Source organism: Siniperca chuatsi, linkage group LG10 (genome assembly GCF_020085105.1).
Source record: "Siniperca chuatsi isolate FFG_IHB_CAS linkage group LG10, ASM2008510v1, whole genome shotgun sequence".
Taxonomy (NCBI): Eukaryota; Metazoa; Chordata; class Actinopteri; order Centrarchiformes; family Sinipercidae; genus Siniperca; species Siniperca chuatsi.
Window position 1 is genome coordinate 21853245 of NC_058051.1, and position 71424 is coordinate 21924668.

Sequence of the window (71424 nt, forward strand, 5' to 3'; positions counted from 1 at the left end):
CAGAGGGTGTCTTATGCTGTACAGATTGTAAAGCCCCCTGAGACAAATTTGTGATTTGTGATAATGGGCTACAGTATATAATTAAAATTGACTTGACTTCTCACTTTCCTTATCCATTCCTTTCACATGCTGAGCTGTGGAGAGAGGGAGGGAGCAGATTTCATAATCATAAGCCAGACCACAAAAAACTAAAATAACAAAATTATAAATGTGATCCCACAACAGTTCTCTCAAGTACAAATTGCGTCCTATATAACATCAGTGAAGCTAACTTACATCAGTCATGTAGGGTCCACTAACAGAAAATATGTGACACAGCAGCCTCTCCATAACAACATCAGCCCCAGAGGAGGAGGCTGACATAGGCCATTCTTTAAAAGAACAAGAGACCACAACAGTGGCTGGTTTCCACTGAAGCTTTTACCTCTTATGTATAATTGTACAGCAGTTCAGGCCATGTATTCTCCAGTGTTCCTATTCATGAACCTTCCCTTCCAATTGTCTAAACAGAAACCACTTTGCTTTACTTTATCTGTCACAGCTCATGCATCCAGTCTAATATAGGAACCATCTCTTCTTCCAGTTGTTTAATACTAATTTTAAACGGAATGCATTACAAAACTCATATAATTACTTTGCTGACTGGGACCTCTTTGTTTTATTTCTCTCCTTTAACCCATAAACCCATAAATACACATCTGAGTCTTTGTGCTTGTGTAGGCTAGAATTCAAGAGCAGTAGCAATACCCAGTAAACATCCAATACCTGCTGCACACAGAGACAACAGTGACATGGGGTCAGAGGGCAGTTGTGCCTGTTGTTTTTTAGCCTCTACCAAAACATACCATCCATTTGGTATGACAGCCAATGCACAATCACAACCGCTTGCTTCTGTTTTGCTTATCTACCAGAATGCTGCAGTGATTTAAATGTGTGCTACTCTCATATTTCTCCAATGAACACAATTTGCTGCCTGAGCTGAATTACAGGCAGCAATTGAATAAGGGACCCACCAATGTCATCATTTGGACTCTACAGAGCTTTATTTACTAAAAGGCTTAATTAAAATTGTAATTTAAGTTATCTAAAATTATGTGAGACACATGCCCTCTGCTGGTTCATTTAGGAATTATGTTCACTCTCATTACCAAGCTACAGATGTTGCCCTAACAAATCATTTATCAAAATACATTAAAATCCATAAAGCAAAACTTAGAAGCAGCATTGAAAACATGTATGCTCACTGTATATCTTTTATTCACCTGTTTTGTCTGTCTACACCAGTGGGTTTTTTTGTTCAGGCTGAGAAAATGACCAAATAGTGTAAATGACGTAGTGTTTTCCCAGTCAGTCTGCAGTCCACACAGACTTTTTCTCAAAATCATCCTTGGTATCTTTACACAAATATCCTTCTAGAGACTGGACTTTTAATGATTTATTTATTAACAGGCTGACCCTAGACAGGTATTTGTTAATCCTAACATTTAAAAGTGTACTGTCTACTATTAACATGGCATTGACATTAATATGTCACCTTTGTAAAGCTGCATTAAGGTTTCAAGAAATCTAAAAAAATATTTCAGTGTATTGAGCAATATGCTTCAAGTCATTAATAAAATAACACATTGAATAATTTGATTTTGTTTATATATTTATTAAGCAATTTAAATACATTCTATATCTTCCAGTATAAATATATATCATAGAAATATCAGTAGAGTAAGAGGAAATAGTTTTTACTACCACCTAGTGGGTTTGCCTTCCCCACAGCCTTCTCCTTGGAGGTAGCCATCATACAGCTCTCTGAGGTGGAGGATGAGCTCCTCTGTGTTCTGTCCTGTGAGAGCCGACACGGGGATGACACGCTGGGTGACGAGGCTCTTGAGAGTCTCTAGCTTCTCCGAGGCCTCAGTTAGGTCCATTTTGTTGGCTATGATGGCCTGAGGCCGCTGGGACAGACCAGGCTCATATTGGTCCAGTTCATAACGCAAATGCTGGAGCTGGGTCCAGGGCTCTGGAGTTGACAGGTCCAGAACAAAGAGGAGGAAACGACAGCGCTCTATGTGCCGCAGAAAAGAGATGCCCAGGCCTCGATTTAGATGGGCCCCTCGAATGATGCCTGGGATGTCAGCAACTACACAGAGCAAGGGTAAAAGTGGAGCATATATACGTTATACTGAAAAATAAATAATAATAATTCTAGAATATATTAATGGTTTGCTTAAAATCAACTACCTGCGACTTGCTCATGATCCCTGTAATTGACAATTCCTACATGTGGGTTGAGTGTTGTAAAAGGGTAAGCAGCCACCGCAGGCCTGGCATTAGAGATGGCTCTTAACAATGAAGATTTCCCAGCATTAGGAAACCCCACCTGATGGGATAAAGATAAAGAAAAAAGCAGTTCATTACATTTGTGATGTTGAGAAGCAATATGCCGATGTTATTTTCAAACATAAGCAGCTTTTTCTCACCAGTCCAGCATGGGCCATGGTACGGAGCTCCAGCTGAAGGATCCTCTCCTGGCCCTCCATTCCTGGGGTTGCTGTCATTGGGGCACGGTTCTCATTGGACAGAAAGAATCGATTCCCCTTCCCACCAGCCCCTCCAAATACAGCCAGATACTCCTGGCCATGTTCAGAAAGGTCCACTACTGTCTTTCCCTGTTCCTTCACCACAGTGCCTAATGGTACCTTTAAAATGGAAAAACATTAAAGGCAAGGTTAAGCAATAGCTTTATTGTAGAAACATGACAAGACTATTCATAGATTACATACAATTTATGATCAAATGCATGGACTCACACAAATATAGGTTGGGCCACCATTCCTGCCGTAACAGTTCTTGTTGCCCCCTGATTGCCCATCCTCTCCTTTGTAAACCGGAACTACTTGCGCCAAGGATTTGACAAACCGGTCAGCTGAAAATAGGCAAATAAGGAATATAGATTGAAGCAGACTGTGTTGACATGGCACCTTTTCAAAACCAATTCTTGGTAAAGGAAAAGTGTAACTGTTTATGATTCTCGACAAAATCTAATTACGTTCCAGCCAGTAGGGTGGGTAGTCCTGAATTTTAAATATAATTAATGTATGGTGTCTAAAGACAGGATGGGGAAATTGTAGAATATACACGGCAAACAGACTAGTGTCAGTACACATTCCTTGAACCAGATGAGACACCCAACTTACCCTTGATAATGATGCTTCCTCCATCACCTCCATTCCCTCCATCCGGTCCGCCCCACTCTTTCCGGGGCTCACTGTGAAAGCTGCAGGCACCTTTACCACCTGACCCAGCCACCAGCTTCACACGGCGATGGTCTACAAAGTGACGCGTCTATGGGCCAAATCAAGAAATAATTAGACAGTTGGCTAATCCGAGCTTCAATCAACACTGATAGTTTGCAAGTCATCAACAACACAACACTAGGATGGATTACACAAAAAGAACTTGCTGTTTTTAATGCTTTCACAAGGGATGTACTACAAAAATTCTACCACCGGTAGATCAGCTGTAGATTAATTTAACACTAGAACTGAGAAATTAATATTAAGGAACATTGCTCAAATAAGTGTTTCAGATATATCATACTTGATGTAACTCTTCCCTTAGGGAGATGTTTTTGGGTATCCCTTCATGGAGAATTGACCTAATTTAAGATATAGTTAAGTGATGATAAATATCTAAGTAATACTGGTTTCTTTTAGAATTTTACACAGAATATATCTAGTAAAACATGACTGGATACCATATAACTATTTTCCATATGTTATTTCATTCACACAAAAATATTATGGATGACAGACTGAGCAAATGAGCCAACTACAAGAAGACATTGTTCTTTGTTTTGAAGGCAATTTGAGGGATAGAGATTTTATTTTCTTTGTACAATTGCTTTTACTAATGGGGAGACTCCACGCACATTATAAAGTAGTGGACTGACTCCATCCTCAACTTGTACACTGCAGAATCCCTGGTATAGTTCAGTAAAAAAAAAAAAAAAACACTAGGTTGGGAAATATTGATAACGTACACGTAGATCAAACACATACCAACTTCTTTTCAGACAGCTCTCTCTTCTTCGGGTTTCCTCGGACTTTGGCGCACAGGGAACAAGATGTGCTCACATCTCTGATACCACCGGTGACTTTCCGTCTCCACGCTGCTACTGGAGAACAACTGTGACTGAACAAGCTCAACCCGTTTTTTCTAACCTCTTGTCCTAGCATGTATTCTAAAAGTATGTCCGGAGAAAGCCACCGACGGTTTTTAACTCTCGATAACGTCGCCAACATTGTGACGATCAACAGACAGATATTCGTTATGATTCTAAAATAACGTTAGCTAACGACCGCTTGCCTCAATACACATCGCTAGTAGTGAGCAAAAAGGGATTCTGTCGGGAAAATAACTGATAGATAGCTGCTTAAGCGTTATGTGAATTCACGATGGGCATAAATTCCTTGTATAATCGTTTAGGCATGTCCAGTGACACATTAACTACCGGACAGTTAACTTACTGTATGTTGCAGGAGCAATACACACGGCCCTGACAACTACGGCAGCCGTGAAGGGACATGTATATGCGATTAATTATGGTGTGTCTTGCTGTTTATGGCTGTTGCGTTTTGGTCCTCTACCACCACCTTCTGTGCTAGAATGTGTGTTAAGAAGATACCAACTTCATATACTCAGTACTTCATATAATAGAAGTTTGAACACTTCTAAGGGGCAGACAAGGTTAATAAAAAAGTATAGAATATTAATTTGTGGTTTTTTTTGTTGGGCAATCTGACTGACGTGCCAAATTCTGAATTGATCAAATCGCATTAGCTACAACCTATCTGAATTTACAGGAATTTGAAAACCTCTAACCAATGCACAAATGACCTGAAAACAAACAATACTAAAACCAGTCTGCACATTGTCCATACTATCTATATCTACTAAATATACTAAGTATGATAATGATGATGTGTGACTTCTGACATTTCCTTAACAAATACACAAAATACAGACATACAAAAGGTGAATGTCAGTTTATTTTTATATAACAAACAGTAACAAAAGACAGCAGAAAAGATCAGGCAATGCAGTCTTACAATAGATAAGTAGATAACATTCATATTTGGATTATGCACACCAAACTTGACTCTCTCACTCACTGTCTGTCTCTCTCTCTCACATACATGTAAACACCACACATACACACACACACACAAACAAGGCATACCACCCACATCAGTGTGGACACACTACATTGAATTGGAAAAGACTTACATACATGTTCAGTTCACATCAAAACAAAACACTGGTACGAATTCAATGAAGTATAGAGAAGCTTGTGATTGTCACTGTTGAGTGGTACTTAGTTATTTAGCTGTTTGACAGCCAGGTATCTCCCATTCTTGATTAACCCTGCAAAATGACTGCAGCTATTGTGTTATTCTACCCCTCTGAGATAAGTTAAGTTACTATGGAATATACTGCAAAGCTGCACCCTCACAGTCACACTAATAATCCTTATTACTGTTCAAACTGTAAAAAACAGCGATCAGAGTAATGACCAGAGGTGTCGTCTGACTTCTTTTAAATAAATAAATAACATAATATATGCCCGTTCTTATAGATTGATAGATATGTAAAATAAGGCAAGTGTGCTTTTACGACAAGTACAATTATCTAAAAATTTACCTTCTATACCCTTTTAACACTTGTCTTATTTTTAACATTATTTTCTTCATCTAATACAAAAGATGATGATAAAAGTTTTCACTGAAAAAAGAACACTGAAGTAGTAAGATTTATGTTTGTGATGAAAGACTTCACATTATCTGTCCATAAGTTACATAAATACAGAAAATCATTTTCTTAAAGATGACATGTCAGTTGAAACCTGCAACATAACATTTAATAACATTAAACAAACCAGCCCTAGTCATCCTTTGCCATTCTTGTATGTCAAGAAACTACAAATGATATACAGTGCGAATTCACCATATGAACCAACCTCAACATGACCGACTGAGTATATTGCACTTATTGAAGTAGAGGTGCAGGAGACGTTACTGTTCTGTTCCTGTGTTACTTTGGCTTTTTGAGGATCAATTGTTAAAAACAGCCTGAATTGCACTACAATACAAAATATCAGACAATACATACACTGTCACTGCAAAATAAAGTGCAGACAAAGTGGCGATGTGTTTTTTATGTAAAATCATTACTGAATGGCATCAGAGTAGTGTAACCCCTCTTACTGTAACTCTGCACAATAACGATATGTCTGTGCAGAGCAATGCCACTGAAAATAAAGTGTCAAAAATACTACCACGATGTATGATTATCATGGACAATGATACACACTTTTAAGTCTGGATCAGTCAGCTATCTATTGTGTCTGTAAGCTATATGAAGAGAGTGAAAACACATAATGTTAGACAACACAGCAACACATCACAGTTTGACTAACACAGACAAACCCCTTGATCAAGTCAGGTTTAAGGACCAACGTTTTCACCTTCATAAAATGAATTTCCCTTATCGTGAGATGTCTCTACTAGGAATTAAAGCAAGAGCAGGACCTAGTCTATTAGATACATATCAAGAAACATTTCCTTCAAGGCTAATTTACTTTTTATAGCCAAACCACGGACCTGCTCTGTGCACCAAAAAATAATAATAATAAAAGAGGCTTGTAAATTATAATAAACATTAAAAGCAGGGGACTGGATAAAGACAAGTGAAAAACAAAGACAGGGAAGGATACAGCCAATTTGCTTAGGCTCATCTGATGACTTTACTGCTCCTTTTTAGTATCCTATTTAATCCAAATGGAAGGTTTACATTAACTGTCTTGATTCTAAAAGCACCCTGACTTTTCGTAGGGTGGCCAGTAGCACTTCACCCCCTGTAGCAAGCAAAACAGATGAGGAAAGCATCACATTTGACTAGATTATCTATTTTTAGATACAATGATGATTAATGAGAGGATAATGAATCTGATGAAGCCAGATCTTCTAATCCACAGCTGAGCCAATGCGTCACTGTTAAACCGTTCCTTTTTTCATTTTCTTCCAGGACAGGAAAACAATGTGGTATCTTATTGCTGATAATTCCCATACTGACCCTGCAATGTAAAATGATTTACACAGAGAGATTAGATTGCATTTCATACATTGTGTTGTTCACTTTTTCTTTTCTTTTCTGTTACTACTGAGACAGACACAGTACAAAAGTATATTTTAAAGTTAACCTATTATTCCTACATGCATCAGCTTTCCTGATGTTTAATACTTAATCATGAAAGAGTTGGATTTGAGCAGTTGAAAAGCAGAAACCAAGAAAATATGGGGCCTGGGGAGTCTAAAAAGGTCCCTGCGTATTTATGCCTCAAGCTACTTGAAAAAATGCGTGTGTGTGTGCTCTAATATCCACTGTGCTACGTCAGCATACATTTGAATTAGGTAAATCAGAGATTAGCAGTTGTAGAATGGATTTGTTGGGTCTCTGTAATTAATATTATAAAGAGTACGGTCTAGACCTGCTCTATAGGAAAAGTGCAATGAGATAAATTCTGTTATGAATTGGCGCTATATAAATAAAATTTAATTGAATTGAACTGAATAGAAAGAAAAAGATTAAAGCCATTATTTCTTCACAACAATAAAACATTAACCAAAATAAACCTGTATTAGGGATTATATACATACTGTATTTTCCTATATGTTAAATGAGTAGTAGTCAGTGTTGCAAGGCTAGTTTCAGAGAATCAGAGATGATCTAATTTGATGTACCTGTTCATAGGCATAGGGCCTCTGTGTCGGTGCTCCAGGGCCTCCCTGGGAGGAGCGGTAGGAGCCATACTGTTGGCTTTGACCCTGCTGATACTGAGAGTACTGGGAGGATCCACCCTGGCCAGGACCTGTAACAGAGAGGTTACATTCAATTCATTTGTTTTGTGTGTGTGTTTATGTTTGTGTGAATGCACACAATAGGTTGTATGGGTTGTTCTAACCGTATCCCTGTGGCTGTCCACTGTAGCCTTGTTGAGAGGAGTACTGCTGCTGGCTGAAGGGCTGCTGCTGGCCAGAGCCCTGCTGATACTGGGCCTGCTGTTGACTGTACTGAGAGTTACCTGAGTATATATACACAGGTACACATGTCAGTTATTAATTATATGAGGTAGTACTTTACCATAGTTTTAGTTGGACACATTTAGACAAACTGATGTTGTGAAAGTGCAGGAAATATATATATACAACACATGGTTTAAAATTACAAAATGAATAACTGTTACCTCCTTCATAGTAATGCTGTGAAGATTCATCAAAGGACCTGTCGTAGCCTTGCTCACTATATGAAGACTGTTGATATGAGTACTCCCCATGACCTGTAGAGAACATGATTCAGCACGTGCAAAAACTCCTCTGCAAAGGCAAAACCCACTTACATACAGAAGATGAGATTATTATTCGCAGTTTGAAACCAAAACATTCATAATACATGTGCAACCATAAAATTACAAGCACAACAACAACATTTTCAAGGCTTCTCACTTCAATATTATGCACAAAGCACAAAGAAACACCCTGGAGGAAGTTTGCGCTCTCTCCTCAACACACTGCTATAGCACTCTCTGAAATCTGAAATTTCGGCACACCAAAGGGGACAGTATGGACACAGACACACTGGGAGGAAACAGAATTGAGACCAATGTCAGTCTTCTGCTATTTTTTAAAAATGCTTTTCATCTCCCACAATAAGGGGAAAAGACGATGGCTGGGAGGAAGAAGCTTCAGTCCTACAGTAAATCTGGCTCAGGCCTGTGGGATAGTGCTAAAAGGGAATGGCATGACCTATAATGGGGGTTTGTGCGTTTGAGAGCTGTGTGTATGAAGTTTATGGATGTGCATGATTACCATCAGGGTAATATTGCTGGTTTATGGGCTCGCTGGAGCTCTGAGTGTGTCCATACTGCTCTCCGTAGAACTCGTCTTGTCCCATGTACTGCTGTGCAGATCCTGCAAGACAGGCGACACCACGATTGGTTAAACAGTTGATTGGACCAATTGGCCGTTGAATTGGAGACTGAAGGGGCTGTGCCAGCACACTTGGGTAATTTAGGCAGCCTGAAGGAGTGTGTGTGCATATGTGTGTATTAAGAAAATAAAAGATTCTAACAGACGTTTTATGGACATCTTTCTTGGAAGTCGTCATTTAGTTATGAGGCTATTATGAATAGAATAAATGAATATGACAATTATAATTTTGTTTATAACTTATATTTAAATAATGTACTGTAGAATTTCACAGGTGATGATTTTTGAGGGGTTGAAATAATAATATGAAGGATGCTATTCCAGACCAACCCAAATTTTGGAAACACTAATTAAAGTGGAGCAATTACAATAAATAATTCCATGACAAATTACATGAGATGTAATTTTTGAGGAGAAAATGAGGATTACAGAAAGCCGGTTATGAGGGAGAATCTGATCTCTGCCTGGTGGTGGTGTGCAGAAACTCCAGATTCCACTCCTTCCCTTTCCCTTTCAATTTTTTCTATCAAACTCAGAAAACCAACAAAACAAAAACTCTCTGGAAGATGCATCGAAGAGCCACGCACACTCTAATCTCCTTTGCAAACCACAACTGACCAAAACATTTCCAAATAAAGAGATGAGCTGAAGAATAAAAACCATTTCCATCTTAAAAAGAAAATTGGGCGCATTTTAAGTGGATGTGCAGTCAGTCATGATGGTATATGTAGTTAATTAAAGCAGTAAATTCCTCAGTGTATTCTACATTGACCGAGAAAGATAACTTTGCAAAGTAGTTCTTCCTGCATCCAGTGACGTAATTGGAGGTACGTACGATTTCAGCTTGGATTTCTAGCTTCCGCGTCTGGGTAGCCAGGGGGTGTGCTCTAGATGCTGCAAAAAAACATAACTTCCTTGTTGTCTTCGCTTGTATTGCAAACTAGCTACATTTCCAACAGCGAAAATGGCATCCCAAAATAAGTTTGTGTCCAAAGGATGTTATGGACGAGGATACATTACAGTTTTTTTGTGGACTCAGATATTCAGCCGCTACATTATCCATGCAAGAGGATATGGCTGGCGGGGATCATCCAGAACCTGAGCCGCTGAGGGCAAACACCGACTGGTAGTGCCTTTGCTCAAATTGCCCTCCGATGCCAACAGAAACAGAATCATTCTGCTGCAATAAAGTTCAGCATGGGCAGCTTTTGTTGGATGACGTCGCTGTCGGCAACCTCCTGTGTGTGCGTTACTATGCATGAAAGTTTTACTCATCACTTGGACAGAGGTTTGCTGAAGACCTTCTTCATGATCCCAAAGATAAATTGGAAAAGACCAGCAGGGCTGAGAGGGCAGATGAGTGAGTATTTCTGTCACATAGCACTATGTTATGGCCAACAAAGTAATCAGCTAACGTTCGGGTGATGTTAGACTAATGTTGTAATGTTGCGGGACAGTCAAGAGAAACTGTGTGAATGTTAAGCCTCAATTAATGCCAATGAAACAACTAGAGTAGTATGTTGGAACTGTTTTTTCATGTTTTGTGGAACTTTATTAACGTTAAGACGGTGTAGTCCCTCATTTGTCCAGGAGTGTTCCATTGTAGAAAAGGTTTCAGTTGTAGTCATCTGGACACTGTTTTCAGAATCAAGACGTTTCGGCTCCCATCCGGAAGTCATTCTCAATTGATTAACGTTACTGCAGCAGCTAGCCAGAGCATCTTTGTGCTAGCATTTACCTTGTTGTTATACTGAAGCCCATTCTGCTGGTATGTGTGTATGTGTTGCTGCTTTATGTAAATGTACTTGATAGACATGCCCTGAAGGTAACGATATAGCTATGTGTGAAAAAGAAAAGGTCAAACTGCAGGAATTAATTTGCTTGGCGATGTTGAGTAACTTAGATTAGCACGCAGCAGCTAGCTTGCTCAGACCATAAAGCTGTAAAGCTGGGGAGTGAGGCAAGGCTAATACAGATCAGATTCCTGCTCAAACATGTAGGGTGGTCAAGTTTTTGGTTTAGAAGCGGTTATTGTGGTGATATTAACGGTAGAAGTGCAGCAAGACTCGGTTAGCTTGTTATACAAAAAAACGCTGGATGAGCGTGGGTTTGAGAAGCTCACGGGCAATGCATCCTGGTACATGAAGGCAGTGCAGGCAGGCTCTGCTGGCAGTGCCGCTGAGGAGAACTCGGCTTTCTCTGTCAATATAGCATGCACTGAGGAATTTATTGCTTCAATGGATTACATTTACCATCAACACTGACTGGACATCCACATAAAAAGTTTCCCTTTACCTTCTGCAACAATAGCAAAACATTTTCATAGCAACATATCTGATAATTCCCGATATGACCAAGGAGCCACAGTTGATCAACGAGCCTTAGCAACAGCCCCATGACCAATGACTGGTGAGTGAGTCACCCAGCTGAACTATGGTCACAACAATTCCATAACACAGTTCTATCTGGAAATACTTCACCCAGTCATGCAAGGATAATAGTGTACCAAGGGGAATGAGGACTTACAACCATGGCCTGTTGCCCTGGAAACAGTATCCCATCCTTTTTATATATCTGAGTTACGTGCCTAGTCTACACCCTTCAAAAGACATAACAGGACAGGGTAGAGCTATTATTAGGCACATGCTGACACAGCACAAGTTAAGTGATTTACAGACAGGAACCTAATGTGACATGAGTGATGCATCGCCAGTCTGCTTCTTAAAGTTGCAGGAAGGCAACTGGGATAGATTAATTGGCAGACTTTCAATATCACTCTCACTTTATGATCTTTGAAGGCAAAAACTAATACCATGCATGCACTAATACTTCAGCAGCAAACTTTGCATTTCCATCGAACTGGAAACTGTGAGACTGGCATCCAGAGCCACATTTAATGGAAACCTTTTGACCATTTCAGTCCAAGTTGATAATTTCAGTCCATACAGTTCCAAACTCTACTCACACATCCATCTATGCACTTTAGCTCTCAAACACAACACAAACAAACTCACTGAGCCCATTGCCACACCAAATTAGCATAAATAAGTCTTACCACCTACCTTGCTGTGAGGAGCGGTAGGATCCCATGGGCCTCTGAGACATCATACTGTTTCCTTGACTGCCCTGACCCATCATGCCCATGGCCTGCTGTCCCTGATAATGTTGGCCCCCAGCCTGGGCTGAGGAGTAGTGTGGAGTGGCAGACTGTTGGTGCATCATGGTGACTGGAAAGGAGGTTTATTGGGGGGGGGGGAGATATCTCATACATTAATATACACAGATACACTCTATGCACATACTAGAGTGTGGAATTGAATTAGCATTCAACAGCATACACAGCATTCTCAGAAATGATACTTGCAGAAATGTGCATAATTAAACTGACAAATAAACAAATGTTGAAAGAGGTCAATGGCAATAAGGGCACAGGGTAAAGCCAAAAGGGGTCCATACATGGGTCTCTTAAAGAAAAAATTTCTTTGAAGATATGTTTTAAAGATGCTGCTCTGAAGTATATATGCAAACAAAGCCAATGAAGTCAGTGCATAAACAGAGGTACAGTAAATACACATGGACATCCAGGGAGAGGAGGGCTGCATCTCAGGGTCAGGAGTCGGAGATGTAAGAGAGGTAAAGCCTGGAGCAGGAGGAAGGGAGGAGGCACCCCTCTGATGAACTGAATGTGTTTGCTTATTTTGATGGTTACCCTGGACTAGGAGGGAACTTACAGACTGATGAATGCAGATATGCATGTGAGCAAATGTTTTAAGCAAGATCAACAAGGCGTCTGTCATGAACACATTCAGAGGTATTTCAGAAATCATCCAACTCTTTTACCATATGGTTTCTACCTGACCCTGAACACTTGAAATGCATTACTTTCATCACTCCCTTCCTCTAAATGCCAAATCCTTGCAACATACCGAAATAACAAAATTAAAATAAATGAGGAATATTGCATCTTAAGAGTATAAGGTTTATGATAATCAAGTCCTAAGTGTTTTGGTGTGTCCAATTCATATGCCTGAAATTATTCCTTTCCATGAAAATGGACCAATTTCTGATGATTAGGCTCCTCTAGACCTGGCTCACCTTGGTTAGACTGCATGTTGAGGTTGCTGCGGGAGGAGGAGGAGGAAGAGGAGGAAGTGGAGGAAGAAGAGGAGGAAGAGCCATAGCCAGGCCCAGGGCCCTGGATCATGCTGCCCTGGGAGGAGGGTGCAGCGTGGCTGTAGCCGGAGGCTGAGGCTGAGCTACCGTAGCTGCTGGCTGGCAGGCTGAGGGATGCGGAGGGAATAGCCGACTGCACCTGACCAGACTGCTGCTGCATGGGGGCATGGCTGGGGCCTGACGACACACACGCACAGTCAGTGCAGCCAGCCCACGTTCCCATGTGGTGCCATAGCATGCTAATCATGGGCCCACATTCAGTTCATCTTAACAGGAAGCGTGCATGGTTGTATAAGGATTGAGTAATGATTGTTAATGATGTGTGTAAAAATGAATTAGAAACAAAAAGAAAGAAAAAGTCGCTATAGCCACAAACAAATCTGATAATCAGACCATTAGCTGAACATAAGACCACAGATATTTACAGAAGACAATAAAGAAGCGAGACATTGTGACAGACTTGGTATTATATCTGCAGACAAACATGCCGCAAAGTCAGGATCAGATGAGCACCCAAGACAAGGGACGGACAAGATGGAGCTTTACTGTATGTTAGCACACAAAGTCTAGGTTTGTGTGGAAAACAAAGTTCATGTGGGCCAGAGTTTATCTGTAAAATGCACATTTGTGTTCAAATCTCACCATTGCTCATTTGGCTCTGCATCATTGATGTGGGGGGCAGTCCTGGTGCTATGTTGTCATTGAGGTTGCTTGGAGCGTGTCCCCCACTCTGGCCCATCCCTCCGGGACCCATGGACATGTTGGGATTAGGAGGCTATAAAGTAAAAAATATAGTAAATCAATCAAGACTAGGTGTCCTAATTGCTGTCCTCAATGTCCTCATGCTCCTATTTTATATTGAAATTAATGTTTGCTTCTGTGCCATATAAAATGAGTTTAGTCTACCAAAAGACTATGTTCTCAAAATGAATTTATTATGAACATTTAAAAAAGGAGAGAAGGTGAGGGAAGTGATGGGAAGGAGGGACAAGAATGAATCTGATGAAGATGGGAAATCTGCTGTGTTACTTGTTCCTGAAACCTCATGAAGGACTCACTGCAGGTAGTAGTGACTGCATGTTCTGATTCGAGTCTGCTATTGTGGCCAAGTAAACAAGATTTCTGTGCAGGATCTGCTGATACCTGTCATAAAGGGGAAATGAAATGTAGCTTTATTTACTCACTTTTGCCTTAATATGACATTTACAAGGCATCAGTCAGGAATACAAAAAATAACACTTACTGTGTGCATTCAGCTGTCTTGCCTTTGCTTTGGTAATCCATTATACATTGTATTAAATGATGATTTTCATCCAGCATCTTTGAGAGACAAAACAACTTAAGTTCACAGTATCTCAAGTTACAGTGGATGGTAAATGACACACAAAGATATGTCCTATTAAGACATTGTAGTGATGTTGTCCTGGATTCTCAGAACATTTTTTCTGGGTCAGTTTTTTTCATAATGGAGCCAAATGAAACAGCAGCTTCTCACAGTCTTTATTTAGGACATCGTTTGAAAGTCCCTGTCTCAAGGATGGGTGGTTTTTACCAGAAACATCCGCACAAACGGTTCAGTCAAGGATTTAAGCAGCAGCAGTCTGAGAAGAATAGGGCTCAGGGTTGTCCTGTGTTGCTCAGTTTCCCTCCATCCTAACCGACCATGCCTTTCTCAGTGGATGCTCATTAACGTTTGTGCAACAAAGTGGTTGTTCATAATTACCATTCAAACGTAATAGGACGCTGTCTGACAAGGAACTGGCACCTATAACTAATAAAAACCAGTAAAGCCGTTTGCTTTAAAATTCTTGCAAACAAGTCACAAAATTTAAAGCTGATATCTAATTTCACATGCAAAACATTATTCATCATTCGTCAGGAAAAAGTAGCGAGAATAACAGCATCACAAGGAAACCGCTCCAGCCAGTGTTGAGCCTATAAAAACGGTCGCCTACGTCGCCGTCGTGGCTTTGTTTGGTTCGCACCTTCAACTGACTGGAACGTTACAATACCAGTTGCCATTTCTTCTCATATTCACCACAGGCTACTTTCACTGCACTAGCGGCGGACCGCACACTCCCATCCAGACAAAAATATTTAGTCACAAACGCCGCGACTCAAGATTTTTACCTTTTGAATCGTTTGCTGTGTCACCTCCCCTTTACTCCTGGGGCGCGCCGATGAAAATGCCACCGACATTTTGTCATATGGGAAATAAAAGCGCTTCTTTTATTCTAATATTTATTATCTTGAGCGCAGCCCTCTATTTGGTTACATAGTTTGTCCATTACCAAGAAACGGGGGTATTGACAATGCCATCTCTGTCATGAAGGAAGGAAAATTAGAAAACACTGGATTTCTCTTAATGTAATTAAACACATGTTTCTGTTGAAAGTATTATTTATGGTCTGCATGCAAATAACGACACGGTTAATAAACTGTTACAGGATTGGGGAAAAACCCTCCCCCTCAGTTTTTGGTATAACCCAGACAGTGAGTAGCCTACCACTGTCCCTCACTGTAGAGGGGGTATCCGTTGATTCATGAAAGGAAGTCAGTCCACATTGTACACGCTGCTGGGAAAGAACTGAAAATTCTCATGTCGACATTTGTTACAATATCGCATGCACAGACATCTGCCGAGCGTTTTCCTCTCAAGGTTACAGGGAGGTCTGCACACTTTTCATATCAAGCGACCCACCTAAGATGTTGTGTTGCTTGTGACCGCGTTTACAGCATGTTGAGCAAAATCATCTACACATTAGGACCCAAACTTTACATGTTTAAAGCTCCTCTGTCACTGACTAATATGACCACAATGTAATGTGAAGTACCCTCAGAGACCAGAGACAAGTGCATCAGCAATTTCCAGTTTATTTACATCAGTCTCACTTGTTGCTTCAATGTGGCAGAATAAAGCAATACACACAAATTTAGCCTTTAAATACATTTAAGTATAGTTCATTTCATGATAATATTTATATAGTTTACAACGTTTGTTCATGAAATAAATGTACAAATTATGATGAGTACTCCTCCCAGGAGGCAAAGCCAAGTACTTTTAAACATGAAACAAATACATTTTAGGAAAGAAATGCTTCCAAAATAGCAGAAAATAACAGAAACTTAAACAGTCACTTCCCATTTAATTGGAAAAAAAGAAAAGAAAAATTAACTCTTCTGGCAAACATTCTGAGGGGGTAAAAAATAAAATAAATGTATATTGTCACATACAGTGGACCATGGATCTATATTCAAAATGGGGCCAAATAAATAATAATGGGGCAGGATAACTGCCTCAGGGAGAAAAACGTGAAAATATGCTTCTTCATACAGTGCCAAGAGTGCTGCTTTTGCTGATCATCTTCATAATGGGTAACACACAATCCCATTTGTTATACATAAGCAAAACAATCATTGGAGGATGGGGTTGCTTTAGTGCCTTGGTATCAAACTCTGACCTTTACAGCCTCCCACTCCTGGTTCTGTAAGAAGAAAGAGTCTGAGCAATGCCCCGTCCTCTTCGTCCAGTATATCCACCTCTGAAGCCTTGGCCCCTCAGGAACCGTCCAGGGACCCCGAAAGTCTCCAGATTGCGCTTCCGCTCCTCTGCCCATGTTAGTCTGAAACCGTTGGTTGACACAAAAAAAAAAAAAAAAAAGAGGCACAAGCCTGTAGCTCTACATACAGGAGAAACTAGTGTTTGAATATCGATAAAGGCCACTAGTTTACCTGAACTTCTTATCAGATGAGATGTTGTCAAAGAAAGACTTTGCTTTGTCGTAGTAGCATTTTGGTCCAAAAAGAGCATTCTCTACAGTGGAGTGCAGTTCCTCTTTTTCTCTCTCTTCTTCCTCATGATTTCCATCTGCAGATAGAAACATGTACTGTAGCCTTGAAGGATACGCTATGAAAGACCAAGCTAGAGGACTGTGTCTAAAAACAGGGAGATTCAATGATTTTCAATTAGTGCTCATGTATTTCCCCCTATCCCAAATCCTAACCTCGATAATTTAAAAAACACATACTGAGCAATAGCAAATCTGTTTCTCACTCGACTTTTCCTGATTTCGAGTTTGTTTCTGTGTAAAATGCAAGAATCTGTGCCAAAATGGAAAAATGGAAACAAATCTTTGCACATGTGTATGGAAAAGACAGATCATATGATAAGTCATGACAAAGTGCTGTCATCGCTGCCACTATGGTGACCACATACTGGTGCCAGAATCAGTCAGTCAGTCTTGCTACTGCTGAGCAAAGACCTACAATTTAGAGGATTTTGAGTTTTCCTGAAAAACAGAGTATTAATAACTTCATGTCATAGTATGACACAATAAGGTTTAAACTGACAGTGTGGGCCTTAAATGTCACTTAATTTACTGTCAAAAAACACAAGATTAAAATGGTGCTTTTGTGGTCACTTGAGCTGATCAACCAACCTTTCATATTCATCCTGTCCTGCACCTCCCTCTCCAGCTCCTCCTTAATAAACTGAGCATTTGAGGAATCAAAATCAAAGTCTGTGTCAAACTTAAGGATGGCAGATGGAACATTAGCCACCATCAGCTGGCCTCTACTACGGTTCCTGCGCCTCCGAGCGCCTAAGATGGATTAAAAAAAAAAAAAAAAATGCATTGAATGTTAATAGGAATTTTTATTTGTATCCAGAAAAAGTCAGATTCTCACTCTTTTACAAACCTGTACGTTTCACAATTACCTTGTCTTCTTCTGGGTGGTGGCCCGTTTTCATAATTCTGCCGCCAAGTTTCCTGCCGAGCACTGGGCACACCTGGGCCTGACTTCACTTAAAATTAAAAAAAAACAAAAAAAAAAACATTTACATTAACCTATACGATTGCTTGCAGTTGCACAAATAGAATTCCCTGAACAGTTTGTGAATTGTTTTAAGACTGTTAATAAATCCAAGCTGTTCACTTTCAGGTAAATTAGAGGATATAGTATTTTATTTTGCCTTTCATCACAGCAATTCTGTATGCTTACTGGTGGCTCCAGCGCCTCTTCTGGTCTGGGAACTCTCTCCTCTGGTCCTCTGGGGCCTCCTCTCCCACCACTGCTCCCGCTCCTGGGATGCAGTCAAACCTCTCCTCTGACCAGATCTTTCCACATTGAGGGTTTGAACAGCCTTTTCCACCATGGGCCCCCTTCGAACATGTAAGCCTGGAAGTATAGACCCTTAATGAAGAACACAACCACATACTGCAGTATGTAAACGATCTCCTTACAAGTATTCAGCTACACTAAGGGTATGGGTTTATGGTCAGTTTACAAGGAATACATTTGTGTTCAATGACTTACCAAGGCCAAGAGCTGCAGCATACTGTTGGTTAAGTAGAGAGCTGGCAGCAAGTTGGTTGTAGGCAGGCACCCTTAGTGGGCTAAATGGTCCACAAGCTGAGTAGAGGCCTGAAGAGCCTGCACTGGATGACTGAACAAGAGATGTTAAAAACAATTCCACACACACACACACACACACACACACACACACACACACACACACACACTCTCATCCACTTTTAGGTTCTGTGGGGTGTGAGCCATGCTATTCTTGTATACCTGTATTATTGCAGGATCTGGGGGTAGGCCATGGTGAGATCTTGGAGGTTCACACAGTGTGATATCCTTAATATCACTTCCCCGGAAAGTGATGTACTCATAGATATCATCTTTGGGTGGTGTTGGTCTGTCAGTGGGTCGTCCCTCCGTTCCAAAACACTTGACTAGTTGAAAGAAAATGTTGGATAAAGCTAACAAAGTAGCATTTATGTTTCAACTATGCTGCTACAGTCTACAAAAAAAAAAGAAGAAGCAAAAAGCATCTTATTTTTGGACATGCATAGGCCTATACCACTCACCTTTTGCCAGCACTACTGTGGAATTCACTTTATCAATTGTATACAAAATTCCCTCATAACGATTTTGGGCTTTTGAAATTAACCCTATTTTACAGCCAATGTAGGGTTTTGCGGAACTCATGGCTAGAAAATAATCAGGACAATTGCATATAAATTTCTACAAAAACTCTCAAGAGGTGCCAGCATTGAAACCATGGAGCGACCAGAAACAATTTATAAGCGTCCTCAGGTGACTTGAAACCACGCCCACTGATTGAGGCTTGAACGCACCTGGCAATGAGTCAATCTCTAATTCACTGTCAGTCCCTGTGCTGAACTTTTCATTTATGACTCATGATGTCTGATATTTAGCATAATTGAAAGTTGAGACTATTTGTAACATTTATTTGGACAGTGTGTGATATTTAGTTCTGGCAATTATTTTGATAACATTTCTCTGAATTTTATAAGAAGTTGCCAAAGATAATGCGCCCATCCACGTCACGAAGCCTGAGTAGCAAAAACAACTATGTAATCTGGTAATTGTTTATCTGCGCTCTCAGGTTTGACATCCAGACAGCATAACATCACTGGTGTCTGTGAGTGCTGAGGCAGCTGCTGCGGGTCTCTCGGAAAAAAATAGCACCAACGCAGCCATTTTGAGTCGTCTATGATAAAGTCAAATGGATACAAAATGCTTGGATACTGTGCATACATCTGCAAAAACATTTTATACCACACAGACACTCTCTCAGAGAGTCTCCTCAATGTGATAAAGTCCCACCAGGAGCAGCTCTGTGAGTGGTGTCGTTGTTTTCCCGTAGAACTGACAGACAGCGCTGACACTCTACAATGCAGCTCACAACCATTTGTTCCTACATTTATTTTCTACAAGGAACCAATCACAGCGCCTGGTACGTTCGCGTCACTGAGGGTTCAGCCAATCGGCGCATGCGTCTCACGAGCGAGCGTAGCTGGGCAAAGATGGCGGCGGGCTCCGATTTGCTGGACGATGTTTTCTTCAACACAGAGGTGGACGAAAAAGTAGTTAGTGATCTAGTCGGATCTTTGGAGTCTGAGCTTACAAGAGCAGGCCGCGTTAACACAACGGCCAGGGTCCAGTCTGCAGCAAATCATGTTTGCAACTCAGCTGTAGGTAGTAATTCCAATGTTCAGGGCAGCAAAATTGGACTTTCACAACAAGAGCTTGCTAAAGCAGGTAAGATAGCTGCCCACTCCGGTTAGCTAACATTAGCTAATTTTGGTCACGTTCAACTGATTGTAGCTAACTTGGCTTCACTTGTGTGTTTCCCGAAACTAATGCGAATCGGAGAGTTGTTCGACACCCCCTTGTTTTCATGTGTTTCCGCTGCTTCAGGGACAGGAGTGCAAGGAGGTGTCATTAACAGTACGGGGTCCCCCGGTTCAAGCATGGATGGAGCAGCCGGGACCACATCGGCGGCGGGACCGAGCATGACAGCCGCTCAGAGTCAGTCCAAGCCGGGGACAGCTACCGGAGTCGTTACTATAGTATCAGATGCAACATCTGGTGTTGGGAAACCTGGAACGACCGGTGTTCAAACTTTGAATGGAAGTGCTGTAGTGATGAACTGTCATATCTCCGGAGGCGCATCTGCTGACAGCAGCGGCAACAACAACTCACAGCCCGCAGTCACGGTTGTCAACAACGGACCTGTTTCTGTGAGCAAAGGAAGCGCAGCAGTTTTGTCTGCAACACCGAGTACTATTATTCGAACTTCTTCGACGAGTGCGCAGAATGCTGTGATTTCGTCTCAGCCCTCTGTGAAAAGTGTACCCACAGTCACGCTTGTGAGGCCACCTATGCAAACTCCCAGTAACACCTCACAAAGCGGAGGCAACCTAACCACAGTTTTAACATCACCGTCCGTCAGTGTTACCAGCACCGCTGGCTCTCTTGTCAACAAATTTGACACAAAAACTATAATTCAGACTGGCGGACACGTCGTGGCTACAACTGTTGCGACAGGGACAACGGTTTTGCAAAACTTGAGGACTTCAGTACCGTCAACAATCACTGCCACTCCTCCCGGTGGAATACGTACTATTGCTCCACAGGTGTTGGCCCCTCGACTCACTCAGCCTCAACAAAACGCCCCAAATATCCAAAACATTCAACTCCCTCCAGGTAACTTAGTGTAAACAGTTTGAAAGTTTTCTGCAACAAGTTAGATGTGAAAACAGTGTTGCCTCTTTAAGCTGTGTCAAGCTGCAATAGCTTTGTCAGAAACTTGTTGCTATTAATGTTAAACACAAACACACTTTATGTGTACACGTTTCTTAGTGTGCGAATAGGCAAGAAATGGTTTGACACATATTGCAGTAAGCAGAGAGGACACAATTAATTGACTTTTGAGGCCACAAATAACAGATTAGAGGTGGCCAAGGTTTTAACTGCAGACCAGATTAAAAGCCTTGAGGACAGTCAGCCAAGTTATTCCACCTATAGTATATCATGTTGCAATGTATTGATTCGTATTACTTTGTCTTGTCAGAGACAATAGCAAACTGTTCTCATATCAACAGCTATTTACTGTGTATCTCTAAGTATCTATCCCGTGTGTGTTTTTAACAGTTTGCAAAGGCCAATTGTTAGACTGTCTCTGACCTCAGATATTACTCCAAGGCTTTGCAGTGACATATATTTTGATTTAACCCTCAGTGGCTATTAATGGGATAATTTCAGATTTTCTTTGGCACAAGACAGTATGAATTGTTAAAATATAGTAATATCAGTGCATGGAAATTAACTCTGGTTTGGAGTTCTGTGTTTAGAGCTATCCCAGCCAGAGAGAGACTGGTCAGACCAAAATAAGCTACAACCAAAAAGAGTAATTAAACAATCGCATTTTAGCCACACAATTTAATAACATTTATCGACCTACAACTCAGCACAAAACGTTTTTGCTTTTGCTGCTTAATACTCCGGCCTTTCTGTACTACTTTGTTGTAGGCATCAGTTTGATAGAGAATGGGCATGCTATAACACCAGGCTCCTGTGCATTGTAATACACTGGCCCATGATAAAGTATTGGTGGCAAGAAAAAAAGTTTTACTTTGTTGTACTGTGTTGTGGATGCTTACAACATCTAATTACATGTTGTGTTGTGGCTTGAAATGTTCTTGATTTATGGCCCCATGTTTGTGGCTCATTTTGGTCTGATTGGTCGCTAACTGAAATCTCTGAATATAGACAACCCAGCTAAAGTAATGTCCATGCATCAATAGACCTACAGATGACTAATTCACCCCCCCATGTCAGAAACTCCATGCATACATACAGTATATTGGTCATTGACATCTTAAACCCCCTGACATTTGCCTCTTGCAGGCATGGTCTTGGTGCGCAGTGAGAGTGGGCAGCTGCTGATGATTCACCAGCAGACCTTGGCTCAGATGCAGGCTCAGTCGCAGTCCCAAAGCGCCATGACACCACGACCTGCAGCTCCCACCAGCACTCCACCTGTCCAGATCACTTCTCTACAGGTACCAGGACTGCTGGACACGTGGCCACAGTCACACACAGAAAATGTGACTCATTCATGTTCGGTAGTGATGCACAGATCTGATATACTGGATCAGTATTTATGTGGATAATTACCTTATTTAACAGACTGGATATTAGCCAAATATGAGTGATGCACTTTAAGTACTGTTTCGTTGTCACTGTTATTATATTTATACTGTAACAACACAATTCTGTAAACCCTTTTAGAACAATATTATTAAAATGAACAGAAGCTTTAAAAAAATGTTGGGGTATAAATATCTTATAGTTAAGAAGTAAGGTGTAGTTACAGCCTCATTATATTGCATACAAAAAGATGATCTTAATCAGTTCAACACTGGGTATACAGATTTTGAACTTAAAAAAAAAAAAGCCACTCTCATTAGATTCCTACTCGATATCGGCCGATACTGAGTTTAGGTATCAGAGCTGGTATCGGGAGAGTTTAAGTGGGATCGGTGCATCCATCACAATGACAGTGTACACAGTCACAATAATGAACACATTTTCAATAGTCACCCTGCAAATGTTTTAGTGTCATAAGTAAAGTTAGGCCTATTGTGATATATAATATGTATACAATTTTACTATCTAAACTAACAAAATGAACTTTTGTGACAAATTGTAAAGAGAAACACCTTAGTTGATCTGATACGTTTTATAATACATTTTGGTTATTGGTTTCACATTGACAATCTGCTTGCGTGGTAAATGACCCATTCTCAAAGTGGACTGATTTCATTTAGCTTGTGTAGAGTCTTGCGTCTAACTTTAAAATGAGTGAAGAAAACCAAAACTGAGAATTGTTAGTAAAAAAAAAATCATATCCCTTGCTGTTCTGCAGGCTCCAGGTGCATCACTGCTGGCTCGTCCAGTTACCCCCACCACCATTATTAAACAAGGTTCCACAGTCCAGACCACTGTGACGGCCACCACCACACTGCAGAGGCCTCCTGTACTGCAGGTAACTCGGCCACACATCCCTTTTTGGTATTTAATTCCATGTGCAGGGTATAAAGTTATCAAGCACCAAATGCCATTAAAAGTTATTAGGTCATATGTAAAGCACTTTGTAACTTTTTTTTGAGAAGTGCTGCAAAAATAAAGTTTGTTAATATTCACCACAAAGAATTGTAACTGATTTGAATGACACAGTTCCATTACAGGAAATCTAGGTTCTGCTGACACTGAACACTCTGTAACCAGGCCTCAACAATAAGGATTGCGCGATTGCCTGGGGCAAATAAAATGCCTCGTCGGGCAAGTAAATCTAGCAACTCACTTGCCTGATTGGGCAAGTGGTAAAAAAGAATTAAACATATTTTTCTGGAGCGGATGATGGAAGTAGCTATCTCTGTTGAGAGTTGCACATACCAATCGGGCACTTGCGAGTAGTGATGGGCACTGAAGCACGGTATTAAACGGGCCGTAGTATTATTACACCCGCTGCAGCCTCTCCTGCTGTCTGTCGGGCTGAGCTCTTCCACACAAACACACGGAGCACAATCAGCGGTCAGCAGATCACACAGGCCGCGGTGGAGTTTACTGGAGTTGACAACAACTACTTACTTACAGTAACGCTTGTTACTGTAAGTAAGTGCAATAAAACCTCCGCGAGTAAAAAGCAATACTTTATCAATACACCTGTTCAACAAGCATAAACATGTCATGTAGAAAGCTATATTTTAATCTGCTCTGTCTGCAGTTTCACATGCACAAGCACAGTACGCTAGCTCGGCTAATAGTAGATTGTTACAAACAAGCTAAAACAAAGCTGTCTGTATGTAGTCTCACTGTTTATCTTAGTTTGCCACGAATCTTAAAATTTGACAAATTCTTGTAAACTTAGCTGAGACAAACTAGCCCCTCCTCCCTCCTGCAGTGAATCACAGCAGCAGAGGGAGGAGGACAGAGGACAGAGGGATACTGACTGATGTTCAGAAAGAATGAAGAACATAGACATCACTCACTATGTTTATGTCAGGAATATGATTTATTTTACTGAGATTTTAGATTTGTTTCCATTGATATTATTGAGTGTGTATAGTGACTTTGCTGTTGCTGCTATAGAAACAACATTTAGTTATATTTAACATATTAAATTCTAATCCTGTTCTGAATTTATTATTTTTTTAAATAATATATTTATTTAAAAGCAATTATTTATAAAGGACCTTTTTTAAATGTTCCTGATGCATCCACTAACTCACACCTCTAGCCCACAAATTTTGCTCTACTCATTGTGGTCTGGCATTGCTCAAAAGACACTTGCAGTGGCTGGGATTGCCAGCAATATGCACAGAAATATTTTGGATTTATCCTTGTGGAATGTGCATGTTTGTCCTATCATTGTCCACCTGCTGGGAACAGCTCTGCAGCTCTCCTAAATCTCCTAAAGGAGAAAGAAAGTAGGAGTCCTAGAATGAGGGTTAATGTAAGGCTTTTAGTCCTGCCTAAAGTAGGGCTAAATACATCTTTCTTGGACCAATTAGAATCAGAATTGATTTCCTACTCTGAAATGCTTGATAAAAACAGGCCCCTGTGTATTCTCTGGGTGGCCCATTTGTTTGCTCACTTTGAAAACCTTGGTGGTTGGGTTAATCTTACTTGTGAGTTGTTATAGTTCAGGTTGCCATGGAATTTCCCTTAATTCTCTTACAGGTTAATACACTTTTGCTAAACCTCATTAACAGGTTTTAATTTTCTGTTTTGCACATCATGTTTTTCTATTGTAATTTAGAGGTGGAAGAAGAGAATTGTTAAAGAGGTCATGTTGTATATAAAATTCAATGAGTGTTTTGTCATAGCAAACACATAATATCCTGGATTTTTATTATGTCCTAGTAAAGTTCAATGTATTTTCCCCTGGGACCAGACATGTCCAGTCCAAACTGTTATTCTGACCATGTCATTTTCCTGATTCTCATCTCATGACTGCATGTTCACTGTTCACTTTATATAGAACACCATCATGCTCGGAGGAACTGCCACCACCCCAGGACAGCCGCTAGGAACGCCCACCACAGTGCAGCCTGGATCTGCAGCCACAGCAGCTACACAGAGGGTAGGGCCCCTTGGGGCCACTGGAACTCCTGTCACTCCAACAGCTATCACAGCTGTAAGAGAGAAGTACTAACCTTGAATGCGTTTGTCTTTGTAATCATTCAAAGCTAACTATACAGATACTTATTCATTTTAGGGTAAATTTGTGCTCTGCTTCACATTTCTACTGTAAGTCTGATGTGCATATTTCAGAAAAAAATCCATTTTGTGTGTATGTGCTTGCAGGAGACACTGGAGAATGTGAAAAAGTGTAGAAACTTTCTGTCCACATTGATCAAGCTGGCATCCAGTGGAAAACAGTCCTCTGAGACTACGGCCAACGTCAAGGAGCTGGTCAAGAACCTGCTAGTAAATTTCTCACCTCTTCTTCCACCATCTGTGTTAAAACTTGATCTCATTGTCCTCATCTTCATACCTTTCTTGTCATTCCTTCAGTCTGTTTTCTTAATCTGTGAGTTTTTCTGTTCTGATCCATCCTCTGTGTTTATTGTACAACAGGAAGCGAAGATAGAGCCTGAAGATTTCACCAGTAGGTTATACCGGGAGCTCAACTCCTCACCACAGCCATACCTTGTGCCTTTCCTGAAGGTGAGATCAATGACTCACAAATATAATGGTTGATATAATGGTTGATGCTGCATGTTTACAGACCTTGTTTGACATGTACCCACTCCACGATGTGGATTGCATCCCTCCACTCACCAGGTAGTGCTGGTGAGTGCTGGACAATGGCAAAAACTATAGCGATATTCTGTACCTGTGCTTCACTGCCACATGCAAACCTAAGTTAACTTGTACCTATACTTTTAGACCAACATGGTGTCGTGGCTTTACAACTTTGCTCCTAACCACGGTTTACACTGCTCAGTGTCGATACATGTTTTATATATTAACTATAGCTTACCTTATGGTTACTAAATTACTAAATAATTAACATAGGTTCACTATAATCATATTGAAGACTTCTAGCCCTCTAAACCACAAAATCTACTCTATTTTATGTCAGAGATGCAATACATGAACATCGTTATATAGTGTAGGTTGTTGCATTTACTTTTCATAAGATGACCAAATAATTAAATCCAGTAAAATGACACTATTTCTCTGCCAGTGTTAACACTGGTGCTAAAACTTTAATGAACTGAAACTCTGTTTAGCAAACACACAGACCGGTATAATTGTGTGGTTTAGTAGTGCTGTGCATGGAACTGAAGTTGCAAAACCAGGTCTTGTTTAAAGTTCCCATTCAGACACGTTTTAAATTATGTATAAATACTCTGCTATGATTAATATTTTGTTTAACATGGTTATCCCACACAAAAAGTATGATGAGAGCATGAATGTGGGTGAGAGACCTACATCCATGGTGAGAGAGCGGTGCGCGTCAAGATGGTTAGAGTTACAGGAAACATTGGAGATAGTCAGCCATACATGTTTGAGCCTCAGTCAGACCCAGATGAGTCTATTGTGCACCAAAATCGGCGACTAGCAGATGTATCAGAACTGTAAGTGTAGTTAGCATCTTTTATTTATTGATGTTGTTTCTTAGCTTATTAGCTTGTAACTGGCATCTGCTGACACAGCACTTGTGGTTGTGAAACATACAATAATATCTGCTACAGTGTTACAGTGTGTTCACATTGTTATTACGTAATGTTAGTAGATAGTGGAAGGAAGCTCCAGGGTCTGGTTTACATCCAAAAAACTGCACACTCTACCATGTTCGCTGTCAAAACTAACTCAGTGTAAACTCTGTTTCTCTGTACTGACAAGTCCACTCTGCGCTGGAAGTTTCAGACTTCTTTGCTGGCGGCATTGCGATTGGTTTTTGAATTTGTGACGTCCCAAATCTAGCTTGCCCAGAGTACGTTTGAATCTCAGATTTTAGTGAAGTGTACAGACATCTCCAGTAGAGGAATGTGAAAACACACTCTCTAGTGGCACACTTTGCACAGATACAAGTCAGTAAAGTCAAGGTCTGACATATTAGGGGACATAAACATAAGAAAAACACATTTCTGAGTGGAGGGGTACTTTAAACAGTTATGACCAGGAAATTAACCAGTGACAGCAGTGTGATATGAATGGGTTAAACAATGGGTTTATTATCCTGCATCAAACACAAGGTACATGTGTTAAAGTTGTATAACGCCAACATGCTCAAACTGTTTCTGAAACCCTTCTGAAGTGGTAGTTGGTATGCAAAAGTTTCAAAGAGAGAAAAAAGGAGTGCACAGTGTGGTCTGAACATTGTGTAAAGCATAATGCTACTGCTTCCCACTACTCCTCTTTACAAATAGGCATTTTGTGCTCTTGCCAAATAAGTGTACAAGCATCGATGCTATTGTGCACACAGATAGTGATATCCTCAGGAATTCTTCCTCTCACCGTCACCCAACTTTCTTAGGACCCCCCTGTTTCCAACAATCTTCTCCGCATACCCTCATCCAAAAATTCTGGCAATGAAACCAATGCATTACAATACAAAGTTTTCCCAAAGTTGCAACTAAAGGATGGCATTTAGCAGGCTGATTGGAATAGAAATAAGCATAATTTCTAAGATGAAAAAATGCTGTGGAAGAGAAGAATCATGAATGTAATCATGTGTTTTTTTTGTTTTTTTTCTTCCTGTCCTGTTACCCTCGTAACGATAAAGAAATACTTCATGTTACTGTTATGGCTGTCAGTTTACGTAGACATCACTTACAGTTTTCTTTTACAATCGGTTGCACACATTTCTCTATACTGACTTCACCTTTTCAGAACTGTTCAGACAGTTCTCTTTACCGACATGCAGCTCAGCACAACAGTTAATCTCACATCCAAAATGCACTAATGCAACCAAAACACTTCTTACACATCTCAGGTTCAACTCTCAACTCAACCAGAACACTTAAAACATTTGTCTCTGTCACTCATTACACAATGACCTAAAAACCACTATGAACAGATAGCATTACAATATGTATCACTGTATACTTTGACATATATTTTATTTATTTATTTAGCTTGAACCAAGATTCCATTACAACGAAAAGAAGGGCACTTCTTTATTGCATGGATTGTGCTACCTTACAGTAAATGTCACAGAAATTAATCAGACATGCTGCAATGTGCTTCAAAAGGCTTTATTTTTATTTTTTTAATTTTACATAGACTAATTCTAAGTGCACAAAAGGAAACTAAAGTAATTTCAGTAATGCTATACAAAACTATACATATTTACTATGCGTACATGCGTAAAGGATAGCTACAGATGTAGAAATACAACAGTGGTAGTTTTCATACACATCACACCTTATTGCCTCTCCTGTAATACACCTGGGAAAGAATGCCTGATCCATCCCTGGCAATCTTCTGTAGATATGTCCAGACATCCAACATTCATTGCATCCAAGAGGGACATTGGTCATGTGGCTGGTGGTCATAAACTTTCCACCTCCATGAGGAAAATAATTCCTCTGTGGGGCTGAGGAATGGAGAGTAAGGTGGAAGGAAAAGTGACACCATCCTGGGATTTGAATGGCCTGCCCACCACCGCTGGTGTTAGGTTGACTGGTGCCGGTGAGAGCATGGATGTGGGTGAGAGACATAAATCCATGGTGAGAGCGGTGCACGTCAAGGCTAGAGTTAGAGGAAACATCGGAGAGGTGGAAGGAAAAGTGACACCTTCCTGGGATGGGCTGTAAACCGCTCTGTGACTGGAAGAGAACGGTGAAACACCACATTGTCCCATACAATTACAAAATGTTCTGGATGCCACCTCACTTGCCCCCTTTCCCCACCTGGCACAAGTCTTTCACAGAGGTCATCAAGGAATTAAAATAGGCGCTCAGTGTTCTATGTCCCAGTTAGGTGTTCATGCATTTTTATATTTCTGTTTCCTTTTAGATGTAGATGTAGCAGAATGTAGCAAATTTTCATGTACATTGATGTGAGTACAGTTATTATAATACTTTTTTTTTCTCTGCCAGAAATAGCTTTTCTGTCTTCTTCTTAATAAGCACATCATAAATCTGTTTAACCATAATCAAAGTAAATCTAAAAACATTAGACATTTTGTTGATTTTGCAGTGGGAAATGCTGCCATCTGTTTTCCCAGTGGGATGTGCGATATTTGTAAATTTAAAAATGTGATGACAAAAATGATCTGCACTTTTGTTTTTAGTACGGTATATGTTAGAAACTGCACCATTTATACCTAAGTGCTGCTACTTTGACTTTACAATAACCAAATATATCCTGTGTGGAAAGGAGTCAGTGATTTCATCAAACTAAATGAATATATGTTCACTCTTTCTGTCCTCTGTCTGCCTGCAGAGAAGTCTCCCAGCACTGCGTCAGCTGACCCCAGACCCAGAGGCCTTCATCCAGCAGAGCCTGCTGCCTCAGCCCAGCACTCAGCCTGCTGCAGCATCCTCCACAGCTCTCACTGCTGTGGTGCTTCGACCTCCTCTCTCTACCGCCGCCAGTACGGCCACCAGCACTGCCGGGTCCAAAACCACAGTTATCAGCCTCACTCAGACACCTCACAGTAAACCTGGACTGGTAATTTTGCTGCTAATGGGAATTATTACCTGCATCTGAATTAATTGGCATTCACATAGAAGTGGAAACCTTGCATGTAAGAGTTTGTACTTCTATTCGTGTCTGTGCTTTTATTCTGTGTTTTTCTCATTCTTTGTGTCTGAATGTGCGCAGATAGTGCCCCAGCAACAAGGGATGATGGTGAGGCCACAGGTGACGCTGGCTCAGTCTCCCATGGTAACACTCAGAGGACAATCTCATAGCCGCATCATTGTAGGCCAGCCGCAGGTGGTCAAACAGCTGCAGACGGGTGTGTGTTCAACAGTCTCTTACACTTCTTTTATTTCTTCCATATGGTGAACTGAATATGCAGTTAATTGTCAGTAGGCATGTAAAATCAGCCAAATGGTCTGAATGTTATATTTTGTTATTTTCTTTATTTGGTACATCATACAGTGTCCAATGGGCATCCATAGACAGACTCAGATGCTAAACAAATGCATTGAAAAAAATAACTGGAAAAACACAAAAATACATTGGTTCCCTCTGAGACTGTCTGTTTTTGGTCTTTCACCTATTTACTATGTACCGTATGGAAGTGCTTCCACCTTGTGGATAGTGTTTGTATTTGCAGGACACTAAGCTTGTACAAAGGTGTCAAATTTGAAATTAGATTCACGCCATAGTGCATGTTTTAAATCTGAATTTGCTTCTGTCTCTGTGTGTGTAGTGAAGCAGATGTTGGTTCCAGGGGCAAAAGGAGTACAAGTACTCAGTCAGGGCCCTCTTACTGCTGCTCAGAAGAACAAGCTGAAGGAAGCAGGAGAGGGAACTTTCAGGTTTGTGACACATTAAGATCAATATCATCAGTGTCTTTTAAATACTGGTTTCCAAATTGTCAGCATGCCAGGAGTTTTAGAGGTCCCTAGTTTCAATATTTTACATTCTCAAACACTTTTAAAAGTGTAAAGAATTTTTTGTATTAGTATATTTGACGTTGGAACTATGCATGTCTCTGCTAACTGCTAACAAACTTATAATAATAAGATAATCGATTAATTAATTTAGTAGTTTTTAAAGTAATAATGCCAAACATTGACAACTTCCTGCTCATAAATTGTAAACACTGAAGAAATGGTGAAAAGCTGCACAAACAGATTCACTGTGCACCATGCAAAATTAAGTCAATAAACTGGAAATTGGCAGAAAGGATTCAGACATAACAGACTATGGAACACTAAAAAGAGGAAAACCAACATTAAGACTGGTAAATCCTGCTTTCATATGGTCAGGTACTGTTTAATGTAACATTACTTCACCAGTGTTGAACCACACATTTGTACATTTGTGCCCAGAATTCTTTGGTCATTTGACAGTAAAGCTCAAACTATTTGAGTAGGCTGTTGTGTGTGTGTGTAAATTACTCTCTTTAGGAACAGTGTACTCTGTGGGAGAATTCAGCATGTTGACTAAATTGTCCTGGTTTCTGTTCATATTTGTTCCACCCTTGTTTAATGATAAATTAGTTAACACAGACACATTTGCTAATTAATGCAGTAATTATCTTAATTAATGACCTCATAAGCATAACTGGCTATGGGTAATGTATCATGGTAGTTACACCATTTTTCTGCATTTACAAAGATAGAGTAAAGCTTTAATGTCATCTAGGGCCAATGTGACTTACAGACAGGAGTAGATAGGATTTATTATTGATTATATGATTTGATTGAGAAGCCAATGAATTTCTGTTCTGCCTTGTGTACCATGTAGCATGTATGACTGCTGATCAAGTTGCTGTTTCATAGTCACAAAGTAAACAAAAAATTATTTCAATGAAAACACCTCTATTGTGTGGTTGGATATATTGGGGTGGAGTAGGAAGTGTCAGCACAGAGTAACCAAGCTGTGTCTGTGTAAAAGATTCCTCCCCTTACCAGATGAATATTGTTATGGACATTTTGTTGTTTATAAACCGAAAAGTGGGGAAGAAGAGATTTAACCATGCGTTGTGACAAATATGTTGCACTTTAAAGCCACTCTGTGCACACATTTTATGTGATTATAGCATCTTTCAAGTTGTTCTGATGGCATACGTTTTTTGGTTTGTAGGAAAATGATTTAAATTGATACAGTCTTTGTTGCTACCACTGGAGGGCACCAAAGACAGACATTTTCAAACACTACACATAAAAGCCTTAGAAATGGCTTACATTTGTGTGTTATGCTTTGATATATGAACTGCACTGATGGTTTTATAAGTGCATTTGTTTGGTCAGACTCAGTAATTAGGGTGCATGATGAAAAATCTAGTATTTACATTTTTCTATCCATTTTCCAGTTGTAGGAGATTACTGCAGCTAATTGTGTTGCTGTTTATGTCTCATCAGTTTGTTTTTTTTATTTAATCTAGGGATGATGATGATATCAATGATGTGGCCTCCATGGCAGGAGTCAACTTGTCAGAGGAGAGCGCCCGTATCTTAGCAACCAACTCTGAGCTTGTTGGCGCGGTGACTCGTTCCTGTAAGGATGAGACCTTCCTCTCCACCTCTTTGCTCACCCGGAGAGCTCTGGAGATTGGTGAGACACATGCACTTAAGAGAAAATGTACAGCACGTTCTTGCTTTTAAAGGCTGACACTGTCTCAATCTGTCTAAATCTTTATCCACACTCCTCCTGTTGTGACAGGTAAGAAGTTTGGTGTCAGCGAGTTGGGCACAGATGTGATTAACTACATTTCCCATGCTACACAGCAGCGACTACAAAACCTGCTGGAAAAGGTGTCACAAGTGGCACAGCAGAAGAACATAACATTCAAGGTGATAATTAATTACAGTAATTTGAGAGCTGGTGAGACCCATTGCCATTTAGTCCATTTTAATTCCTCCCGTCTGACTTTCTGTCCTTCCTTGCAATGTCTTACTTTCATTCATCCTTCAGGAGGATGAGCAGTATGAGCAGGTCAGCGATGTGCGAGCCCAGCTTAAATTCTTCGAGCAGCTGGATCAGATGGAGAAGCAAAGGAAGGAAGAACAGGAGAGAGAGATTCTCTTGAAGGCTGCCAAGGTAACAATATATAAACAAGGGGACACAGTGTTATTGACAGGAAGAATCCTACACACTATCATAATTGCATACACAAGGCGAGTGAGTGATCTTGGGTCAGTGTCATTAGTATACATTTCCTCTGCTGCTAACTGTGAGTCAATGAATAAAACAATTGATTGAATAAATGTAACATATTCATCTTGAAATATTAAAATGTCCTCTATCTTACTGCAGTCTCGGTCACGGCAAGAGGACCCTGAGCAGCTCAGACTTAAACAGAAGGCCAAAGAGGTAAATGCTACGATAAGTGACTATATGATTGCTTTCTTTGTGCAGCATTATGATGAGTTTGTCTGCGAAACTAATCTGCGTGTTATTGCTTGTATTCCAGATGCAGCAGCAGGAGCTGGCTCAGATCAGACAGAGAGAAGCCAACCTAACGGCACTGGCAGCAATCGGCCCGAGGAAAAAACGGAAAATGGATTCTCCTGTTAGGGGTGCCAGTGCAGAGGTGAGAAACATGGAACCATTTACCATAGACGGGTTGTGCTTATTTTGAATCATTTCAAATTTGCAAAGAAAAAGGCAATAAAACACTAAATGTCTTTCTTGTGTTTGCTCCGTTTTACGCTCCAGGGTTCAGGGTCAGGCCCCTCCCAGCCTGGAGGCTCCAGTGGGGCAGGCTCCAGACAGTTTATGCGACAGCGCATCACCAGAGTCAACCTCAGGGACCTGCTCTTCTGCCTGGAGAATGAAAGAGGGACCAGTCACTCACACCTGCTCTATAAAGGCTTCCTCAAATAGCACCCGCATTAAAATGACTAGCCTCGCTCAGTGGCATTAAGGAAGCAGAGTTGACCGTCAGCTCAGACCCTTTCTGTTTGTACTTTCTTTGATCACACACTGCTGACTGATGAGACGTCTGTATGTGGGAAGAGAATTATCTGGAACACTGAAGAGATGTCGGCTTTTAAAAGCCTCTTCAAGCACAGGCCTTTTTTTGTATTTTCAGCACAGAGGTGGAGCAAACATTAGAATTGGGCCCTGATTTCAGTGTGCCCGTCAGCTCGGTTTGCTCTTTAAAGACCAGTTGCACCCAGCCACACTTTTCTCATGCACTGCCTCATGCTGCACACAAGAAAAAATGTGTTTAACTGAACTGAGCACTTCAGATCTCCAAAAACCTTGTCAGGGTCATTTCACTGGCATCTGTGTTGTAGCAGCAAATCTCTGTGAAGTGGTTCCATTTTAGATTAATGTGCTACATTCAGGTGCTACAGCCTGATTTTACAAGACTGCAGTAATTTTCATTTTCTTGACCATGTTAACGTAAACACTCTGCTTATGTAAGTTCTTTTAAGAGATTTTAATTTATCAAACATTTATACTTTTTTTAGCACAGTTTTAATGCCTGTGGATTGTTTTACAGAGACTAATCTTCACTAGTCAGTTGCCTTCTTACCAGATTAAGCCATATGGATTAGAATGTGTTGATCAGCATCAGTAACTTCATGTATCCAACAGTTCTCTCCACAATTGTAGGATGTGTGCTTTCTTTGTTTGTCTTTGTTTGATTGGAAACAAAAAAGATTATTTATATGTCATGTGTTGTGCATGATGTAATCGCAGGTGTTGGGATTTGAACTCTCGCCACTATAACGTTTTACTGTGAGAGTTCCTGACACAGTGGTCAAAAGCGAAATTCTACTTTTTATTCAGAGTCTAGCACATTTACTACAAAGACTACATGTACCTTACATTCCTACCGATCATTTCTGAAGCACACCATACTTGTTAAGATTATTTCCCACCAACCCAGCAGTCAGCAGTTTTCATTAATTTCTTTAGTGACAATATAAAATTCAACTTACAGAGTTGAACCTTCACAGTGAACATCCTTTCCAAAGTAATTGTTGTTTGCCACTTTATTGTTGCACATATTAATTTGGTGTGTTAAATGTACTGGTAGCAAGCTCATTATCCGCTAATTTAGAAGATCCAAGAATAATGAAACATTTACATTATGAAAATTAGAATGTGGATTTGGCTCTGTGTTTCTTGAATAATGTTACCAAGAAGCAAAGTTTTCAATTCATTTCCTGCATTTCATAAATGCCACCCAAAGAGCTACTGAGTCTGCAATGTTTTGGCTAAAATATCTTTGGGCAAACTAGTATGGTATACTTTGGAAACAAAGTGGTTGTTAGGAATGTCAAGTATCCAGGGTCTGTAGCTCATGTGCTATAAAGTGAATTTTAAAAAATGGCGTTTGGAGAAATGAATCCCAACAATGTTATGGATTGCAGTCATTTAAGTGAATCAATTTTTTTTTAATAACTTGTATGTCCACATTTTTATATTTATAAATGATGGAGGTCATGCTAGGTAAACATGGGCATGAACTGCAGAACGAGGACGGCACTTTGACAGATCAGTTTTCTAAAACTAGTCAATCAGATGAACATACCCACTTTATAACCTTTTATATTTTTAGTGCACATACTAATTTTGATCTTTATACCTTTTGTCATTTTATGAAAGAATGTTTATTGGCAAATTTTATTACTGTACATACTTAGGTTTGCTATTTGTAGATTTGTCAGTTGACAACTTCTAATTGGGCAAGTTTGTCTAATTTTCCATATACATATAAATATATGAGAAATATGACAAATATATGATGCTTTCTTGCCAAGATCTTGTACATTTTGCACAGCCACTTGTTTATATGTAAATATCTGAATTTTAAAAAAAGTTTTTAATTGCTATTTTACAATGGATTGAGAGAGAATGATCTCTATTAAAACAAAACAAAAAACAACAAATATCTTAATTGTCTTAATTATTGTGGCAGGTCCGGTCTCTCAGGTCTTCATGCAGTAGTTCACATTGGAGCCTAAAATACTCAGAAAGCACACGTGTGACGGCAGCACTGTCTCCACTCAAGCATCGTCTTCTATTTTCTGGATTTGATACAAAATTGTTTTATCTACTGTTTTAATGGGGAAGGGTCTGAACATAGTACAACCAACTCAGTCATAAAGCACATTAAAATAGGATATTAAATAATTGGTATTTCTAAATTATTAAATTACTTTTGCTACAAACTTTACCGTATCTTTTGACATAAGATAGTATGGGTTACTCACTGCTAGTGATGTATTTACATAGACATGAGCTCAGTCAGAGACACTAGTGAGCTGGCAGCTCATCACACAGAAATTAACTATTATTTAGCAAAACTCAAACAAAGCAAAGCAAACAGTAAAAATATGCTAAATATGATGTTTTCTGTTGTGGTCGGTTAACACTTTTTGAGTGCTGTGTTTTGATTTAAAATGCTGACGGCTCGGGGGGGAATCTTTATCTACAGGATCTGTTAACTGATCTGTCCATGCATCAGTCTCAATTAGTAACTCATGTCACATTATGTAAATCTGACCTATCCCTTTAGCAAATTTCCAGATTTGAAAATATTCCTATTTTCTAATTTGCATCTTATAATTATTACTTTTTCAAGCTATGAGATTTGACCGGATACATCTGAGAGGTAGATTTTGATTGTCCCTTCCTTACTGAAACACACCCACAGTTTCGATTGCATGGAAAATAGGCTGAACATCCAAAATATTTTTTTTTACTTTTTCATATATTTCACTCCAAATTGTTCTGTTAGAAAGGGAGGAATTAGAAAGCACACAAGCCCTTGCAAACACTGACAGATTACAAATATGTGCATGGTTTAAATTAAATTTAGATTTAAAAAAGAAACATTACATGAAACTTGATAATTCCAAGCGTTCCATTCTTAACTATCTTGAGTGCTCTAATTAAAATTAGATTTTCTATTCCTAAAATGATCATCTCTAACAGTGCATTTGTGCATGCTCATCAAAATGTCCATATCACATGAAATCCACAAGAATTATATCTCAAACAAAAATGTCCTCCCAGAAAAAGAGAAATATTGTGCTATAAAAGGTTATCAGGTCTTTAGTGGCAATACAAATTGCCAAAATGCAACCATTCATACATACTTATTTCTCCAAAAACATCATTTTTAATATTCTGTACTTAAAGCTTATTCAGCATCATTGCAGAGGGAGAATGATGAGGACAAGTCCTCAAAATCAAATAATTAGGAGTCCATTATTGCTGGATAAGACAGTACACGAAGAATTAATTTCCCTTTAACCTTGAAACATGACCAAAGGATGTTTTGTCCATAACAAATAAGAATTTAATAATTAGTTTAGTGGTTTATTCAGACGTCATTGCAATCCACTATGTTCTTAAATCCCAGTACATTGTGAGAGGTAGAGGAGATTGATTGAAGCATGGAGAACTAGGGAGGTGAGAGTGTAGTGTAATCTTTTATTTTCTTATGTAAGTGTTCAGTCAAACATTTCCAAATTTTAGCCAAACTCTATTTATTCACCACAACAGAAGACTGAAAGGGAAGGCGATGTTAGGTCATGTAAATTCAGAGGTGAAAGTACAAACAGAATTTTTTAAAATTATTTTTAGACCCAGCTACAGTACTTCATTTTGTTGTGATGATGTAACATTTAGAGCTACAGAGTAAAAAAGAAGTCTGAAATTCACACTGAACCTTGGTTACAGAACAGACTGTGAGTGACACTTAAAACTGAGGAAAATGCATGAAAGAAAGAAAAATATCTGATTTTTAGGGAAGCGTACCTCATTACTGTAAGGTTGAGCTTATTCTAGTATGTATTGACTATTTCTGAGGTTTAAAGGCAAGACATAACCAAAAACCTCAAAACAAATATGCAAACTTGTCATGTGATTGAGGTGTAAAATCTCCAACTGCTTCACTAACAGTGAATAAGAGCAAAGTGTGGACTTACAGCAACAGTTGTTACTAATATATTTAACAGTATGAGCCAAATATGCCAAAAATGTTTCATCTTCCCTTATGCAGTAAGTGCACTTTCCTCACTAAAATTAATTCTATGGCTCTTGACTTTATACCTCAATGACAAAACAGGCCTAAATCAATGGGTCCTTTGTCTTATCATGTTCACAAAAATGGTTTAGCATACCCTTGGCAATAAAAATAATATTTATGAGTTCTGGGATTGAGTGGATGAAGCTGTTATTGGTACAATAGTTACAAAATTCTGCTGTCATTATTCACTTGCTGGTGTGACATTTATGGATATGAGATATTTCAAAGTGATCGACTGTGCAGTATGAAGGCCTTTTGAGCTCCTTGGCAATAGTATTACATTAAAGCAATGCTACAGTACAGCATACATTGGCTCAAAATCAAGTTTCCTTATGAAACAATGTGGGCACTCTTTTCCTTCTATATCTCAGCTGTCCACATTTTTGTTAGTGGCTTTTCAAGCAGATGTCAAAACCTCCTCCCTGTGTTGGGACTGTTCATAGTCTGAAACAATTGTCTGTGATTCATCATTATACTCAGCAGGTCTCTGGTCAGCGGAGAAAGCAGCTCTTGTGTGTTGTACCTGAGGTGCACAGCAGAGTGTCTCCACAGGAGGGCACTGCCGTGCCACCTTAGAACCAAATACGTGTATGTCTGCCAGTCATGTGTCATGTGTCATAATAGCTTGTATGACCTGGATGCATACAGGTACATTGCATATCTTTTAACATCATATACTAGAACTTGGAAAATGACCAATTAAAACATTCATTTCTTTTGAAACGCATATTAACATGTTACTTTTGTTTCTAAGGAGACCAGCTGTTGTATGATTTTATGCAACCACTGACTTCCTGACTTCTGCTGCATGGATGATGTGAGGATCTCATACACAAAACACACACACACACACACACACACACAGATGGACATCTCCGTTAAGGATCACACTAAAGCACTTTCTGGTTTTCCTTCAGATTTGGTGGATTTGAGGCTTAGAAAGTTGTTTGTTCTGTTCCCTCTGCAGACAAGGTATCTTGTGCAACCGTTGTCTTCGTTGTCTTGAAATCCAGGCATAGGCAGACTTCTAAGTCTTCTCCAATATGAGTTGTCAGGCTATATTTGCTTATGTTACTCTGGGACACCAAATTCAATTCCACTGTCCTGTTTGATTTTGCATAATGAGAGGCTGCTGACTGCTCACAGGATAATGTCTTTGAGTGACAGCTATGAAGATGAGTGAATAAATTTCACGTATTTTGATATATTCTAGAAGTGCAGTATACACTCTTAAAAAGGTGGCCAACGAGACTTCACTGAGCCCAGATACCACTTGCATAGTCTTGCATGTGGTTTAAACATAGCAGACATTAGATTAGAAATGAGTTTCATACATTTTTAGGAAGTGAACATTACTTTCCTGCTATGAAAAGATAATGAGCCAATAAGAAGAATTAGACCTGTTTGTCACATGAAAATGTTTGCTAATAGTTCAATACTGACAGCCCATGTTAAGAAAAATATACGTATGTCAGGACCTACAGAAATAAGTGATGCTGCAAAGTGCAACACAGGTGAAAGTGAAACTCTTGAGCCATTGATTATTATTAATGTAATGGAACTTAAAGTTGGTTTTGTGTGTAGAAGTACCTGACATAACCTTTTCCCATCCCATCGCATCCACTTCTACAGCTATGCTAGCGGCTCTGTACTTAGGCACAGTGGTGCTTAAAGCTGAATGCTAACATCCACATGCTAACATGCTCACAATGACAATGCTAACATGCGGATGTTTAGCAGGTATAATGTTTACCATGTTCACCATCTTGGTCAGGTGTGTTAGCATGCTAACATTTGGTAATTAGCAACAAACACAAAATAAAACTGAGGCTGATGGGAATTACATTTTTTGCAGATATTTGGTCATAAACCAAAGTATTGGATTTATAATGAGGAGAAAATATTTATAATGGCACTACATGAGAAGTCATGGTATCACCTAAGTGATTACAGTTCATCCTGAGGGGGACATGGATGTATGTAGGCTATCAAGTTTTTATGGCAATCCATGCCATTGTTCTCAATTGTTGAGATATTTTACTTTAAACCACTAACGTGAACTTGCTGCTGGCGCTAAAGGAAAAGTCAGGGGATCACCAACGTCATTAGGAAACATCCTTTGGGGACCATGAATGTCAGTACAAAATATCATGGCAATCAATACAATAACTGATGAGATATTTCAGTCTGGACATAAGTGGTGGACAGACGGACAAACTGAATATAAGAACGACATTGCCATCCCTAGAGCCACGCTGCTACCGTGGCTAAAAATCTCTCGTGAAATAATTAGTGTTGTTCATGTAGAAGCCCAGTGCTTATTATTACCAATTCTAGAAAATAAATACAAACCACACAGACCAATTATTGGTGTGTATTAACAAGGCTTTTGCCATCAGACCACATCATCATCATGAACAGTTTATAGGTGACAATGTTTTCTTTATTTCCCTCCCTGTGTATTTACAGAACATAATACAAAATAATACCCCAAACCCAAGTCCTCTCTTACATGTGGTTTTCCACTGTTAAACTGTTGGTTGTCAACCTCACCATGGTAATCAGTGCTGATGGATAAATATCCCCAACAGCAACAGTCCAGATAAAAAACATGATTACCTGTTTAGCAGAAACTCAGAATGACTTTCAGGTCCAATGCCAGTGTTTGTTTTTGTCTCTGACATTTCTCTGTGGGAGGATCTCAGGAGGCATACTGGAGGTTTTGGCCTTACAACTGTCAGCCGCTCTGTATTTTGAACTCTGCTCCCATCACTAGAGGAGATGGTGCTGGTTGAGTCTTGACAGTTAGAAGTTGTGGATGGAGCTCATGCTCATGAGAGGATTGTTTTTATGGCCTGCAAATAAAACATTAAGTTTAAAACAAATGTCAATGCCAAAAATAATCCAGAACGGAAATTAATAGATTAGAAATTAAACCCTGTACTAAATGTCTTGACCAGATGAGAAGATAGCAGTCTTCCTACTGTTTGTACTGTACTACTTTGATTTTCTTACAGCAGCATCCAACAGCGCCCTCAATTGCAAAATGTCCTCTCAGCTGCACCTTTGACATTTAGAAACTCAGCACACATTTGGAGCACTATACTGAAGCACTGAACAGTGAACTGAACCCAACTCAACTCATCAGAGTTGATAGCAGATAAATACAATGTAAACACATTGATGTACTTTTGATGAAATGCAATGATTTTAATGTTTCTGGTGCAAAACAAGGGAAACAATGTTTCTTTCAATTTTCACACAATTAGCATTTATTTTAACAAATCGTGCTCACTTCATAAAAGTTGTAAATGGCGCAATAATTAATTAATAAATGGACTTTAGACAGGATGTTCTCTCCATCCTCACAATGGCACTTGTACATCACCTTAAAATTTTAATTATAATCTGTAAATACTTTATTTGTAGATTAGTTTTGTCCATTGATAGAATATAACATTTGGCAGAATATATAGTAAAGACAGACAGACAGTAAAATGTTACTGCATATGCACACTAAAAAAACTGCCTGACAAAAAAAAAGCCTGGAAATACCTAAAATTGAATTTGGATGTTGAAGCGTTGAAAATGAACAGATAGATGTCAAGATTATATATTATCCCAGTGAATCAGAAATGCCAGTTTGATTTCCAAGTTAATAAATCAGTAGAGAAAAGTGTCTTGACATTCTGTAGCTGTCAGATCTGAAAGGTTTGGTTTAGGATTATAATGAGAAACATTCAAGCTTTTAAATACTTGCACAGTTTGCTACTTTTTACCCAGCAATGCTCTGTATGTGTGTGTGTGTCTGTGTGTGTGTGTGTGTGTGTGTGTGTGTGTGTGTGTGTGTGTGTGTGTGCGTGAGAAAGAGATTGTGAGAGAAACACAATGTGCTTTTTGGAGGCAAATTTATTTTGAAGTTGTTCCACAATCTCAAATAGATCTTGGAAAACAGAGAGAAAGGCAAAAACCATAGTTAACAACTCTAGTGGTGTATCTGCAATGTTTTAAGCACATTTCAACAAATCACTGTTCACTGTGTATATTAAAGCACTACAATAATAGTAAAGATTAGTAAAAAATTACAGTGTTAACAGCCGTTATGATTTTCTTGTGACAAAAATAACAGTTTGGGGTTTTTTAGGTCATGCTACCTCAGGTTGGAAACAACTGGTTATTTCCATATATGATTGACTGCTTGGAGTGGGTTTACTGGCTTATAAATGCTGGACTGACAATTACACAGTGACTTGGCAGCCATGCAGGAGGCCAAATCAAATTTTTCTCTAAAAGGTCAGGCTAAGCCCATGCTGTAGAGGAAACTTCATGGCATTAAATCAATCCGGGGCTAGACAACCTCTCATCGCTAACAATAACATTACAATTCTGAGTGATCACCATGATCCCATAATGCATTTTTCTTGTGTATTGGACATTACTCCACTCAGCGAGGCAGGCATGGTTATCCAGTGGTTTCTTTAACATGTCAGTGGTATTGGACATATGATGCTGCTTTCTCACAGCCCTGGTCACATTTATAAGGAATACACTACATGAGACAGCATTTCCAACCTGCTGTGACAACGACAAAGAGTCAAATGATCACTCAGAAATAGTTATGTTGGCAGCACCGACTTTGTCCTCTGTGAAATGATTGTGCCACAAGTAACATCCTGTATCATCACAGACCCAAGTGTTCCTGCTAGTGTTTTCTGTATTTTCACCATGCTTTATATGTTGGATAAGAATTTCCATTACTCAGCTCATTCTGGAAGCAAGGGGACGGGAGAGAGGAGGTCCCTAAGGGCCGAGAAACAACCTCCGCCTGCATCCTCTGCGCATAATTGAACAAATTAGCTATGAACAGCTGTTACCTGTTAAAATGACCCGCTTTCATTTTATCGCCATGGGCAAGAGGTCTGATAGCATCTGCACGCTACAGCTGTCAGCCATTCTGATTAGCTTTCCGATTCCTGCTTTCAGTATATCACGACAAACATAATTACCTCAACATCTCTTTTTATGGATTCTACAAATCGCCAGGCGCACAGAGCATGCCAAGTGTCCATCAATTACAGCCTTGGTCTGCTGGTAGCCTGTCCACTTGGATGCTTGGACTTTTCCAAACCAGTTTCCTTTAAGAGAAAAAAGGTCTTTAATGTTGCTGTAAGTGAAAGCTTAAAATTAAGATTATAGAGTGTGATCATTGTAGAAGTACATGAACCTCATGGCCTGACCGCACAGCCTCCCTGCTAGATCTCATCAATGGTTCAACCTCCTGCAAACCCCTGTGAAGCACAGAGAGAACACTTGCTGTGAAATAGTCTTTTTACTAATCAAGCAGAGTGAGTTCAACAATGGAGACTTGGTCAATAATGGCCATTTATAAAGTTTTGGCATTCATTGCATTGAAGTTAAGTGGCTGTAAAAGAATAGTTAGAATCATAAGTGTAGCCTACAGGTAATTGCCTTAAAGTGACTGTAGAGAACCGACCTGGTGAGGGATTTTAAACATAAGTGCACCGTGAGGGCAGACATTTCTATCCATTATCTGAAAGAACAAAATAAAGGAAATAAAGAAAGAACTTTCAAGTGTCCTGCTAAGGTCATAGTTCAGCTGAAGTTCTGATGAAATAAAGAGTTGCTATTTAAAGCATTGTACAGTATATGTCATCTTGGAGAAAAGAAAATCACAAAACTTAAAGCTGCAATGATTAATATTTTTATGTTCTTAATGGATCAAATGACAGTGTGTGATGGCGGCGACTGCTGCCACACTACTGATATAGATGTCGGTAACACTTATGCACTCACCTTAGTCTTTATAGCTTGCACTTAATAGCTCATCTTTCCTCATTTAGTATATTGACCCTATGCACATTACATTCACATTGTACATACATCAGCAAACAGATCAATGATGTCACATAGCTTTTGTTTTATACACCATACTCATAGTTTATTCTGTACAGTCAACAGAGTTAAGTTTATCTTAAACAGCTGTTCAATACAGGTAGTGGCCAATCAGACTAATTATTGTGTTTTGTTTTATTCGTAGTTTAGTTGGTAATGTTTGTCTTTGTTACCCCTTTTGTTTCAAAAATGGTCAGATCAGCTATTATATAGTATGTTCCCCTTTGTGATCAGTTTGTCTTAGTTAGGTCAATTTGGACTGTTCAGCTGCTAAAGAGACAGACATTTATCTCAGGAGTTGGTGGAGAACAACAACAATATACATAAAAGTTTTCCAATCAAGTTCCTAAGTTATCAACCATCCTTTGTGTACACTTTTTCTAAAATCTCATTTGGTCTCATTTCATCTCATTTTGTAAAAAAGATCATGATGATGAATGGTAAATGGGCTGCATTTATGCAAGGCTTTTGTCCAAAATGCTTCAAAATTTTGTCCAAATTTTTTTAGTTGTCTTTCATTCACCCATTCACACACACACACACACACACACACACACACACACACACACACACACACACACACACACACACACACACACATGACAGAAAGCTGCCAGCTTCCAAATGAGAAAATACATTTTCCTTTTCATGAAAAGATTACCTGAGAAGAAATAACAAATTTAAAGAGCAGGTGTATTTTTTCCCCAAATGTAGGATATCTCTCTCTTTTTTTTTTAAACAAGCGAGTGATGTTTATTGTCCACTGGTGCATCTATTCTGCATTAAATCTGTATCATTGCTGCAACTTCCATTGTAATTCTAATTGCCTGAAGAAGCTGCAGCTAAATTCTTACACAAAACTCACACCTTAACATGCTGGTGTCTTTTAATGGTTGTAAAGGGATACAAATGTGAACTTTCTCATCAGCTTCTCCCAGGAGCAGAGTAACAACACAGCAGTAATTGATTTGTGCTTTAAAATTAGCACTAACTTTATTAAAGTTGCATGTGTATGTTTTATATTTTGACTTATCACTTGAAGTAATTCTTGTATCAATGCTGTTATTTTTGAGATTTTGCAATAAATGTTGGACAATGCAGCCAGCTTCACCCCTTGAAATATTGCACATTATTCTGTGAGCCAAATGATGTCTCATTTTAGATGCATCTCAAATCATCCTCCTGCTTGATTATGTGGTCACACAGTGCACCAATCAAGAGCTGACCTTTTACTGCAGGAACATTAACAAACACAGCATGGGAAATGTAGGTTTGATTATATACATCTTCAGCTGTCAAAGAGAAAGTAGAGAGGATCGGTTATCTGCAGATTGTCTCATTTGTGCAGAATAGAGATTTGGAATAGATATATTTTGGACAAAACAATTAAATCTCCAAACTTGGAAACTCCCAGTCCTAAAAGCTGCAGTGATTACACAAACCATCATGAAATTTGGTTAAAAGAGCTCAGTAGTAACATGAATCAAGCCAAAGGAAGATAGAGACTCAATTAGTTAAGTCCCCCGTAAGGGAGACTGTAAACTCTCGAGGCCCTAACTTGTGTGGAAATGAAGAAAATGGAAGATTTGGAACCAAGCGAGAGAGTACAAAGGGGATTTGAATGTAAGACATTTCACACCCAGCAAAACAATGAGAACTTTTTTTTCTGTCAGGGGTTTCTCAGGCTGCCTATTGTACTTTCCAAATTCCCAATACTGTTTCTTCAGATTCAGATTGTAGATTTTAGTCATGAAAGCAAAGCATTTATTGTCGCACTAAGATCTTGTAAATCAAACATGTCAGTCCACTTTTCGGAAAGCATTTAATGGGAAATAAATTGTCTCAATGTGGACTGTTTATTTCTTCCACAGCTGTACATGATTAAATCTGACAATGTCATCAGAAGATGCAAAAATGCTGCTGTTCATGCTTGTTAATGTAGTTGAATGTGTTAATGCAACAATTTTGAGTTCTGTATCTGTTTTCTAAACCAAAGTACGCACACAGCAGAGAAGATGTCAAAGCAACAGCTAACACAGTAGCTCCATCAGGGCCATATCTAGAAGCTCTGTGTAGGTAAGTACTGACAGATGGTCGGATCATGTTGACAGTGTGTGTGTATGTGAGTGATAGATAGCTACTCTGTGAATAGCTGTGGAGCATAATATGATTTGGATGTAAGAATGGAATCTAAATCTGATTTCAGGCAGTACTATGTGCCCAGAGCTTCACTCCTTTATCTCTGTCCCTCGCCAGCCATAATGTGGTCAGCTGCAGCTGTTCTCTCTGGGGTGTGGTCTCACTGACCCGGGAGGAAACATTATCACTTCCAATCTCAGCTTTTAGACGCCTTTATGCCTCTTTGAAATGACTCTCATCATATCATAACACTCATCCACTGCGGTGTTTTAAAAAGCTCTATATGAATCAAATATCTTTTGTTGATGTGGTGATCGCTGGAAAGGCCAGCGTAAAGTTTCAAGGGTTTTTTTTCCCTGTGTGGTTTTGTGGTTCTCTTGACTGTTTGAACCCTCTCTCATTTCTCTTGAGAGTCCTCTCCTCCCCTACAGTGCAGTTACTCTCTGAAAGAATTAGATGAGGAGTTCACCGTGGGGGCATCAGGCAATCTGCATACAATAGCCCACCATGGCTGTGAATAAATCAACATTGATGTAAGACAATAAAGCCAATGCGGTATGGCTATTTGTTTATTCTTATTACACAGAGCGGCACACTTTGGATCACTCCAAGTAAATGCATTACTTGGAGAGGACTCAGAACACAGACCACCCCTGCCATCTCTATTTCACTCTGTGTGTGCTATGTCTGGGTCCAGAGGCGGTCTGGCAGTCCACTAAAACAGCCATTAGATAGATCCAATCAGACTTGGGCCATTCCCTCCTTGCCGCACCCTCACATCCTCCGGCCATCATAGAGGAAATGAAACTCAATGATGGAGAATACAAGGAAATGGTATGGATAGATGGATGACTGGTCTGACTATGTCTACAGAGCTCCCTCAGGGAATATACATATATATATATATATACCTGGCTATATGCTTTTTTTGGATTGCAATCGAACCCGGGCCGCTACGGTAAGGACTCAGTCTTAATGGTAAGCGCTCTACCAGGTGAGCTACTGAATGCCCCATACCTATGCTAACATAATATCAGAAATATCAGAAAAAGCACACACTAAGTGCACCCCTGTGATGCTCTTGATAGCTTATTCACATCTGAAGTACAGTTATTAAAATTCTATGGAGAAAATGTTGCAGCAATGTCGTTTCTAATCTAATATAAAAAGAGAAATTATTATCTAAGCAAATGAGACGGTGTAGTCTCTCATTCATCCAGGAGTGTTCCATTGTAGAAAAGGTTTCAGTCGTAGTCATCTGGACACTGGAAAACGTCTTGATTCTGAAAACAAAGTCCAGATGACTACAACTGAAACCTTTTCTACGATCTAAGCAAATGGGAAACCTCCGGAACATCATTCTGATACAGATGGTCAATTCTGACATTGAGGATTCCCACAGACAGAACAGTCCAGAAGTTAATATTTAAATTATGAATTTTGTTATTTTTATTGATTCAGAATGTGTCTGTTCTGTTGGTGTTATCGCAGACACTTAATTAGTTAACCAAAGCCTTGAGTAAGTAATACAAAGTAAAGTTCATTAGTTCATTATTTCTCTTGTGTAACAGCATATTTGGAGCAATCATCTTGTCTGATTCAGCTGATAAATTCATCATCATGCGAAAGATTGAATTTGGAATTAGCAACTCAGATGTTTATGCACCAAAGCAACGAGACTGAACATGCACACTGAGAAAATGTTTTATGTCATGTGTGTTTCTCTATGGACATATCTGTGTGCAATAATTCGAAAACAATATAGAGTGCTTAAAACATGGATTCCCATTGTTGGAATGTAATTACGTACATTTACTCAAGTCTATCTTAAAACAATACTGTGTTTCCTTACTGAGCGATGGCAGAGGGATTGTAACACAAATCAGGAATTTGGTACTAAAAAAAAGTAACATGTAACTTTGGAGGATACCCATCTGATTTGTCTAACAGGCTGCTGAAGTCTCACATTAGCCAGTAAGGACAGAAAGAGCAATCACAGCCACCAAAACCACTTTCAAAGTACACCGTGACACGTGAGTACAGTCTTTAAATAAAATTGAAAAAAATGTGAACCTGAGATACTTTAGTACTCAGTATTTCAGTTAGATGACCTGTATTTCACTTTATTTATTTAAAAGCTATAATCACAAATAACTTTGCAGATAAAGATTTTAGATACAAAACATTTGAGCAGCTTAAAAACATGATGCATTGTTATAGATTAGACTAACAGTCCAAATAGCTCAAATTAGCTCCACCTCAACAAGCTACAACAATCATGCTGCGTACACATTAATAACAGTAATAATAATCATACAATATATACTGTATTGTATATCTCTGAATACTGTATACAGTATTGCTACTTTCACTCAAGTAAAGCATCTGAGTCCTTCTTCCACCACTGCAGATATCATTACAACACAGTTTTTCCCTATAAAAAAGATTATTAGATTTTGGAGCATCTTGCTGTTGTGTCTTGTGATGAGAAAAAAACATTTCTTGCAACTGCAAGATCTTGTTTAAGACAATTTTTCAACTGGTGGGTCTGAACCCTCCAGGGGGCCAGGAGATGATTTTGAGGGTTTGCAAGATGATTCATTGGCTGGGGATACAAATAATATTCCTGCAACACAAATGTATAATCAGACTATGCTGTTTAAGTTTTTCACAACTTTTTTCTTCAAACATACTGAGTAGCTTTGGCCTTTGGAGTTTATATAAGTATGTGTTTTATGAGGATAAGCACGTTAGCATTATGTGTATATATATATATATATATATATATATATATATATATATATATATATATATATATATATATATATATATATATATATATATATATATATATATATATATATATATATATATATATATATATATATATATATATATATATATATATATATATATATATATATATATATATATATATATATATATATATATATATACATTAGTGCTGGGCAACGATTAAATATTTTAATTGCGATTAATCGCATGATTTTCTGTGATTAATCGCAGCATGAGCAAAATTCAATAATGAAATCAAAAGTAGTGTATTGTGTAATTTTATTCTTTCAAAGTACTGCTGTATGAACAAAAGTGCAATAACATTTGGTTTGTCAAAACTTTAAACAAATAAAGTGCTTTTTTACAGCAGTTAAAAGTTAGTAGCAGTTAACATTTCTTGTAAATCTTAACTTAAACATGAATGTAATCTAATTAAATATAAATATAAACGTCCCACTGCTGTGCAACATGAATAAAATGTTCAGCGCACATTTCAGCAAAATGTCTCTCTTGTGTCTTCATTGCATGTGAATGCAGTTCCCATTGTTCATCAATGTAATGCGCTGTAGCTCCGAGGTAATTATGGTTACCCAGCGATGTCCAGTAGTCTCCGGTGAGGGCAACAGTTGGTGCACATTGTAACGCCCTCGCCTTTATAGTCCTCTCCTTTTCATACAGTTCATGTATTTTTCTTGCGATGGTGCGTCTTGGCGGAGGCTCATACGTGCAGTCATTCGTTGCGATCCTAATAACATTCTTCAGACCGACATCTTCCACAATACTAATCGGCCTGCAGTTTGTAGCTACCCACTTCGCAATGGCATTTGTTAGCTTGTCTTTCTTTTGTTTATCTATAGTTGTCCCACATGCTGCATCCAATGTAGTCTGCCGAAGCCTTCCTCCACTGTTTGTTTGGGTGGGTGATTTGCTGGCATCAACGCTGTGCATTGCATTTAAGTGATACTTCAGACTCGAAGTACTCCGATGATAAGACAGTTCAGCTTTGCAGTGGTTACAAATAGCTTTAGTTCTATCAACTCCACCGTGTGGAAGAGGTTTAAAATAAAAATGTCCATTTAAGATATTTTCTGTTTCGCGCTGTAGCTCTTAGGCACACAACAAATGCTTTCATTGGTTGAGACCCGTGATGACGCTCATCCCAAGCAGCCAGTAGCCTACTGATAAACATCCCACCCCTCCTGAAAGCCATGGTTTGTGTTGTATTCGGTTGTATTATTACTGTTTATCTATGTGTATTCAAACGCAGTGAGCAACGGACTTTCAAAATAAAAAGTACGCTAACGCGCGATAAATATATATATATATATATATATATATATATATATATATATATATATATATATATATATATATATATATAGTTTCGATTTAAGTTTGCAGAGTTTCCAGATCATCCACAGGTACAAAGGCACTTTTTAGACAGAGAAGAGAGGAAAAGTAAAGCCAGTGTAGGTAAAATAGATGAGTCAGAGCAGTTTGAGGTGGGTTTTTTTGCAGAATACATGGTCTCTTAGACTCATCAGTGCAAATTGGATACACTTTGTTGCATTTATCAAGTCAAAAACATTTCAAAGTAATACACATTCACTTCTCAGGAATGAGTTAGTTTTTGCACTATTTTTTGTGCCTATTTGCTAAACAAATACACATGAATGGATTCAGATTACTGTCGGCTACATAGTTGTTCAAAAATGCAGCCTTTTTACTAAAATGGAAAGATTAATTGGTGCTTTTATGGGGTCTAGAGTTTGGTTAATGCTGACCCATTCATTCAGCAGACATATAATAAGCTTTTCACAAATTGCAGTCACTGGTGATGTCAGTGACATTAACGTCATGGGATGCTCTGGTCAAGTGCACAAAGGGGGAAAATACAGCACTTAATCTCCCCCACAGAAACGAAATCACCTCTCCCAGCAACAGCCACAGTACCATTTGTGTGTGTTTTGTCTGGGTCTGCCTTATCCAAGCTTGAACACTGAAGCCAAAATAAAATCCAACCAGATGGAGATTGCATTTGTGATGATACTTTGTGTGTTTAATGATAGAGATCCAGGCATGTGTGTGGTGTCACATCAAGTGTGAGAGAGAAGCTGCTCTTCAGTCATTGTAGTTTTTGTCAGTTAAAGGAATAGTTTGACATTTTGGGATATATACTTATGAGCTTTCTTTCCAAGAGTTAGATGAAAAGATTGATACCAGTCTTTCCGTTAAATGGGAAGCTACAGCCAGGAAACTGTTAGCTTAGCTTAGCATGGGACTGGGAACAGGGGGAAACAGCTAACTTGGCTCTGTCCAAAGATAACAAAAAAAACTAAAGCTCACTAACTAACACATTATATATTATTTCTTCAATCCGTACAAAAACGTGTAAAAAAAGAGTACACTTTTTTACAGTCAGCTGTCGGTTAGGTTAGCTTAGCATAAACACTGGACACCGGGGAAACAGAACAAACTGTTGTTTTTACACTTATCTTATTTGTTTAATCCAGACAAAAATCTATGTGTTAAATAGTGAGATTTAGAGTTTTTGTTACTTTTGAACAGAGCCAGGCTAGCTGTTCCCAGTCTTCATGCTAAGCTAACTGGCTGCTTGCTCTAGCTTCATTTACTGTACAGACATGAAAGTAGTATTGAGCTTCTCATCTAACTCTCCTCAAGATAGCAAATAAGAACCCAATGTTGAACTATTCCTTTAAATATGAGACAAGATCTCTTTCAGTCAAGTCTGACGTTATTAACTGTTTACCTCTTTTCCAGGGACAGTGGTGACCTGCAAAACTTATCTAGTAAAGCTGGTAAAATAAGTTGCAGCGCTCGATCGATATTGCTTGTAGACCACCCACATGTATAAATCCACAAAATTCAGCATGTGGCAGTTCTGATAATCATGTGACTGTTACCTGAATTAATCCATCCTGACTTATCCTGTCAACCCTGGAGTCTGGCTGGTGGGAGGGCAGGAGCGGGTTTCACTTCATCCTCAGTTTTCTTGTAGTTCGAGGAGAGAGATTTGTGTGTTCATGTGTGATTGTGTGTAACGGCAGGGCTTATTCGGTCTGCGTGTGCATTGACGTGCTCTGACAGGTCAATCAATGAGGAGGAGATGCAGTCTGCTGTTGGTTCATTGACCTGCTGTGTTAAAAGAGAACAAGTAAGGGTCATCTCATCCTGCTCCTTGTGCTGCATTGACTGCCTGCGCTGATTGCTAACTGATTTCCTTTTTCAACCTTCAGGTTTCCTCTGTTTTTATAGTGGCCATTGCTGGATTAAGATTTAAAACGGAGCTGAAATGTCAATAAAGAAGTTTTACTATTTGCAAGTAGTGTGTTATAATTCACTTAAAGGTGCAGTGCCAGCAATATATTGTTGAAGGATGATACTTGTAGGTTTAGCCCATAAACTACAAAATCATGCAATGTCACATTGAACAATTTGTTGCCTTTATCTATTTTATTTTTACTTTGATGCCAATATTGCATTATCAATGCCTGGCAGGAACTGTTTTGAAAACTTCATGTTATTGCACTCAAGGATGTTCTGACATGAGAGATTTTTGAGAGTTGGGTACCCACCAATGTAATTCTTACTGTTTAAAAGAATTGTACTAACTAAACAATTTAACCAAAGTGCTTTCCAAAAACATGGATTTTAAGTATTTATTTGATGAATATAACTCCATATTAATTATTTGGTTCCTTTCTTATTGTTTGTAGTATGTGTGTCCATTTCACACTTTCAGACATAAGCTTTCTAAATGTGCCCAAATGTATTTCCTAATGTAGTGTTTGCTGTTTCCTAGCCATGCAAATCCAATGAATGCTTTATAAAACCTCTTAAAAACATTAAACAATAATACTTGACCAAGTTCAAGCAAGTTTTTTTCTTGTGCCACAACAAACAAGGTTCAGAGAAAGTTAACAAATAAATTACAAGAGGAATGGTACAAAATCATAATTTTATAGTTGTGCATGGTCTTATGAAGCTGTATAGCCTCTGTAATAGCAACATCTGTTTTAGATTTCCATGGCGACAACGTAAGGAGCACAAAAATAAAATGGGCATTAAAGTAAAAAAATAGAAGGAAGGAAAAAAGGAAATTAAATGAAACACATCTTTGTGTTTTCATACTAAGTTGTTCTCTCACCACATTTCATCTGCTTCAACTGGGAAAACGGCATTATCCTGCTTGGAAGATGGCCCCGTCAGGCACAGTTGACAAATGAACAGCCTTAATTGTGTTTATCATTTTAGCTTATGTTTGTTCATGGCTGGCACTAAAACTAATTTGGAATATGAAACTTAAAAATCCACATATTTAACCAGTACAAACAGAAGCACATCATACATTTCAAATTCTTTTGATTATAACATTGTGGCATTGTTTTATGGAATACATTATAATGTCTTTTTATGCAGAACTAGAAAGGCCACTTGTATGTGAGGAACAAGCTGAATGACATGCATCTGTCAATAAAGGTGTTTGTGTTTATTTAAGGGCATATACATACTTATTTCGCCTGTAAATCATGTTCTGTTGTTGTTTACTGTGAAAATACAAACTTGGCAGTGTATTTGATCACGTTCACTGGAAATTCATGCAGTTTTATCATCTCTTTCTCCCGAGAAGTCTGGTCCTCAATGTGTTCTTACAGTATAATCCAGTTAACATGCAGTGCACGTTCACTTTATGAAGGCAAGTGCTGCTCTATATACTGTAGGGTTAGGGTGAGATTCAGAAGAGGCAGAGCTGACACACTGAACATTCGTCAGGACTTCTGTGTGATGAAAGTAATATTGTTTTATTTTTAAGTAATTTTTATGTCCTTCTTATAATGTATCACACCTTGTTAATGGGTGATGCCTCATCAAAAAAAAAAAAACTATGTATGTACTTATGTAAAAATTTTAAATAAAATTTTTAATTAACATTGTGCAAAGTTGCCTGAGCAACAGAGAAACGTTTTCAATTTTTCACAATTTCTGGTCAAAATAACCACATTAGCACTTTAAAAATATTTATGAGAAAATGCATCACTTGCAGAAATCAGTGGGTGACAAAGAAAAGACAGGAGGCTGTGTTCTTATAAGGAGGGGAAATTTTATTTATAACACATGGTGCTGACAGGGAGTCTCCAGCTCAGCGTCTATATTACAAGGTTGATCTGCAAGGCTGTGCATTTACTGTACGGTATTTGGAAACCAAGATTGCAGTGGCACTATAAACACACGCTTGAAACAACAGATTCTTTCCCTTTTTTTGTTTTTTCTCTTCATTTTCTTACAAAATGGTACAAACAACAATACAAAATATTTGTGCTGTTGACAATTTACAAAAAAAGTATTTTGACTCTAACTGTGCAATTATTTTTTCTGCTTTTTTTCTCCTCCATTTGAAACTATGAGTATGGTACACCAGAATCCCTTCTGGACTGCAACCTCGGTCATGCGGGCTGCGACACGTTTTAAAATGTTGTATGGTTACTGTAATAGAACTCATCTGTCCATTATAAAAAGACACATGCAAAAAGCTCCAATTGTACAGTTACAGTTTGCCTAACTTGGTCTGTTTAGCTTCAAGCAAATACTACATTATGTACACTTGGGCTTGAGCAGTATTGGGAGAACTAGTGTGAAACACTGCAGCCTGTCTTGGAGCCTCACGTCATGTGTGTCCATGTTCAGGCAGTGTCCCGAGTGAGACCAAGTGTCCTTTAACTAACACCAGTCAGAGAGGCAGAAGAGCCATTGTTGACACAGCAAGAAGACAGGGGTGGACTACAGCAGTGCAATAGTTCTTCCTTCATTGCATCATTTGCTAATTCTCTCCTCACTTTAGCAAGGGAACATCAATAAGACAAGTGGACCAAGTATGTAACAAGTAATGATCAATCTTCCTTCATTTCCCCTCACAAATTGCATTTAAATGGGGGTGTCAACTTTGAGCGACTCCACTGATGATTTGCTACCATGTGTCATTGCGAGTCATTGATAACATTCAGTATCATAATGGCATTGTGTCATGTCTGTATGCATGACACAGTTATAAAGGTCAGTTACCTTGTGTAAAGTGTGTGTGTGGGGCCTCCTGCCTCCAGTTAGGCCCTGAATCCGGTCTGAACATCTGATTAGAGAGCACAAGCATTTCACTAAGCATGTCTTTATTCTGTGAATGCAGGAGGGCCTTCAGTAATGTTGGAGCTCCGCAGCTGAATTAGAACAATGCTGAAAGGGCTCATATAATATAGAACACTCACATATATACAATAAGGCCTAGAGGAGTGAGTGTGTGCTAGTAAGACTGTACAAGTTGGTTTGAAGTGGAACCTTTTCACCATGATGAAGCTAAACTCGAACAGCGACACAAGTATGGCTGTAAGCTCATATAGAATCATACAGATTCTCGTAAATGCACATGGCTTTTTATGGTGAAATATACACTGCCAAGTATTTAATTTAAAAACAAAACTGGAGTGAAAGAAAATACAAAGACCACACAGAAACAGATAAATCATATTACCAAATGTATAAAAATGTTCTGTATATACAACATTTATGTCAGAAATAATCACAAATAGCAGAAAGTAACAGCTGTGTTTATTTTGTGAAGATATTCTGTAGGCTGAGGAGCAATCAGAAAGAAAAGAGCTTATCCAGCAGCAAGCTGTGGAAACAACTCCTATTCTCATGTGGTGCAATTTGCACCCATTTATCTATTAATGTAAATCAAGAAATTCCTACCCTGTTGACCTTTAATTATAATATGACCTTCCTTCCCTTGTTTATAGTCAAATCAAACTCTCATCCTTATTTCTTTGTTACGGCATGATGAATATATACTAACAGGCAATACTTTCCATTTATATCTTGTCACAAGTTAATTCTTTTCCATCCACTCTGAAAGTATAGTTACAATTGTTATTACCATTTGTGAAAGCTAAAGATTATTTTTATCTACAGCTATTCATATGAACCATGAGTAGGTGAGGAACAGTTGAGAAGCAGCAGGAGAAAATGGAGGAGTGGAGGATCCTTCTCATCACATCATCTGAAGAACATTGTCGTTACTGAGATTTCCTCCAAGCATTCATCATATTCATAATTAATAGAAAATCTGGTCAGTCCACATCAAGTTGAAACTGGCTACAACCGAGGAGTGTTTCAATGGGCATTCAGAAGATAAGAAATGATTAAACCTTTCTATCATTCACCAGCATCTCCCTGGTCCCTCTATGAAATGTTTTGCATATTTAAATAATTTAATACAAAGACTAAAGCTCTTTTTTTACAGTTCTGTACATGCAGTTCTGGGGCCCTGAAATATGATTACAAAAGCCCATGGGTAGTGCTGCTTTTTCATTAAGTCACAACAAAACTGTCTTTCAAAATGTCTGCGCTATTACTGAAGCTTTAGTTTTGCAAGTCTGCTTTGATAAAGTGCAGAACTTCATAACAGACTTTCCCTTCCTCTAACTTCTTTTCAAAACCTCTTGAACTTGCAGCCAAAAATTTCAGGAGAAAATTTCAGATGAATGAAATGCTGCCTGAAGAGAGACAGATTGTGAAGGCGCTAAATCCCTGGCTGAGGCTCAATTCTCCCAGTTTCTATGACAGGGACCAGCACCAAAGTTTGTATATTAAAAGTTTGCTGAGAAACAACAGTGAATCAACAAAAGAAAAAAATAAAGAGAGAAAGGGACTCAGAATGGGGCTCGTACAAGCTCACAACTCTGTATGCAACGCTATCTGAGATATTTGATATCCTGTATTTTCTTTTCCCTCATGTTTGTACAGTTTATATATTTTTCTTTGACACATTTACCACACAATAACTGGTGCCATGTTAATTACCTTTGGGTGAAGGGATAAACATGCAAACCTTAAATGATCTTAAAGGCAAAGTCTCCTTAAATAACCCCCATATGCACTTGATATACAGTAACATTACAGAGGTAACACATGTGACTTGTCAATCTTCAAAATGTAGTAACAAGCCTTTTAGGTGTAAATACTGAGAGCTCAAAACAAACACAGCTGCTATTGAAGCCACAATAAACAAAGACACGCAATGCATTTCTTCTCCCATAATGTATTTTTGTGATTTTAGTAATCACATTCAAGTTGGCTGTGATATAGGAGCACAGATATGCCTGACTTGAAAAGTTTATGATTTGTCCATAACTTACAGACACACTGTAGGCCTTTGTACAGTACGTCTACATAAAGCGCCCTCGTAAGCCAGTCAATGCTCCTCTTAAACCAGCACTGATATCTCCTGCAGCTACCACAGCCCCGCAGGACGATAGAAATGACAAGGGGAGGTCTGAGTTAAAGGGTCAGGGGTCATATGGGGGCATGTAAGCCCAGAAAATGGCAACCAATCCTGAGTTAGCGGGAGTCTGCTAAAATACGCACCACTGAAGGCACTTTTTAAACAACAGTGCTTCTGTTCTAAGTAATTCAAGTTCAAGAAAAAATAAACCAGGGCCCTTCGTGCAAGAAGGACTTTAATATCTGTGTTTTTTCTTTTCCTTTTGTTCCCCTCAAACAAAGCAAGCAGCTCAACCTAAAGCTTCTGCAGAGAGGCAAGCGGGGGCTGACAGCGAGGGAAAAGTAAAAACCCTCAGGAATAGAGAACAGCTCGAATCGAAGGGTAGTGGGGACAAAAAAAACTACACAAACTAAAGGAAAAACAAAACCTGACTACTAAAAACTAAAACCTACATCTAGCATAAAACCTAAAATGAAACAAAAGTAAAAAAGTTCGAAAATACAAACTATGAGAAGCCTGCAAGTCAGAGCTTCCGTTTCAGTCTTAGACAGGCTTAGAGCAGGAGACGGTTGAGAAGAGCACCTGAAACTGACTCACGGCACCGGTCCTCTGTGGTGGGTAATTTGATTGGTTGGTTGGTTGGTTGGTTGGTTGGTTGGTCAGTCAGTTGGTCAGTGTGAACATGTCATTATTAACGTGTGTTCAATAAGGGTGTAATAGCCCCATGTGTTAGAGGGACAGAGCATGGCAGGCCAGCTGACAGGACGAGTGTGTGTGTGTGTGTGTGTGTGTGTGTGTGTGTGTGTGTGTGTGCATGTGTGACTGGGCAGATTTAATCATCATCCCCTCCTCCGTACATGTCGGCCAGCTTCTTGAAGCGGGGCCCCCAGTCGTTGAGGTAGTCATAGTCTTGGTCCCCCGTGCTGGAGGAGTTGAGGGAGCTGACAGAGCCGGCGGTAGAGCCGCTGCCCTCATAGTCGAACACCAGCAGGGAGTCATACGGAGGAGCTGTGGGGTCATTATCTGCTGCCCTCAGACCCTAAACAGGACAAAGAGGAGGAAAGAAGTGGTCAGTACTCACATGTCTGCAGTGGATAAAATTATTTAAAAAAGGCAGGTTGATCAGTGAAGGAAAAGCAACAAGTTGTGAGAAGTCAACAACCAGCAATTTAGTATTGCACTCACAAAAGTCAGACTTAAAAATAAGAAAGTTCAGAATTAAAGCAGCAGATGCTGAGATATCCTGACATAAGTCCCGAGGATGGGTCAAGCTCTAAAATTGCTGGTTCCTACATTTCCTATGATGCAACCAAAAGCATCTTTTCCTCATACCCTCCCTGCCTGGTAAATGCCTATACCTTTCAAACTAAACTCAATTTTCCCAGTTTGTAACCCACGCTTTTTGTTATAAATTTGTAGTCTACAAACCCAGGCCATGAAAACCCCTGATGACATCACCTTCCTTTTGACACACCAAGAGTCACTGTCCCTGCATAAATGAGGGTGTTTCATGTATAAAAATACATACATAACTGGATGCCTTGGCCAGTTATTGTTGAATTTGATTTATCAACGTGTGATCAAACCCTATTCATCAATATTTTGTTACTGTTTCGTGAATAAGATGTGAAGAGGTCTGTATGTTTTCTGCTGGCGCTCAAACGTGGACTTGTTTCTTAGAATGACAAATGAGGGCCATTGACCTGAAGGTTAGGCAGGTGAAGAATGGACTTCATCCACTTCACTGGAATACAGAGAGATGCTACGGATAGAAACCTAAAAAGCCAAAACCCCAGGGGTGTAGTGCGTGGCAGGAACACCGTGTGTTTGCTGTGTTTGTGTTTTACCAGGCTGCTGGAGCAAGATCAGTGTGTGTGTCTGTGTGTGTGTGAGAGAGAGTCAAGGCTGGATGGATCAAAGCTGAACAGCTGCCAACACCTCTCGAGTGTGAACGTGTTGTCATGAGTCTGTCAATCAGCATTTTCTTGCATCAGTGTGCCAACGCCGGAGTTGTGTGTGTGTGGCAATGTGTGTGCGTGAATAAAGCTGGCACGGTGAGAGCAGCTGTAAAGTAAAACAAAACTCTACGTTGTTTCCATCACCATACTGAGGTTTACATATTGAACAGAATCCAGAAATGAGTAATCACATTAAATGTCAGATCGATGGAAAGTGAAAGTGAGAGGCCAGAACACTGTCGGAGAAACAATCTAATGACGGTTGAGTTCTTGTGCATGCGAGGTGTAACGCGCGTGTCAGTGTAAATTCACCTCGTGGATGAAGTCCCCGATATCGCCAGGGTGGGGCACGACAGGTCTGATTGGGTACTGGGACTCGGGGATGATGGGACGTTCATCCACCCTGCGGACACCAGGCGGCTTGCTGATGATGTGCTCCAAGGAGTCAGGCTGCTGCAGCTGGCTCAGGTCGTAGTCCTACACAGCCACAGGGCCATACAGATGTAAGTAGGCATGGGAGGTCAATATTGAAAGCATGTGTGTATGAGTGTATGTCTCTCAGGATCTCACCTGGTCCTCTTCTCCTCCTCCCTCTTCATCGTATTTGAGGATGTTGTCTCTGACATCATCTTCAGGGTCAATAAGCAGCTGCTTGGTCTGCCTCTCCTTCTCTCTGCGCTTGATCCACACCACAAACAACAGCACCATGCCTGCACCGACACACACACGTGAACAAGCAATAATCTGCATCACTAAACAAAACAGACAATCAGGAAATACTTTACCCTTGTCAACATGACTAAGAGTCTACGGCTCTAACGGCTCTGTGAGACTGTACTAAATGCTAAAGTCAGCATGCTAACATGGTTACAGTGACAATGCTAACATGCTGATTTTAAGCAGGTATATGTTTACCATATACACCATCTTAGTTTAACATGTTAGCATGGTCACATGCTAATTAACACAAAATACAAAGTATAGCTGAGGCTGATGGCGAAGTCATTAATATTGCAGGTATTTGATCATGAACTGAAGCATGACGTATTAGACAAACATTTTGACCTGATGATAGCGCTAGAGTAAAAATTCAGGGGATCACCAAAATTATTACAAGTTATCCTGAGGGGGACATGAATGCATGAATCATTGAGATATTTCACTTAAAACCACAAATATCAACCTCATCGTGGTTCTAGAGGAAAAGTCAGGGTATCACCGAAGTCAATAGGATTTGTTGTCTGGGAACCAATAATATTTGTACAAAAGTTTGTGCCACTCCATCTAGTAGATGTTGATATATTTTGCAGGATAGGTGAAAACTTTGACCTGCTGGTGGCTCTAAAGGAAAAGTCAGAGGATCACCAATGTCAGTAGAATTTATCCCCCGGGGATCATGACTGTCTGTATAAAATTTCACAGCAATCCACCCCTGTAGTTGTTGCCATATTCCTTACTTTCCTCTTCTTTCTTTTCTTTTTAGCATTGTTTTATTTATTAGTATTTTATTTATTAGTATTATCTAACTTTTATTTTTTGTACCTTTGTCTTTTACGTATCTTCCATGTGTGTTGTTTATCTTCCTTGAAAGAGAACTTTCAAAACTTGATGGGCTCTACTTGGTCAAATGAGCATAAAAGTAAATAAAGGAATAAATGTGGGTCCCTTCCAAAACTTGTATTTGTGGTAGTAGTAATAATGAAAAAAATGGATCATTCACACACAATATAACTTTTTAAAATATGTTGAAAAATCCTATATCTGCGGGTGAATTTACCTATTGGACTTGTCTATATGTATGAACTATGAAATCCACAGCAACAAAGTAAGCCAGTGGCATGAATCACTGGCAAGACAGATAGCAGTACATATTTATCCTACCAGGAAAAGAAGAGAAAAGCCACCTTGTCAAGAGATGTTGGAGAGGATTCCAACAGTCGAGGCATTAATCCATTATACAAACTATTGTTCATGTTGTTGTAGTACAGCCTGGTGATTGTTTAATGACTGCACCCTGAACTGCACTTTTTTGACAGAAGGGCAAATCAAAGCCAATCACAGGCAGCCTTAATTTTTTGCATTGTATATATGTGTGTAGGTGTGTGACATGTCTGAGAGTAGTGAGGTGTCAGTGGGTGAATTCAATATGAACAGCTGATACTCACTGAGCAGTATGATGATGCAGATGAGGATGGAGATGATGGCTCCAGTTCCTAGGCCAGCAGCTGCCACGGCCCCGAGAGTGGTGCAGTCTCCATTTTCATCGCAGGGACAGACTTTCACTTTGATGATCGAACTGTTGGACAATGGAGGGTTCCCCGAGTCTGACACAATTATAGGGACCTCATACACCCCCGGCTCTAAGTATACCTGGTACCGTAGCCCTAGACGAGCGTAATCACCTGTGTAGAGTGAAGAGGAAAGAGAAAAGTTACTAGATGTAACTAATCATCGCATTTATTAATATAAAACGCTAGTGATTTTCTACCTGGTGTAAAATGGCCATCAATTTATAAAATTGTTACTTCCAACCAAAATCTAAAAAAAAATAAATGCTTCAATATATGGCCAGGTAATGTGGTTGAAATCAATATCATAGTTTTAATTAGAACGTTTTTTCATTGTCAATATATGTCACAATATGGCAAATGTATACAAAATTACATGTAAAATAGTAAAATTGTTGTTTAATACAATTAACAGAATCCCGCTTTTATGCATCGCATAATTCAAAAGGTTTTAGTCATGTAAAACAAAAGCTCCAACAACTCATTTTGTTGGTTATAAAATTTAAATTTGCTTGAAATCGTGAATTTGGATGACAGCATTTTATTAAAAAAAAAAGTTCATAACATCAAACTACTATTCCACTAAAAGTTGACTAAGGATAATATTGAATTATTTCCCAGTACTACTTCCATATTTAATTATAATGTACAGTATAGTACACATGGGCAAGAAAGATGTAAGGAGCTTTATAATAAAGTATCTGATGAGATTTTGATCACAGTCAGTATATAAAATAATTGATAAATATTGGTAATAAATGGCTGGACTAATTCTACACTATGTTTTGCTACACATTTAAACAGTGGGACTGTAAAACCCTTACATGCACTGATCATAAATTCATTTGTATATGTTCTCAAGTACTGTTGTTCTACGCTGACACCTCCTCACCACTGATCCGAGAAATCGTCCAATTGCGTCGGATGCTGGTGGGAAAGTTGGGCAGCTCGAAGACAAAGGGTCCAGCGTTGGGGTCTGTGTCTGCGTCAGCGGCAGTAATGTTGACACCATGGACATTCTTGTTTATCCGCTCACAGATCTGAGACTCCCTTGGTATGAGCACTGGGGGGTTGTCATTAATATCTATCAGATAGATCTGCAGCGTGCCTGTGCCGCTGGCTGCAGGAGATCCTGGGAGCAGAAAGAGGAAAGAGAAAATAGTATCATGACAGGAGGAAAAGATGACAAGAGAAGATGTGTGCAGTGAAAGGGACAATTGTGAAGGAAAAGGGATAGGAGTTGAAGGCAGACAGAATGAAAGAGAATAAAAAGATAAAAAAGATAAAAAAAGAAAAGAGAAGAGGTGAAAGGAACACTGTTTATTCACAATGGGGATGTTAGAGGTAGGGATGCTGTAGAGCTGGAGGAGAATTTCTGCCCTTGACAGAAATACTTCTGACAGTTATGCTTTCCAGCTCCTCTTTCAGCCTTACAGCCAAATCAAACCCATCAGAGTCGATCCAGATGCAGACACAGCACATCCAATCTCCTAGAGAGGGCTTAGGTACAATAATGATGACTGTAACACAATCAAACAAGTCCTTGTCTGTGTGTATTTACACAATACTAGGAGAGCCATCTATGATTCTGTAGATAAAAGCAATTCTGCCTGCAATATAAACAATGTATTTCTGAAAGGTAGGTGAACGGGACATTCTCATTGTGGTGCACACAGCCCTCCATTCTCACATACACACTTAATCATCACTTAAGTACACTTGTAAATGCACATACTGTTTGCCTATGTTCTTATGTGTTAAGAGGATATCTCCACTGCATGCTTACATACAAAAAATACTCCCTGCTCACAGATAAGCACTCTTGAAACTTTGTTAAACTTTCCATGATCCTTAGGAAGAAGGTCCTTAATTGTTGCACTGCACAAATAAAGCCATATGAAAGCAGTTGTGACTTTCCCAAATTGCAGACTATAGCAGCCTTATTTTATTTTTTTATAACAGAGACAATATACATTCATTAACTCCATTATTCTACGATGGAAATGTGTCAGATTTAGCCAAATAGATAATAAATAGATACGTTCATGGACCCACTGCATTAAAACTGCAGTCATTATGGCATTTTTTAAAATAATAGTTTAATTTGTAACTAAATGTGATCAAATTTCCCTATAAGTGTACTGACTTTATTCACTTAAGGAATCTTAAACACTGTGACTGTATCACTGCATTTTATACCCGCATATCATTTTAGCAACAATCTTATTATACAGATGTGCAGATGTTGTTAATTAGGCAGCTATTAAAGTTGTGATATTGTATACTTTATACCAATGTTGCACCTAAGTCCATGTTGTAAGTCTGCGGAAATTGTTGGAGAAATTTGGTCTGATGCTACTGAAGACAGCCATTGCAGGTGCTGGTTCACTACAATATTGTCAGCTTTGGAGTGTAATAACATGCGCTGATGCACACAGACACACACACACCTCATCTGCAGACATAATCCTGAAGCCCTTTGCATTGATTGATCAGAGCAACAGACCATCAGCGACAGAATTTATAGAGAATTGGGAGTTAAGAATAGACACTTTAAAAAATCGGAGCGTGAGATAGCAGAGCGGGAAGAAGAATGCATGAATGTGTATGTGTGGTATGAAAATGTGGCACAGAGAAATCTGAAAAAAAAGAAAAGCACTTAGCAGTATAAAGCTCAGGGCTGTTTATTGAGTGTGTGTCAGGGGGTGACGACCCTTAGTTGCCTCCAATTACGAGTCATTTCCCTGGCATGCCCCACTGGCTGAGCCATTGGATGGAATCAAGCGACCCCAGGGCCCATCTCTGGGACGAGATAAGGGTGATGTAATTTACAAAGATTTATGCAAAGCTGACAGATCTGCCAATTAAACATGGCAACAGAGCAAGACATTTGCCACAAGAAGAGTAAGACACAGTTAAACACAGGGGCTGTAAGTGATTCCATTGACAGTTTGAGCTCTGTCTGACTGGTAATACTACAATTAATATTGTAGATAACTAGATAAACTTCAACTGATTGATAAAGACTTATCAAGTTATCAGTGATGGATGTAGCGTTTTAGCTGGACGTTCAGAAAAAAATACATAACTGAAAAGTAGTTTTCATATTTATAAGTCTGGGTTAAGACTAGGTTTAAGGTTTCATAGTCTAGAGATTAATCAGTATCAGTAGTAATCAATAGTTCGTTTTGTCAGAACTGGACTATTGACATAAAAAGTGAATAACAGCTGCCAAATTATATACAGCGGTAGCACAAAGTGTCCCACCATACCGCAAGAAAGCCGCACCTTTGCCACTGTTGCATCACACTTATATCGCAGCTTAGCATGTGTTACAGTATAACATCAGTAGGGGGCAATCAACTTACACACAGCTTTGCACAGGTAAACCCACTACTGCACTGTGGCTTGGGATGTGATGTCCCCCTAGCAATAAAATATTTTTAATTCTTCCTCCAGAAACGTGCATCTCCACATGGGCAAAAAACAGCTGCGCATCAGTACCAGTAGCCTACGTTATAAAATACTATGAAGCACAAAGAAGCCCTTTGATCGTCAGCTGTGAAAATTTTATTAAAAAGTGGCAGAAACAGTAACAAAGCTGTTAATGTAATAAGTTTTTATGAGAAAATGTAATACTAGTTTAACAGGTTATAAATTAAATTGTGACCCCATTGTTACCTCATAAGGGCTATAAAACTAGTTATAATTCTCTATCTAGTAATACTTTTAGAGTAATAACTCAAATCATTGCATTCTTCTCATTCTGACAACATATATATTATTGTTATACTAAAATCATCATACATCATAGGCTATTTTATGATTACATCATCACAGGAAGTGTAGGAAAAGTGCAATGAGATAACTTTTGTTATGAATTGGCACTATTTAAATAAAATAAAAAAAAACTCCCTTTAGGAAGCCATATTAACCAGCTTATATAATAATGTTACTTTTATCCAACAGCTTCTAAAAGCTGTTTAGAGGAACATTTGATTTGATTGTCACTATTTAAACATTATCCAACAATTGTATCATAAGTGGTTTCTTGCATGCACATTATATGCATACACACTTAATGTACAGTATTAAATGTATATACTGAATCATGAATACATGTGTTCCATAAACACACAGGTTCAAACACACACACACACACACACACACACACACACACACACACACACACATTCTGCTGCTTCGTTAATCCCAGCCATGTATGGGGGACATGTGGAAGCAGCTTGCCACAGCTGATAGGAGAATTATGTGGGTTTTAACCAGCTAAATAAATAATTATGTTTGTGTAAATTTCTCAAAAGGATTTGTATTAACTCATTTTTTTTGATGGTGGCTCAGAGATGTGAGGCATAGTGAAAAGACTTGTAGCAAGCCTACCATATGTTCTTTGAAGAGCACATAAACACATAAACAACACCATAGGTGTACGAAAAAAGAAAACTATGTGTCAGAAGGGTGAGGCAGTCAGATTGTGTCGGGGGGTGAGAAGAGTACTTCTCACCATGCTGTCACAACCTCTCCATGTTCCGTCCTACTATCCTTACTGTCCTTACTGCACTCCAGCAACACCCAAATAGTCAGACTGGTGTACACACACAAACATGCATACACACACGTAACTTGAACTGCTGGCTTCTCATCTTTTGGACTTGCCACAGTTCCAATATTAGGCCAGTAACATACCACCTAAACTGTACACTTTACAGAGGTTAGGTGGAGATTAAAAAATAAGTTTCTAAAGGGCCTACAGGTAGGTAATGTATTGAAATGATAAAGAAGCCCAGGAAATAACAGGGAAAGAAAAGAGGGGAGTAAATGAGATGTTTGTGTCCAAACAAGTCCAAACAACAGGAGCGAGTCAACCTGTAATCCGCTGCCTCTTCCTTCCCATCAGCACAGCAGGTTACATGTCACGGTGTCTGACATTGGCAATCATCGCAAAAATAATGTACAGAAACACACACGTATGATCACATATATGTGTTTCAAATGAGTGCATTCTTCACACACGCTCACATCTGTAAATACACCAATGTTTCAAAGCCAGCTCAACTTAAGGTGCACTGCACGTCACTGATAAGGCAATTTGAAAAGGGGAAAAGCATTCCCTTTTTACTTGAGAAAAGGCACTCACTTCCACTTGAGAAAAAGGGAACTTATTTGTTTGCTGTGATTGAGTTTGTGCTTGGTTAAACTTGAGTTTCAACTTTGAGGCAGAACAAATATATATGCCACATTGTGAGAAAGGGAAGGAGAAGGCAGTCATGGACAGAAGATAAGAAGGAGGAGAGGAGAGGATCAAAAGTGTGACCAGTTGTGTGAATCCAGGATTTTCTCTAACTCTTACCCAGCTGCACTGCACTTGAATACTGCAGAGCTTCCATGTCTTTATATACCCCTAAATCCACACAAATGTCTTCATTTTCAACAACATTTTTGACATTTTTCACTCTAACCTGTATTCACCTAGACATCGGATCATTACAAACAATGATTCAAATTCACAACATCCTAAGCACTCAACTCCAGCTCCACTGGAATCAACAGATAGTGCCTTGCTCAAGGACACTTAGACTATGTTTGAGGGGTTACACTCATTTTCTTATCTCACCTACATGTCTACAGCTAGTTTTGGGGCTTTAACAGGTGACCCTCCAGTCATAAGCCTTGAGTATAAGACACATACATGATGTAGGCAATGACTGAGAACATGTTTCAGAGTGCTTATTAGGATGTTTCATACTCTGTTTAGATGTATATAATACTGTCGTACCAAGTAATGGTCTTACCAAATCAGAATCCTTTTCAGGATTACTAAGAAATTGCCAGTCCTGTGATCCAGTACCATAATTACTGGATTTTACAAAATTAAAACTACTTCAGAGAAGTCCACAAATGATCAAAACTGCATTTACCTTCATGGTGTTCTAGATCTGCCAACATTCTGATATAAATCATGATGAGTGTAAAAATGATACATTGTAAATTGATTCAGAATAGAGAAGGTAGCATGATAGTATCTCCAGTATGAAAAACAACAATATAATAATAGTAATTTAATTTATTATACATTTTTTAAATTAGGTTTTGGCACTAACTGTTTTGGGGCTGTAAAATGAACTGTGCAGGAATGCTAAAACATGTGGGAATGAGGACATAAAAAGAAAGGATAAAAAATGGTACATAAGAAGCAGCAACCTTGATCAGTCTGATTTAAAATTTAAAAAATGCTCACTGATAAAACATGCACATTAAAGTGGCTCTTACCATTGTCTGTTGCCAGGAATGTGGCTTCATATATGTTGTTTTTGACATAGACAGACTCCCGATCGAGCATTGCTGTGGTTACGATTTGACCATTGGTTCTGTTGATGGACAACCAGTCCGCAGGGTCGTTCAACTTTGAATACCTAAAGACACACAAGGACAGATCGATGGGGAAGTTAGTGCTAGCGTTTCCATGTTTACAAGCAATTGTAAATTTTGTGCACATTTTTGTACATACATAGATTGCCTGCACATACACACATACAAAATCACAACAGCCTGACCTTCACACAGTTTAATTCTTCATTGACTTCTCCTCCAGAGCCTGCAGTCTACAGTCAATTTCACCAAATTTTTCAATCCTGTGTACCAGGCACTGAAGTCAATTACCTCCCTAGTTAAGCACTGCTGCAGCTGGCTGTGTGTGTGTGTGTGTGTGTGTGTTGCATGCACATATTCTAGAAAGTGTTTGCTTAATCTGGGGAAAGCTAAACTGCATATACATGCATACTTTAGAGCTCGTATGTTTGCAAATGTGCCTATGGGGAAGCTCTGTATAGGGTGGAGACAGGATGATAGGATCTTGGTACTGATCGTCAAACGGGAAAGTGGATGTGGTAACAGGTGGCGACACTCCCCTGGGATAAAGGGCAGGGAAGGAACAGGGTATCTTCTTCAGGATTGAATCCCAATCTCACTCTGATCTAACTGTTCTTCTTTCTCTGGCTTTTGTAGCTTTCGGCTCGTTCCACACTTTCAATCTGATCTCTCTCGACCCGTGCTGCCTCACCTCATCTTGCTGTGCTTTTGTATTCATACATTTTCTTATCCCCTTCTGTATCTTCTCATCCTTGTCTCATTTCCTCTGTGATACAGAGTTCATTAACTGCTACCTCTCTTGGCTGCAATCTCACTTTCATGTGTGAAACATCATCTGTGGACAGGTGACACACTGAGCTTACACAACAAGGTTTCTACATCAATCCAGTTTCATTTACTGAATGTCTGTTTGGGCAATAAGGCCATGTTGTTATGTGACATACACTTCCAGCTTTTAATCCATCCAAATTGAAATGTATTTGACCTTAACATTGCTTTTATATTTATTGAATTGTAGTGTACTTACTGTCAGTGTACAGCCCACTTGTTTATTACCGCATGTACATTTCTACTTACATGGAGCAGAATGAAAGCCTGGATGGGTGGGTGGCGGTGGGGTAGGGTCTGGGGGGTGGACAGAAAGAATAATCTCTCTCCTGCAGTGAGGGAGGTGGGATTTTCCCAGCAGGCAGTGGGCATGATCCCAGGCATAGCGCAGTGTGGGGAAGGGGATCACAGAGATGACATTCCCACACTTTAGACAGTTTCACACAGGCTAGCCAAGCCCACTGCCACTAACTGGCGGACTGTGAAATCACCACCAGGACTACAGTGAATCCATCACAGTGGGAGGGTGGGATAAAAGAGCGAGGGAAATGATCAGGAATGGGTGGGAGGGGAAAGAGGGACAAGAAGAGGTGACATATGGAAATAGAAGCATGGCTGTATGATCTGGTTTTAATATCCTCATTAAGACTGACTTGATACCTACTGCTATTCTGTGTCCAACTACATCTCTATTGGCTTTGCCATGCCAAACTGACTCTCTCTGCCTGGGCTGAGAAAAAAAAAAGTTGTCCTCCCAGTGGAGGGCAGACAAACTGGTGCACTTTTTACTGAGCAGAGGGAAATTAAAGGGTCAGTTCACCCAAATTACCGGTAACATTGTTCTTCGAAAAAACATGCTGTTTTGTGTTATTTATTAAATAACAAAAATAAACAAATAAATAAGTAAAACCACAACTTACTGTTTTTACACTTCAGTTTGTGTTCAAATTAAATAAATGACACATAACATGTTAAATAGCTTTAGAGGTGCTGGTACTATAGGTGGATTTTTTTTACCTCTTGACAGAGACAGGCTAGCTATTTCCCCTTGTGTCCAGTCTTTATGCTAAGCTCAGCTAACTGTCTGCTGGCTCCAGCTTCATATTTAGCATATAGACATGAGAGTGATATCAATCTTTTGATCTAACTTTTGGCAAGAAAGTACATAACTGCATTACCCAAAATGGCGAACAATTTCTTTAAATATGAGCAACACAAAAGAAATTCTATTTACCTCCACTGTGTTGTGGTTGATATCTCAAATATAACCATAAATATCTGTGTGGCTACAACACTAGAAGAAAATTGAGAAAACATGTTTTTTTGTAATTTGGATTAACTGACCCTTTAAAATAAGGAACAGAAAAAATGTGAAAAAAAGAGAGTGTAGAAGCCCCCACCCCCACCCCCACCCCCATAATGGGCTATAAAATACCACCACAACCTACTTTCATGGCCACACTGCATGATAGCACAAGTGGCTGTGTGCTCTCTGATGATAAAAGCCATAATACAAAGGTTTGTTCACAAAGCAGAGTGCTCTGTCCTCCACCACACTTTAATTAAGTCTCCTAAACAACCCTCAGTGCAGATGTAATAGACCTTATATGAAGCAAAGTCCTGAATGAACAGTCTTTGCAGCCAAGCTAATTTCCAACACACTGAAAAGACGATTCACTGCATTATTAGTTTTGTTCTAAAGGAAAACTCCAGATAAGTTAAGAGGCAGAATGTTGGCTTTAATTTTCATTTTCACTTACTTTTTCTGATAGCGCACGGTAAACGATAGGGCAACTCTGGCCATTAGACTGATGATTGTGAAAGCGCACAGTGTTTTTGTTTACTAGTCCCAACTGTCAACAACATTACTGTGGGCAATTGGCAGTCCCCATCGCCAACTTTTTAATGAAGTGCTATGCCAATTTGTGGTCTCCTTGGAAGGGTAAACAGTCCTTGTTTGCTCTTGTGCTATTTTGGAATTTAAAAAAATCTGGTTTAAATGCTATATATTGCTTTAAAGTATTATTATTCATTCCTGTCTTATTTCTAATGCTTTCCCGAGCTCTCCTCTACCTGAAGGTTTCTCTCATTTGGAACATTTGTTGTGTGAGTATAGCTGGATGTATGATTAGGCCTGGCAGGTTAGTGATCTTAGCAAGCAGTTGGGAGAGGTATGACATTTATTTTTCAAACCCCTGACCCTGAGGATGAAAAATGCATGTCTCAAGCGTAGCCAAGGCATTTTGGGTAATCATTTATGCCAGTGTCTCCAGTCCCATGTCTTGACCTTACTGGTCGGGTGTCTGACAGGTGATGCATGATGCCTCACTCTCCGCCTTCCCCTCCCCCCACCCTGCTGCTGTCCACATCGCCTCCTCTCAACCCCCAACAGGACACTGTCAGTCTGTCCCTCTTTTGATAAGCACCTGTCAAGTTCAAACCTTGACCCGGAGTCAGCTCACCATCCTCAGCTCCCTTCCACCTCCCTCCACAGTCACTTAGCTATTTTTTCAGCTTACTTTTGACTTTTACGTCTCCTTCTAAATCTTCTCCTTGTCTCTTTTCTCTTTATGTATCTCCACCATCCATTTACGAA

The 71424-nt window shown here is 39.2% G+C and overlaps 5 protein-coding genes across 19 annotated transcripts in view; 1 reads left to right on the forward strand and 4 right to left on the reverse strand.

The window, feature by feature from the left end:
- Window positions 1-1633: 1633 nt before the first annotated feature.
- On the reverse strand, window positions 1634-4578 carry mtg2 (mitochondrial ribosome-associated GTPase 2). The gene is made up of 6 exons (XM_044212529.1): window positions 4056-4578; window positions 3192-3339; window positions 2805-2920; window positions 2475-2693; window positions 2236-2374; window positions 1634-2134 (listed from the first exon to the last, which is right to left on the reverse strand). Exons 1-6 carry the CDS (start codon window positions 4296-4298, stop codon window positions 1740-1742), a joined length of 1260 nt encoding a protein of 419 aa, XP_044068464.1. The 5' UTR covers window positions 4299-4578; the 3' UTR covers window positions 1634-1739.
- A 449-nt stretch (window positions 4579-5027) lies between these two features.
- Window positions 5028-15502, reverse strand: LOC122883597 (calcium-responsive transactivator-like). 4 transcript variants are annotated; one of them, XM_044212530.1, is made up of 11 exons: window positions 15345-15501; window positions 14458-14534; window positions 14273-14357; window positions 13857-13989; window positions 13137-13391; window positions 12104-12268; window positions 8922-9023; window positions 8300-8392; window positions 8018-8137; window positions 7797-7924; window positions 5028-7129 (listed from the first exon to the last, which is right to left on the reverse strand). In XM_044212530.1, the coding sequence occupies exons 1-11, from the start codon at window positions 15411-15413 to the stop codon at window positions 7103-7105; spliced, it is 1254 nt and encodes a 417-aa protein (XP_044068465.1). In that variant the 5' UTR covers window positions 15414-15501; the 3' UTR covers window positions 5028-7102. The 4 variants fall into 4 exon arrangements, with proteins under 4 accessions (XP_044068465.1, XP_044068469.1, XP_044068466.1 ...); XM_044212534.1 differs by lacking the exon at window positions 13137-13391 and having other exon boundaries at window positions 15345-15502; XM_044212531.1 differs by lacking the exon at window positions 8922-9023.
- Window positions 15503-16070: 568 nt separating this feature from the next.
- lsm14b (LSM family member 14B) lies at window positions 16071-19330 on the reverse strand. Of its 2 annotated transcripts, none has more exons than XM_044212543.1 (8): window positions 19088-19330; window positions 18789-18952; window positions 18531-18660; window positions 18216-18407; window positions 17932-18018; window positions 17654-17815; window positions 16947-17082; window positions 16071-16837 (listed from the first exon to the last, which is right to left on the reverse strand). In XM_044212543.1, the coding sequence occupies exons 1-8, from the start codon at window positions 19206-19208 to the stop codon at window positions 16678-16680; spliced, it is 1152 nt and encodes a 383-aa protein (XP_044068478.1). In that variant the 5' UTR covers window positions 19209-19330; the 3' UTR covers window positions 16071-16677. The 2 variants fall into 2 exon arrangements, with proteins under 2 accessions (XP_044068478.1, XP_044068479.1); XM_044212544.1 differs by having other exon boundaries at window positions 18216-18392; window positions 19088-19323.
- A 620-nt stretch (window positions 19331-19950) lies between these two features.
- Window positions 19951-36064, forward strand: LOC122883586 (transcription initiation factor TFIID subunit 4-like). The gene is made up of 16 exons (XM_044212501.1): window positions 19951-20285; window positions 20445-21233; window positions 22437-22591; window positions 23458-23577; window positions 25576-25731; window positions 25902-26024; window positions 26175-26264; window positions 29997-30224; window positions 30378-30513; window positions 30934-31042; window positions 32617-32786; window positions 32895-33025; window positions 33147-33272; window positions 33489-33545; window positions 33646-33765; window positions 33891-36064. Exons 1-16 carry the CDS (start codon window positions 20018-20020, stop codon window positions 34056-34058), a joined length of 2946 nt encoding a protein of 981 aa, XP_044068436.1. The 5' UTR covers window positions 19951-20017; the 3' UTR covers window positions 34059-36064.
- An 18112-nt stretch (window positions 36065-54176) lies between these two features.
- Window positions 54177-71424, reverse strand: part of LOC122883587 (cadherin-4-like) — a 338624-nt gene continuing 321376 nt past the window's right edge. For all 11 annotated transcript variants that reach the window (XM_044212507.1, XM_044212506.1, XM_044212505.1 and 8 more), the window contains 6 exons: window positions 67902-68044; window positions 62506-62745; window positions 61491-61727; window positions 59896-60035; window positions 59638-59802; window positions 54177-58406 (listed from right to left, as the gene is read on the reverse strand). In XM_044212507.1, coding sequence (XP_044068442.1) covers window positions 58200-58406; window positions 59638-59802; window positions 59896-60035; window positions 61491-61727; window positions 62506-62745; window positions 67902-68044 — 1132 coding nt within the window. In that variant the 3' untranslated portion in view covers window positions 54177-58199. The remainder of the gene's footprint in view (window positions 58407-59637; window positions 59803-59895; window positions 60036-61490; window positions 61728-62505; window positions 62746-67901; window positions 68045-71424) is intronic.

Coding starts and splice junctions, on each gene's coding strand:
- mtg2 (XM_044212529.1), bottom strand. CDS start 4,298: ATGTTGGCGACGTTATCGAGAGTTAAAAACCGTCGGTGGCTTTCTCCG. Junction 2,921..3,191: donor AGGAAGCATCATTATCAAGG/GTAAGTTGGGTG, acceptor GCCTATTTTCAG/CTGACCGGTTTGTCAAATCC. Junction 2,375..2,474: donor CCATGGCCCATGCTGGACTG/GTGAGAAAAAGC, acceptor TTATCCCATCAG/GTGGGGTTTCCTAATGCTGG.
- LOC122883597 (XM_044212530.1), bottom strand. CDS start 15,413: ATGTCGGTGGCATTTTCATCGGCGCGCCCCAGGAGTAAAGGGGAGGTG. Junction 13,990..14,272: donor TGCAGTCACTACTACCTGCA/GTGAGTCCTTCA, acceptor TTTACTTTATAG/CCTCCTAATCCCAACATGTC. Junction 8,138..8,299: donor ACAGCATTACTATGAAGGAG/GTAACAGTTATT, acceptor ATATATACTCAG/GTAACTCTCAGTACAGTCAA.
- lsm14b (XM_044212543.1), bottom strand. CDS start 19,208: ATGAGTTCCGCAAAACCCTACATTGGCTGTAAAATAGGGTTAATTTCA. Junction 18,019..18,215: donor AAGAGGCGCTGGAGCCACCA/GTAAGCATACAG, acceptor TTTAATTTTAAG/TGAAGTCAGGCCCAGGTGTG. Junction 17,816..17,931: donor ACCACCCAGAAGAAGACAAG/GTAATTGTGAAA, acceptor AATCCATCTTAG/GCGCTCGGAGGCGCAGGAAC.
- LOC122883586 (XM_044212501.1), top strand. CDS start 20,018: ATGCGTCTCACGAGCGAGCGTAGCTGGGCAAAGATGGCGGCGGGCTCC. Junction 25,732..25,901: donor CTCCAACAGCTATCACAGCT/GTAAGAGAGAAG, acceptor ATGTGCTTGCAG/GAGACACTGGAGAATGTGAA. Junction 30,225..30,377: donor CTCACAGTAAACCTGGACTG/GTAATTTTGCTG, acceptor GAATGTGCGCAG/ATAGTGCCCCAGCAACAAGG.